Raw genomic sequence first — 63,423 nt, forward strand, 5'->3', positions numbered from 1 at the left:
TCCACTCACCGTGTTTGGAGGAAGAAGAAGGATGAGTACAAGAACACCATCCCAACCGTGAAACATGGAGGTGGAAACATCATTCTTTGGGGATGCTTTTCTGCAAAGGGGACAGGACGATTGCACCGTATTGAGGGGAGGATGGATGGGACCATGTATACCGAGATCTTGGCCAACAACCTCCTTCCCTCAGTAAGAGCATTGAAGATGGGTCATGGCTGGGTCTTCCAGCATGACAAGGACCCGAAACACACAGCCAGGGCAACTAAGGAGTGGCTCCGTAAGAAGCATCTCAAGGTCCTGGAGTGGCCTAGCCAGTCTCCAGACCTGAACCCAATAGAAAATCTTTGGAGGGAGCTGAAAGTCCGTATTGCCCAGCGACAGCCCCGAAACCTGAAGGATCTGGAGAAGGTCTGTATGGAGGAGTGGGCCAAAATCCCTGCTGCAGTGTGTGCAAACCTGGTCAAGAACTACAGGAAACGTATGATCTCTGTAATTGCAAACAAAGGTTTCTGTACCAAATATTAAGTTCTGCTTTTCTGATGTATCAAATACTTATGTCATGCAATAAAATGCAAATTAATTACTTAAAAATCATACAATGTGATTTTTCTGGATTTTTATTTTAGATTCCGTCTCTCACAATTGAAGTGTACCTATGATAAAAAATGACAGACCTCTACATGCTTTGTAAGTAGAAAAACCTGCAAAATCGTCAGTGTATCAAATACTTGTTCTCCCCACTGTACACATGTTGCTTATGAGTGCAATTCCCACTACTTTTGGATTATACATGGATTTTAAGGCTTGCATGAATGTCCTGCTTAATGTTTGTGTCATCTCAAATCAACTGCATTATACTTAAAAAACACTTCAACTTCAACCAGTAAAATGGCTATTTGGCTAGCTTTTCCTACAGCCTGTATCAATGAGTGTTAGCATTATAGCTAACCACTGCTGCATACAAAATAGTTATTTTGCAAAGCTCACAACCAAATATAATCTTAGTGACTGTTCAATCAAGAATCAAAACAGCGTTGTGAGTGAGAACCGCAAAAATGTATTTTATTTAGAATAAATGATGGCGATAGCTTTATTACTGCCGCATCTGTGCGTGACGTCAGTGTATCGTGTACTGAAAAGGGGTCTGTTGGATACAGCATTACTTTAAGGACCCAAACAGCTTTTGATTTACAATACCAGTTTCCTTTTGTCGTTGAAAAACATCCTGTTAAACAGGCTGATTTCCACAAACAAATGCTTAATTGTTTGTCCCTTCTATACAAACAAAATTTCCCCTCATATGTATGTTATATGGAATAATCTAGTCATAAAATATTAAAACAAGTCACTGTTTTTAGAACATTGGTTTAGGAAGGACATTTTACTTGTGGGCCAGCTGCTCAATGTTTGAGCTCCCTGTCTCACCAAAGGGAAATTAAATTATGTGTAAAGCAATACCAGATGGTGTTCTAACCCTTTAGAAACAAACTGTGGTCAATACAGATCCATCACTTGTAAATTCAACCATAGTAGTTACAGTAAGTAAGTAATTAGAGAAGCTTTTTATGACAGTGATGTTCCAATAGCAAAATGTAGGTGGAACTTGCAATATGTTTGCAAATTGGCCAAAGGTATGGACTTATATATACAAAGTATGTAAACACCCTTTCAAATTAGTGGATCCGGCTATTTCAGCCACACCCGTTGCTGACAGGTGTATAAAATTGAGCACACTTCCAATGCAATCTTCACAGACAAACATTGGCCGTAGAATGGCCCATACTGAAGAGCGCAATGACTTTCAACTTGGCACCGTTATTGGATGACACCTTTTCAACAAGCCAGTTCGTCAAATTTCTGCCCCGGTCTACTGTAAGTGCTGTTATTGTGAAGTGGAAACATCTAGGAGCAACAACGGCTCAGCCATGAACTGGTAGGCCACACAAGCTCCCAGAACAGGACCGCTGAAGCTCGTAGCGCATACAAATCATCTGTCCTCAGTTGCAAGTATCCTTATTACACCTTTAACAGGGGGGAGGGGATGTCTGCCGTTTTACGGGCACCTAACCAAGTGCTATTTTGTGTGTTTTTTCGCATTGTTTATAACTTATTTTGTAAATAATGTTGCTGCTACCGTCTCTTATGACCGAAAATAGATTCTGGATATCAGAACAGCGATTACTCACCTTGAACTGGACAAATATGTTTTATTTAATGTGTCCCACACAAGGGATATACTGTTTCTCCAAGACTAGGCTCAAATCCTTGTTATTCACGTGAAGAAAAGACGGAGGTACAGTGGGCGGAGATCGGGGTACCTTGTGAGAATTTGTTGGCGAGTGGGTAATCCGCCTGTACCATCTGTTCTATTGGCCAACGTGCAATCACCGGAGAATAAACGATGAGCTCCATTCGAGACTATCCTACCAACGGGACATTAAAAACTGTAATATCTTACGTTTCACAGAGTCGTGGCTCAACTATGACACAGATAATATACAGTTGGCTGGCCACACTCAACTCTAGACCACCTTTACTCCACACACAGAGCCCTGTCCAAAGCTCTCCCTCCATTTGGAAAATCTGACCATAATTTTATCCTGCTGATTCCTGCTTACAAGCAAAAACTAAAGCAGGAAGTACCAGTGACTCGCTCAATAGAGAAGTTGTCAGATGACACAGATGCTATGCTACAAGTCTGTTTTGCTAGCATAGACTGGAATATGTTCCAGGATTCATCCAATGGCATTAAGGAGTATACCACCTCAGTCAATGGCTACATCAATAAGTGCATTGAGGACGTCATCCCACACAGTGACCGTACGTACATTTCAAAATCAGAAGTCATGGATTACAGGCAACATCCGCACCGAGCTAAAGGTTAGAGCTGCCGCTTTCAAGGAGCGGGACACAAATCCAGACACTTATAAGAAATCCCGCTATGCCCTCAGACGAACCATCAAACAGGCAAAGCATCAAAACAGGACTAAGATTGAATCCTACTACACCGGCTCTGACGCACGTCGGATGTGTCAGGGCTTGCAAACCCAGCCGCGAGCTGCCCAGTGACGCGAGCCTACCAGACGGGCTAAATGCCCTTTATGCTATCTTCAAGGCAAGCAACACTGAAGCATGCATGAGAGCACCAGCTGTTCCGGACGACTGTGTGATCACGCTCTTCTTAGCCGATGTGAGCAAGACCTTTAAACAGGTCAACATTCACAAAGCCGCAAGTTCAGACGGTTTACCAGGACGAGTACTCAGAGCATGCGTGTACCAACTGGCAAGTGTCTTCACTGACATTTTAAACCTTTCCCTTACAGAATCTGTAATACATACATGTTTCAAGCAGACCACCATAGTCCCTGTGCCCAAGAAAGTAAATGTAACCTGCCTAAATGACCACAACCCCATAGCACTCACATCGGTAGCCATGAAGTGCTTTGAAAGTCTGGTCTTGGCTCACATCAACACCATCACCCCGAAACACTAGACCCACTCCAATTTGCATACCACCCCAACAGATCCACAGATTACGCACTCCACACTGCCCTTTCCTACCTGGACAAAAGGAACACCTATGTAAGAATGCTGTTCAATGACTACAGCTTTGCGTTCAACACCATAGTGCCCACAAAGCTCATCACTAAGCTAAGGACCCTGGGACTAAACACCTCCCTCTGCAACTGGATCCTGGAATTTCTGATGGGCCGCCCCCAGTTGGTAAGGATAGGTAACAACACATCTGCCATGCTGATCCTCAACACAGGGGCCCCTCAGCGGTGTGTGCTTAGTCCCCTCCTGTACTCCCTGTTCACCCACGACTGCGTGGCCAAGCATGACTCCAACACCATCCTTAATTTCGGTGTTCCTCAAGGTTCCGTTTTAGGACCACTATTGTTTTCACTATATATTTTACCTCTTGGGGATGTTATTCGAAAACATAATGGTAACTTTCACTGCTATGCGGATGACACACAGCTGTACATTTCAATGAAACATGGTGAAGCCCCAAAATTGCCCTTGCTAGAAGCATGTGTTTCAGACATAAGGAAGTGGATGGCTGCAAACTTTCTACTTTTAAACTTGGACAAAACAGAGATGCTTGTTCTAGGTCCCAAGAAACAAAGAGATCTTCTGTTGAATCTGACAATTAATCTTAATGGTTGTACAGTCGTCTCAAATAAAACTGTGAAGGACCTCGGCGTTACTCTGGACCCTGGTCTCTCTTTTGAAGAACATATCAAGACCATTTCAAGGACAGCTTTTTTCCATCTACGTATGATTGCAAAAATCAGAAACTTTATGTCCAAAAATGATGCAGAAAAATTAATCCATGCTTTTGTCACTTCTAGGTTAGACTACTGCAATGCTCCACTTTCCGGCTACCCGGATAAAGCACTAAATAAACTTTAGTTAGTGCTAAATACGGCTGCTAGAATCCTGACTAGATCCAAAAAATATGACCATATTACTCCAGTGCTAGCCTCTCTACACTGGCTTCCTGTCAAAGCAAGGGCTGATTTCAAGGTTTTACTGCTAACCTACAAAGCATTACATGGGCTTGCTCCTACCCATCTCTCTGATTTGGTCCTGCCGTACATACCTACACGTACGCTATGGTCACAAGACGCAGGCCTCCTAATTGTCCCTAGAATTTCTAAGCAAACAGCTGGAGGCAGGGCTTTCTCCTATAGAGCTCCATTTTTATGGAACGGTCTGCCTACCCATGTAAGAGACACAAACTCTGTCTCAACCTTTAAGTCTTTACTGAAGACTCATCTCTTCAGTGGGTCATATGATTAAGTGTAGTCTGGCCCAGGATTGGGAAGGTGAACGGAAAGGCTCTGGAGCAACGAACCGCCCTTGCTGTCTCTGCCTGGCCGGTTCCCCTCTTTCCACTGGGATTCTCTGCCTCTAACCCTATTACAGGGGCTGAGTCACTGGCTTACTGGGGCTCTCTCATGCCGTCCCTGGAGGGGGTGCGTCACCTGAGTGGGTTGATTCACTGATGTGGTCATCCTGACCATGCTGCTGCTCCAGTTTCAACTGTTCTGCCTTATTATTATTCGACCATGCTGGTAATTTATGAACATTTGAACATCTTGGCCATGTTCTGTTATAATCTCCACCCGGCACAGCCAGAAGAGGACTGGCCACCCCACATAGCCTGGTTCTTCTCTAGGTTTCTTCCTAGGTTTTGGCCTTTCTAGGGAGTTTTTCCTAGCCACCGTGCTTCTACACCTGCATTGCTTGCTGTTTGGGGTTTTAGGCTGGGTTTCTGTACAGCACTTTGAGATATCAGCTGATGTACGAAGGGCTATATAAATACATTTGATTTGATTTGATTTGATTAAGTTTGCTGACGACACAACAGTGGTAGGTCTGATCACCAACAACGATGAGACAGCCCATAGGGAGGATGTCAGAGACCTGGCAGTGTGGTGCCAGGACAACAAACTCTGCCTCAACGTGAGCAATACAAAGGTGCTGATCGTGGACTACAGGAAAAGGAGGGCCGAACACGCCCCCATTCACATCGATGGGGCTGTAGTGGAGCAGGTCGAGAGCTTCAAGTTCCTTGGTGTCCATATCACCAACAAACCATCATGGCCCAAACACACCAAGACAATCGTGAAGAGGGCACAACAACACCTTTTCCCCCTCAGGACACTGAAAAGATTTGGCATGAGTCCCCAGATCCTCAAAAAGTTCTACAGCTGCACCATCGAGAGCATCCTAACCGGTTGCGTCACCGCATGGTATGGCAACTGCTTGGCATCTGACCGCAAGGTGCTACAGAGGGTAGTGCATATGGCCCAGTACATCACTGGGGACAAGCTTCCTGCCATCCAGGACCTATATACTAGGCAGTGTCAGAGGAAGGCCCAAAAAATGATCAAAGACTCCAGTCACCCGCGTCATAGACTGTTCTCTCTGCTACCGGACGACACATCCAAAAGGCTTCTTAACAGCTTCTACCCCGAAGCCATAAGACTGCTGATCAGTTAATCCAGGTGGCCATTTGACCCCCCCACCACCCTTTGTTTTTACACTGCTGCTACTCGCTGTTTATTATCTATGCATAGTCACTTTACCCCTACCTACATGTACAAATTACCTCGACTAACCTGTACCCCCTGTATATAGCCTCGTTATTGTTATTTTATTGTGTTACTTTTCATTTTATTTTATTTAGAAAATATTTTCCTAACTATTTCTTGACCTTCATTGTTGGTTAAGGGCTTGTAAGTAAGTATTTCATGGTAAGGTCAGCTGTTGTATTCGGCGCATATGACAAATCAAATTTGGTTTGAAATGGGTCAAATATTGCACCTCTAGTAACTAAAAACTGGAAGCCTTATACAGTGTGTAATCTTCATATAGGGCTAACCCTCATGAATGGGAATGCGAAAACATATATATTTTTGCTGACATGTAATCACAGATATTGGACTTTTACACGGTCCCTAAACCATTTAAGTGCTAGAAATAAGCATATTGCCTCATTTTCGGCTCTGTTAAGGGAGGAGTTAGACCATCGATAAAAACAAAGGGTGTACCTTGCTCTCTTCCATCATCTGATCCTACAGTAGATACGGTGCATTCGGAAAGTATTCAGACCCCTTCCCATTTTCCACATTTTGTTACTTTACAGCCTTATTCTAAAATGTATTAAATAATTTTTCCTGAATCAATTTACACAAAATACCTTGTAATGACGAAGTGAATAGGTTATTCGAAATGATTGCAAATTTATTACAAATAAAAAACAGAATTACATTATTTACTGAAGTATTCAGACCTTTTGCAATAAGACTCGAAATTGAGCTCAGGTGCATCCTGTTTCAATTGATCATCCTTGAGATGTTTCTTCAACTGGATTGGAGTCCACCTGTGGTAAATTCAATTGATTGGACATGATTTGGAAAGGCACACACTTGTCTATATAAGGTCCCACAGTTGACAGTGACATTCAGAGCTAAAACCGAGCCATGAATTCTAAGTAATTGTCCGTAGATCCCTGAGACAGGATCGTGTTGAGGCACAGATCTGGTGAAGGGTACCAAAATATTTCTGCAGCATTGAAAGTCCCCAAGAACACAGTGGCCTCCATCATTCTCATTCTTACTGCACACATTTAGTTAATTGCTGAAAAGCTTTAAGATAAAATATAAGTCATATTTTCAGGGTCAAAATCAGGTGCAATAATTTACTAATTATTGATGGAAATATTAAAAGTATTAAAAATATGGTTTTATAAATCCTTGTGGATTAGTAGAATATTGAAATAAAAGACAGGCCTACTTCTTATTTGTTAAATTCTGAAAACAAACGTACTTAGTCATAATAGAACAACAAATGAGGAAATTCAATTGCCAGGGTTAGAGCTTCCAAGCCCGTTCTATTCATTAATATTTATATGGTAGGGACGTCCCAATGATTCGTGATAGCACGGACCAGCACAGAAGCAAAGACAGTACAGTATGAAGATAATTAGAAACTGCTTCTCAAGTATACATCCTCGATTACGCTTGTGGGCGTTGCCATGGCGACGTTGGCGAGCTAATAAACTCATGCACAGAAACACATAATCGGGTCTAACGGTCGAATCTAGTTTGTACCTTTAGATTTCGATCAAATTAACCATGGAAGAAATGTTAACTTCTCTCATTTACTAATAAAATCCTGACCTGGTCTGCTTCACAAGCGTTTCCGGAAATTTTGTGATGTTGCACCTGAAACTCTGTGACAGATGTGCGAAGAATTTGTCGCACCTCATTTACGTCATCAAAGAACCAAATGTACACTCCTTTGAATTATGAACTAAGCTTTGTTGCTTTAAAATAAGTAAGGTGACTTTAACAAGGGAGAAAACTATTGCCTGAATAGAGATTTACATAACTCATGTCAAGATGAGTTGAAAAACTGTTTCATGTGTTATGCAGCTGGACCTGAATACAAAAGAAGTATGAAAACAAAAGGAAGTGCGGAAAACAAACTTGATAGCTTCCATCAACTGTGCATTATAAATGTTGATATTATGTTGAAGGTTATATAAAAACTGTTGCACACTGTTACACTGATAGAACAATGGGTTAGTTATAAAAAATATTTGCTGTTATCTTTGCCACAAGCACTTTCATTGCACTGATGTGTCCCCGACTTGATGAGGGGGCGTGTACTGTCACTGGTTGAGCTTCTGTTACGTAAAGCCGCTTGATGCTGTGACCACCAGGCAGGCAGGAGCTTCAAGATTTGCCCTTCCAGACCTATTGGTAGATATCCTATTTTAATTCTAACTTCATAGCTAGGCTATATAAATATAGCAAATATCCACCATTGGTCGAACCTTAGTTTGAGGATGCTTCCTGACTAAAGAAGCCATTGAACTTTACTAAAGTTGGTAAAACTTTCACTGAATTTATGGCAACGGCATATTGGCCCCGAGCTCACATTTGTAAAGAAGAATTAAAATACAAACTGGCAATCGCATAAATTATCAATCATGTAATCGTTCTATATTGCAGACGTGTAATAACTATTGTTATTACTGCTTCAATGCACACGTTTCATATTTGTTAATTGTTAACTCACTTCCCTAACAATGATCACATGCATTCTGTTATAAAGTGATGATAAAAAAAATGATGGAATATATTTTTATTGGTTTTGTTATTAAAACACACACAGGCAGACTGTGGGCCGAAGATCAAGCAGTGTTTCCATAGGAAGGATTTTAAAGCGCAAAGATGGCGGCTTCCTTGCTGAGGATAGGGCGACTTGGCTCTCTCAAGGTAATGAAATGTCATGCACATAACCACAGTATTCTTTAAAGTTTTAACGCACCATTGTTTTCGAAAAGACACCTATAATAACCTGCTCCTTTGTTTTTCCATTTGTGCTGAGTTGTGCGCTTGATTGGATTTTAGAAACATGGAAAGCGCTAGCAAACGTTAGATAATTTAGCTATCCAGCTAACGTTAGTTGTATACTTTTCATATCAAGTGCACACGTGGTTAATTTAGAATATGAGAAAATATTGAGTGAGTAAACAAGTTGTCAAAGTATATAGCTATATCAGCTATTTATTTAAGATTGTGACCGCTCGCTAACTTTCTATACGTAAACGTTGATGTTAGCCAGCTAGATGGCTGGGCGGTGGGGCCTACTCGCCATGGCACGAAGCTAGTAGGAGTAGCTAGTCTTCTGCTATAGCTAACATCTCTGCGCTTAAATGTAATAGCCAACCAACTCAACATTGACCGTTAACTAACTGCAAATCAAGTTTTGTCTGACAATTATTAGTTTGTTGACGTCATGTGAATTATCACTAATTCGTGTGTACTTTGATCAGTGCGTGCAGGCGGAGAGCTCTTTGAGGAGAGCTCCTGCAGCTGTTGCCTTATGCACGAATGCTGGTGGTCCCAAGAAGCCCAAGAAGAGCAGTTCAGAGAGTAAGTACAATTATTTGTAGTGTATGATACTTGAGCAGATTGGTGATGTGGAGTTCACGAACGATTGGTTATTTTTGAACAACGCTTTTTACGTACTCGAGTCACGATTAGTTGTGCATTTAAGCATTTCGCGACACTCGCAATAACATCTGCTAACCATGTGTATGTGACCAATAAGATTTGATGATTTGAGTGACTCGTTCATTTAAGTAGTTTGTTTGACCTGCTGACAGTAGGGTTGGTATATGCTCCTGCGGCGCTAGAGTCAAATCAAATTGTATTTGTTAAATGCTAAGTAAACAACAAGTGTAGACTAACAGCCCATGTGCTGGGATGGAAGGTAGATGCAGTGCCTAGGGAAGATATTAAGACCCCTTGACTTTTTCCACATGTTGTTACTTTACAGCCTTATTCTAAAATGGATAAAATAAAAATCAGTAATCTACACACAATACCCCATAATGAGAGAGAAAACAGGTTTTTAGATTTTTTTTGCAAATTTATAAAAATTTAGAAATAAATAAGTATTCAGACCCTTCGCTATGAGACTCAAAATTGAGCTCAGGTGCATCCAGTTTCCATTGATCATCCTTGAGATGTTTCTACAACTTGATTGGAGTCCACCTGTGGTAAATTCAATTGATTGGACATGATTTGGAAAGGCATGTAAGAGCAAAAAGCAGGCCATGAGGTCGACGGAATTGTCCATAGAGCTATGAGACAGGATTGTGTCGAGGCACAGATCTGGGGGAAGGGTACCAAAAAATGTATGCAGCATTGAAGGCCCCCAAGAACACAGTGGCCTCCATCATTCTTAAATGGAAGAAGTTTGGAATCACCAAGACTCTTCCTAGAGCTGGCAGCCCGGGGGACTATTTAATCCATTTTAGAATAAGGCTGTAACATACCAAAGTGGAAAAAGTCAAAGGGTCTGACTACTTTCCGAAGGCGCTGTATATACAGTACCAGTTAAAGTTTGGACACACCTACTCATTCAAGGGTTTTTCTTTTATTTTTACATTGTAGAATAATAGTGAATAGATCAAAACTCTGTAATAACACATAGAATGATGTAGTAACCAAAAAAGTGTTATACAAATAAAAAATATATTTTAGATATATTTTAATAATATATTTTCTTTAAAGTAGCCACCCTTGACCAGCCTTGACAGCTTTGCACACTCTTGGCATTCTCTCAACCAGCTTCGCCTGGAATGCTTTTCCAACAGTCTTGAAGGAGTTCCCACATATGCTGAGCACTTGTTGACTGCTTTTCCTTGCCTCTGCGGTCCAACTCATCCCAAACCATCTCAATTGGGTTGAGGTTGGGTGATTGTGGAGGCCAGGTCATCTGATGCAGCACTCAATCATTCTCCTTCTCGGTCAAATAGCCCTCACACAGCCTGGAGGTCTGTTTTGCATCATTGTCCTGTTGAAAAATAAATGATTTTCCCACTAAGCGCAAACCAGATGGGATGGCCTATCGCTGCAGAATGCTTCATAACTATGAAATAACATATGAAATCATGCAGTAACCAAGGAAGTGTTTTTTTTGTTGTTGTTTTTTTTTGGTACATCTTTTGTATACCACCCATACCTTGTCACAACACAACTGATTGGCTCAAATACATTAAGGAAAGAAATTCCACAAATTAACTTATAACATGGCTGGTTGAGAGAATGCCAAGATTGTGCAAAGCTGTCATCAAGGCAACGGGTGGCTACTAAACAAATCAAAATATATTTTATAATATTTCTTTTTTGGTTACTACATGATTCCATGTGTTATTTCATAGTTTTGATGTCTTTACTATTCCACCATGTAGAAAATTACAAAAATACATTACTAAGGTTGCTGCATTCTATGTTGGGAGTCATTTTATATATTGCATTGATGGTATTGCATTTCTATAACTAAATAGTTTGAAGATTGAAAATATAAGACTACATAATGGCAGTTTGTCGGACAGAGGTCTCTCTCTCGAGCTATCACCAGCTTTCTACTTCCTTAGGTACGGATAACGTGGTTGGAGGAGTTAGTACCATGGCTAGTATATGGATTTTGATTGGTTTACGGTTAAGTTTTTCTCTAACAAAAAAGCAATTTATTTTGCAAAAATGTGCAAGAATTGACATTACCAATAAATGGAAATATGTTCAGAATAAATAGACACGATATGCAAAAAACAGCTCCCCCTCAACAGAGATCGATCATCTCGAAAGCTAAAGCAGATAGCTTGCTTCGGCCCACCGCCTAAACGTTGAAGTTCAACTTCATGCATCTCTGTTTTGGATCTATTCCAAAATGCCTGGCTGTTGCCTCGACAGAATTTTGCTTTGCGGATTTCATCACTGCTAGCTTGAGTTAGGTGTTTTATTTTTTAATGCACATGACTGTGGCAATAATCAGAGGCTTTGTCCATGGTAATCTCATTTAGACCCTAAGTTTATTTGAAACGGGTGTTTATTTGCTGAAATATGTCGCCATGCTCAGAGTTTAAAAAATGTTAAGTTTTACGATACTTTGTTTTTAAGCACACTTTTACAAGTCTGTCACAAGTGACCGCTCCAATAAGCCCCCTATGGTGAGCAACATTTGAATGAGAAGCTTGTAGAATCATGACTCAAGTTTAGATCATTGTTCGCCAGCAGGGTGTCCTGCGTGCTCTTGGCATTAACGGACTCGAATGAATGAAATTAGTCTAAATATTTGTTATTTTGACTGGACGAGAGAAAGATCAGTCAGTAAAAAGAGCCCAAATTCCCATCACTAGAGCAGATGTCAATTCTTGAGCACAGTGAGAGTGCTCAAATTATAATTTAAATATAATTTATAATTTATAATTATAAAGTATAATTAGGCAAATAGACTGACTAACTCCATAAACTGACCCTTTTGCATAATTTTGTTTGATATTTTACAAAGGCATCAAATACTTGGCACACCATGACAAAGTGAGAGACTAGGCTGTGAACCATCTAGAGATTTCATTTAGCTGTAACAAAAGCGCCCAGTTCGGCATTAATCTGTTGCCCCAGGAAGAAGAGGATGATGGCAAGACTGAATAAACACCCCAATCTGGCTGATTAAACACCCCACTTGTGACATGACCACTCCATTTGTCCCAGAAGATTTATATTTGTTGTGAGACTTTTAAATATGAAGTATTGTGGAACATTTCCATAACTAATCAAGAACACTCCATAATCCTGCCTTTACTGAAGATTGACCAGCACTGTCATTATGAAGTTGCATAGAAGAAAGGTTTCAGATGCTGAAGACGGTGTGTACAGTAGGTGCCAAAGACATTGGCAGAAGTCAAGAAGATGTTTGGAGAAGAACTGAAGATGATAATCTAACTGAAGTCATCTAGGCCTACATGCTGAAGGGAAAGTGACGCTCAAGCGTTCTTGGGTCCCTGGAGCCTAAAGGCTGAAAAATCTAAAATTCTGAATCTTCTAGAGATTTGTTTTCTGCAGGCTACTTGTACCACAATTTGAGCAATTATCTTGGCTAGTTTAACCATTTAAAAAAAAATATTAAGTTGTGGTGAACATTTTGAATTTAAAGTCTTCCTTCCCCAGGTGTCAACATTTCTCAACTTTCAGTAATAGGCATATAAATCTGTTATTTTTCAAATACCTATATCCTTAAGTTGAATTGTCAATTAAAGTTAGTCTTATCTAGTTCATTCTTGAATACTCTGGGGGTAGCCATGTTGTGCTGGGTAAGTTTCGTCCACATTTTTATGGAAAAGTTGGTGTCCAAGCCTTTTAGACTACATAGAGTATGAATAGAAGTAAATAAATCCTTTGTTTTCACCCCTCCTCCGTCCTAGAAAAGTCCCAGGGCAAAACATACTTCGATATAGAGAAGCTTGTCCCACACAGAACATACGTGGAATTTCCCAGGAAAGACGCGACACCAGCAGCTGCTGCCGCAGCAGAACTTGCTGCCACCCTCAAACCTTTTGAAGCAGTTGCCGCAGAGCCAATTGTCGCCACCGCTGAAGCTGTAGCAGCTCCCGCTGCAGTCGAAGCCACACCAGTTGTAGAAACCGTTGCCCTCTCAGGTGAAGCAGTTGCTGAAGCCGCTGCACCGACTCCAGCCGCTGCTCTGGCAGCTGAAGCTGCCCCCATTGTTGAAGCCATTGCAGTTGAAGCCATTGCAGCCGAAGCCACTCCCGTTGTTGCTGCTGAAGCTGCCCCCGCTGTTGAAGCCATTGCAGTTAAAGCCATTGCAGCTGAAGCTGCCCCCGTTGTTGCAGCTGAAGCCGTTGCAGTTGAAGCCACCCCTGCCTTTGAAGCTGCTGGTCCTGCTGCAGCCGAAGTTGCCACACCCGCTGTTGAAACTGCCACTGAAGCACCCGCTGTCGAAGCCGTTGCACCCGCTGAAGCCATTGCACCAGCAGCTGAAGCCCCAGTAGAGGTCGCCCCTGCAGAAGCTGCCCCTGTTGAAGCTGCGCCTGAAGCCCATGTTGAAGCCGTAGCAGAGGTTCCAGTAGAAGCTGACCCAGTTGAAGCTGCTGTAGAAGATGCCCCCATTGAAGCTGCGGCTGAAGCCCATGTTGAAGCCGTAGCAGAGGCTCCAGTAGAAGCTGACCCAGTTGAAGCTGCTGCAGAAGATGTGGCTGAAGCTGCAGCCGAAGCCCCTGTTGTAGCTGAGCTTGTGGCTGAAGCTACTGCAGAGGTTGTAGCTGGAGCTGCCCACGTTGACGCTGCCACTGAGGAGCTGGTAGACACCTCCCCTGTAGTGGCGGAGGCTGCAGGAGAGGAGCTGATTGCAGAGGCCCCGGCTGATGCAGTACCGATTGAGGCTTCTGAGGGTATACACACCCCCCCCCCCCCCCCCTCCCCCTAAACCCTTCTCTCCTCTCTGTGGACCCTACAGTCTACCAACAGTCATATTTGTATTCCCATTTGATGTTAATATATTATAACTGTAAGGATAACTTGTAAAGATACCCCAAATCACAAAAGCGCTTTTCGTTCTTGCATTGGGCAGCTAATTGGCTTATCTTTTTTTAGTGGGCATATTTACTCCATGCTACCACACTTCTACATTGCAGCCATGTAGACTCAAGCCACACAACCCCATTCTCCTCTTTGTATTTGTGGTCCTTCTGGGATTGTGTGCATTAACTTGTAACCATGCTGCTTTGACCACCTTGATGCATGCATCTGGATGCATCATCATTTTCTCATGGGTTCATCTGTGATGGCCTGCACTGATCTGCTTGGCTCAGTGTCTTTCCGCACTTTATTTTGCCATGTTTTTCCAGCACTCACTAATTCTGAACTGCCCTCATCTTTGTTTCTCAGCCTCTCCTTTCTATTTTCACTTGATCATTGTGATGTCATTTACCTGCCAATTAATGTATTTGCACAACTCCTCATATCCTCGTCCTCTATTCCCTTCACCAAACATTGTTTCAAAGACTTGATTCTCAATGCCCCTAATTTTGTTTTTTTATAATTAAAACTACTGTTTGGCGTGTTTATGTTAAAGATTATTTGTACGGTTAATGCTAAAGTTACTGTGTACTGTCAAAAGTAATGCTATGGTCATACTAACCAACCAGGGTTTTGGCCAGTCTGTTGCCTCTGGGCAGCTACTGACGGATTACATTGTGAAATGGGGTCTGATTTCCTACTCTTCCCTTGTCGCACTTGTTTTACCCAGGAGGTGCATGATATCAGTTATCTGTAATTGATCCCCTCACTTCTGTATTTGTTTGGTGCTGTATGAGATTACTTTGGAAATGTCAACTTTCCATCCACTTTGTGGTCAATGCACTCGGTGAGTTTGAGTTTGCACCTTGATTGCTGTGTGTGGAATTAAACATGAGTAGGGGAAGAGGTTATCAATTATTACCTTTTTTTATGTACATGAATTGGTTATGCAGGGATTTAAATTGGACATCTCAATCTCAAATATAGATCCAGTGTCTGCCAAGTGATGCTATGAACTTGTGATGCCTAGCATGACACGGAACTTATTTAACCTGTTACCTGACCTTTCACACTCAATCCTTTCCTCTCTTACCCCTGTAGATGCTATACTGTCTACCACTCCCAGGTGCTGTTTTGTGCATGAGGGTTTAGGTCACAGATGGGATTTGTTTTTTTTTATCATATGGTTTAAGCCAAAGGGGCATGGTCATAGTTGGAATTTCTGTGAATGAATGGAAAATAATTTTATTTTCTTGGACTCTCAGCTCAACTGGACCCCATCCAGAAGCTATTCCTGCATTCGATCCGCGAGTATTCCTCAAAGAGCGCGTAAGTGACAGTTATTTTTTTTTTGTGTGGCTAGCGCTTCGGTTTTGCTTACAATCACACCCTTTGTCATCAAGCTGACGTTTAGGCCTATTTTTCTCTCTCAGGGCTAGTGGTGGTTTGGTAGATGCAGGCCCTGCATATGAGAAGAACTTGGCAGAAGAGCTGACTAAACTCCAGAGGCTGTATGGCGGTGGTGACCTCACAGCTTTCCCAGAGTTCAAGTTCCCAGGTTAGTAGTTTTATAAAGGTCATGAATCTTTAAAAAAAATGCGTTACATAGAATTCTCATCTCACACCCTTTCTCTCCTTCTTCAGAGCCCAAGTTGGAGGAAGTTGCCCCCAAGTAAACATCACCAGTCAACTTTTCTGTTGTCTTTTCCTGTCAATCTGTTCTTTGAAGTGGACATCTAGTAATAATTTACGTAGGCTACTATATCAAATCATGTTCATTAATTTTGTTTGTGGGGTATACAGCTGTTTCCGTATATCTAGAAATTCTCTAGCAAATTAGTCTGGATTAGACGTACGTGTTGGAGGACAAGCTGATGCTGCGCTTTGAGCTGTGAAATATGCTTTTGCATAGGATGAAGATCCAGAAATGTTTAAGTTGGATAAGGGAAAAATAAACTGATCCATATTGTTTTACTTTTGTCTCCGTTGCATGTTTCATCCGACAGTGGATCAATATGTTGTAAGTCATCATTGTACATCACATGCAATGCTTAAGTCAAGAGACTACCCATACACAATCCGTGGCCAGTTTATTAGTGACACCCATCTAGTACTGGGTCGGACCCCCCTTTACCCCCAGACAGCCTGAATTATTTGGAGCATGGAAACGTTACCGCCAACAGCTTGTACTGTTGACACCAGACAGAATGGGTAATGGACTCATGCTGCTTATGCCAAATCCTGACTCTGCCATCAGCATGACACAACAGGAGCTGGGATATGTTGCACCAGGCAATGTTTTTACACTCCTAATTGTCCATTGTTGGTGATAGCGTACCAATTGGAGACGCTTCTTGTTTTTAGCTGATAAGAGTAGAACCCGGTGTGGCAGTCTGCTGAAATAGCCCATCCTTGACAAGGACTGACGAGTTGTGCGTTCCGAGATGATGTTATTTGCCTGTTAGCTTGCATGATTCTTTCTGTTCTTCGACCTCTCAATGAGCTGCCGCTACCTGGATGTTATTTGTCGCACCGTTCTCGGTAAACCTAGACACTGTCGTGCATGAAAAGCTCAAGATGCCTGCTGTTTCTGAGATGGCTCAGTCGCTTAGGTCATTCGTTTTTTCCATTCTAGCGTTCATTCGAACAGTAACTGTCTGCTATATAGCAAGCCACGGTCATGTGACTCACTGTAGAAGCAAACTATTGTTGTGGATTGGGTGGTGTACCACTCAGTGTATGTATTGTACAACTGCACATAAATTCCTATGAATAAGATGAATACAGATTTGCCTTAACCTTTAATTACAGATGCTGTATGTCCACATATTAGATTTGGGGTGCCGTATATTGATGGAACATATCAGTGGAGGTTGCTGAGGGGAGGACGGCTCATAATAATGGCTGGAAGGGAGCAAATTGAATGGCATCAAACACATGGAAACCGTCTTTGTATTTTATACCATTCCACTAATGCTGCTCCAGCCATTTCCATGAGCCCATCCTCCCCAATTAAGGTGCCACCAACCTCCTTTAAAATGTGTACTTTTTTAAATAGGGCAGCAGGTAGCCTAGTGTTAGTATTGGGCCAGTAACCAAAAGGTTGCTGGTTCGAATCCCTGAGCTGACTAGGTGAAAAATCTGTCTGTGCCCTAGCGCAAGGCACTCATTTGCTCCTGTATGCATCTGATAAATTACTAAAATCTACTTTTTATTTGGCCCAAAATTCAAAAGGCACTCGCACATCTGAGCAATCTCTTTGCAGGTGCATGGCAACAGAGGAACAAGATGAAGGAAAAAGGAGGGTGCTGTGGTTGTTTCGACTATAAAGAAGAAATTCCGAGACAACTCAGTACTGAACGTGTCTACAGAAAACTGAGTGTTGATCCCCACACAGGTGTTCCAAAGGGATATATGCTCTAATCTGGAGCAAGCCCTATTAAACCACCTTATCTCAACCTGAATATGAATATCTTTACTGCAAATCTGCCATAAGTCCATGCCTGTACGTTTTACCGAAATTACACAAACCTTAAAACACAAGGCAATTATCCAGGCAGGCCAGTGGTTGCAGGAATAGGCTCCATGCTAGAGCCATTGTTGAACTTTGTAGACTTTTTAATTAAAACTCACGTGCAAGCATTGCCATCATATGTAAAATACTCTATAGACTTCATAAACAAGATCTCATCAATAACGGGTTTAAAAGAAGACTATTCTGGTCACATTAGATGTCGAGAGTCTATATGCCAGCATCCCCCATGTATGTGTGTGGAGGGTGGGGGGGCTGGCAGCACTAGCACACTATTTGGGAGACAGAGATACTAATGAATATCCACCAACAAACTTCATTCTAGAGCTGGCAGAATATGTTTTGAAGTATAACTATTTTTGGTTTAATGATGAATACTACCTCCAAACGAATGGAACATCGATGAGCTCCACATTCGCCCTGAGCTATGCGAACCTTTATGTGGGTCTTTTTGAAGAACGTTTTGTTAATAATGAAAACGAAAATCAATTTTTGAATAAAGTCCTGAAGTGGTATCGATATATTGACGACATTTTTTGCATATGGGAAGGAACTGAACAAGAGCTGTCAGATTTTATGGCACTACTCAATGACATTGACCCCAATCTCAAATTCACTATTGAATGTGACACTCAACGTGTTCATTACCTCGATATGTGGATTGAGAAATCAAATTGAACCCTGTTTACAACTCTGTATAGAAAATAAATGGACAGATATACTCTATTACAGGGGGACAGCTTCCACCCTGAGCCATTAAAAAGAGGACTTCTAAGAAGACAGTTTTTCAGACTGCGCCGTACATGCCACTCCACAGAGGATTATCTAGAAAACGCAGCGGAGATGCGCATTAGGTTTCTAAGAAGAGGCTATTCGCCACAATATGTGGATGTTGGCCTGGCGTAGATCAGAAAAGGATCAGAAATAGACACCCAGGCTAACGAAGGCTGCATTTACAATACAAAACAATGGAATGTTATTTATTTCTGTGCAGGCTCTCCAGCAAGAGAGCTCTGGCCTTTTGAGGAGCCCCTCTGCAACTGCACCCTGCACCCGAACTGCACCCTGCACCCGCCCAAGGCGGAGGAGCCAAAGAAAGCAAGGTAGTGGAATGGTGGGTTTTGTTAAGTGAAGGGTTAGTTGGCAGGATCATTTTATTAGTATTTTTCCCCGTTTTGAATCACATAGTGTAATGGATTTACACTATCCAGTCTAGTTGGTGGCGGTAATGTACCTTTCGGTTGCCAACTGCCATTTAAAAAAAAAAAACACAGGAAAAAAAGAAAAGACGCCAATGATGTGTACGTACACGTCTTTGTTTCCCCACGGAAAATAATAGAGGGAGCACCAAAATGGCGACTTCCTTACTTTGGCTAGGACGACTGGGGTCTCTCAAGGTAAAATGTTTTGGTTATTGTCTAAATATGTTGTTCTTCAGTTGTAATATCAGAAATAACTTATTCGTTAGATGATTGGTTTGTAATCAACGTAGCCCCAAAAAATGTTGTTAAACAACCGACTTCGCCGGTCCTGTTGACCTGAGCTGGACTGCTAGCTGAAGTTTTGAGACTTGGCTGCACCTATGGCTTTTTATTTAGACGTAAATTGTAGTGATGACATTTTACAATGCATAATAAAAAAAATACGTGCTCATTATGATAGCTAGGTAACACATTAAATAACTGCGCCAGGGCACGGGTGCTTAGGCTGGTCCCAGATATGTTTGTCAAGCCATACATGGTCAGCATGACAATTCCATAAGGAGGGCAGAAATAGACTTACACCAAGGCTAATGAACGCTGCATTTATAATGGAATGCATTTATTTCTGTACAGGCTCTCCAGCGAGAGAGCTGGGTCCTTTTGAGGTGCCCCTCTGTGGCTGCATTCTGCACCAAGGTGGAGGAGCCAAAGAAAGCTGTTAAAAAGGCGAAGGCTGCAAGTAAGAGCACAGGTTTTTGTTTGTCAATTTTTCCCAACTCCTGCGCTCAATAACCCCCAACAGCACACATTTTTGTTGTTGTAGCCCCATACAAACTCACCTGTTTCAGCTTAATGATTAACTTAGTTGACAGGTTGACTCCGGTGTGTTTGTCTGGGGTAAAATGTGTGCTATTTGGGTACTCAAGGACTGGAGTTGGGAAATACTGGTTTACGTTATATGCCATTGCTAGGTCCTTCTTATTTTCCCCTGAGTAGCTAAACCTGAATGACATTTCTCTCTCTGGTATAGCCCACACTTGGCACCAGGATTGTCTCCATGATTCAAACTATGTGTCAACAAACTTACTCCAATGACCAAATTCCTGGAATCTTACAGATAAATCATGACCGTTTTCTAAAGCCAATTGTATTTCTGTAGTTCTACAGAAGCATTAGGGTTAGGTGAGTTTTCTGTATGTTGTTTGGTACTGGTAGTTTTATGTAACCTGTACCATTTACTCAGCCCTAGAGGCCTCAGGAGAGAGGACAGCACTACTAGCCTACAAGACCACATTTGCCTTCCCGTTAAGCTTTCAGCCTCAGGACTTTTCCCAGCACAGGCTCTAGGTGAAATCGAAACAGTGGCTAGCCCTGTCACTGCCGAAACAATAGTAGTTGCAGCTTCCGCATCTGCAGAACCAGCTCCCATTTCCACAAGCCATGCCGAAGCTACGCCTGTAAAACTGCTGTGGCCGAAGAAATGGCTAGTCCTGCTGTCGATGTAGTTCTCCAGTCGTTGAGGTGGCTGCTCCTGCTTCTAAGAGTGTTGCAGAGACTGCAGCTCCTTTAGCAGAGGACGCTGCAGCACCAGAAACACCAGTAGTAGAAGCCGTTGCACCAGTCGCTGAGGCCACAGCAGTCGCCCATGCTATTGCCATGAAGCAGTCGTGACAGAGGCCCCAGTTGAAGCGGAGGCTGTCGCCAAACCTGCCCCAGTCGCTAACATTGCTGCTCCCATCGATTTTGCCTCACCTGTAATCGATGTTGCCACCGAATCGTGGATGCTGCTCCCCCTGTCGCTGAGATTGTTTTTACTGTATGTTCTGAAGCTCCCGCGCCAGAAGACATTCCATTCTCTGCAGAACCACCCGGAGTGGCTGCTGCTGCCTCCACTGAACACAGAGCCCCATCGGCTGAATCGTCCTCTACAGACTCAGACGACAAGTCTGAAGTAAAATCAAAGGTAAAACCAGCAATCCTAGTAGATTTATTTGCGGCCATTGCTGAAGCTGTGCGAGTGGCTACACCTGCAGTGATTCTGGATGCCGTTACTGAAGATAAGGAAAAAGCAACAGAAGTTGTAGCCGAAGAGGTTCACGTGACCACACTAGTGGTTGCAAGTGCTGAGCTGGTTGACCCCGCTCCAGTCCAGGAAGCAGCCCCAGCTGAAGCTGCCGTGGAGGTTGCCCCTGAAACTGCCCCTGCTGCAAGTTCTGAGGAGCTGGTAGACTCTGCCCCTAAGATCGCTGCTGCCCCAGAGGTTGAAGTGACAACTCCAGAAGTCGCGGCTGCAGTAGAAGCCACTCCAGAAGCTTTCATGAAAGCTGCCCACGAGGCTCGAGGAGCAGTAGAACAAGTATCTGAAGCTGCCCCTGTAAAAGTTGACGCTGAACTCCTATTGAAGCTGCATCGGGAGCCCCCGTTGAAGCTGCAGCAGAAGCTGCACCAGCCAAGGCTGTTGCTGAAGCTGCCCCAGTTGAAGCTGCCGCAGAGGAGCTGGTAGTAGAAGCTGCGGAGGAGGAGCTGGTAGACACCGCCCTTGTTGTGACTGAAGCAGGAGAGGAGCTGATTGCAGAGGCCCTGGTTGATGCAGTACCGATTGAGGCTTCTGAGGGTATACACCACACCTCCATAAAACCCTTGTATTTCTCTCCTCTGTGGACCTTTCCAAACACAGATGGCTATATTTCTTCTAAATGTTGTTTTTCATAACATAAATACTGTTAAATGTTAACTCTAAAGTGCCTAACATAAGTGCTTTTGCTTTGTTTTTTTCCTCCCAGTCATTTTATTATGCCATTTAATTTGCTCTAGCTAGTATTCTTGCCGTGTATAATGCAAAATTCTTAAAGTGAAAGTAGACTCCTCATTTCACACGATAATTTTGGCTACTTCAGCCAAGTGCATGACGCATGTTTGCGTTAAATGCTGCGTTTCAACTCGGCCCTGCTCTACTTGCATTTACCTCTGCACTGATGGTTCCCAGTTGGGACTTAGGATCTATATTTGCATATAGAATGTTAATTACATAGCAATGTATTTTATATTGCCTTGCCTGCATTGTGCAGATTGAGGTGTTCCTTGTCTTCTGCACACTTTAACCCCACACCATCATTGTTACTGTATATTTTTGAAAGATGCTGCGATACATGTTATTTTACAGGCTCACATTGGATATTTTCTCACAAAACAAAAAAATGGCAGTAAACTAATCCTGCTCTGTTTCCTCCCCCCTCACTCTTTTGTCTAGTATATTTACATGCACACTAATAATTAGATATTAAACTAATTATGGCAATAGTTTGGCATTAGTCATGTGAACACTTTACCCTTATTTTGTAGGAATTTATTTTTATTATTGGCACATGTAAACACCTTAATCAGAGTTCATGCCTTGTATTTGATCTGTGCATATGCTATTATGAGCAGTGTGAGCCTACCTCTTTGGCAAGAGTGCGGCGAGTTTGGAAAATCCTACAGTATCTTCAAAATAGTTGAAATACAAACTTTGGCCCAGCTAGGGGAGAACAACTGCCCCCTCTCATTTGAAGCCATGAATGTTCAAGGCTGACTGTGGTACTGCAGGCATTGTTTGCAGAAAACAGGATCCCCCGTTATAGTGAATGGAAAAAATGGCAGTCATTTCGAAGACTATCCTGGTGCCAATAATTGCTTCTTGATCTGATTTATTTTAAAATCTCACACAGAGCAAGTTAAGGAATTTGGTTTGTAATGGTAGCCTGCAGTACCCCGGTCATTCTTCAAATTGATTTACACAATGGGTTGGAGGGAGCACTGTGCTGTTTTTCTGCTAGGTTTTGATGGTTGATAGGGTTCTGAACAAGACTCTAAAAACCAAAAGGGACTCACTAATTCAGCAAACTGCTTATTTCTATCTTTTTGAGTTATGGTTTTATTTTTCTAAACTCCAGCCCCTTGGTCAGCCAGGTTACCTATATTACTGTGCTTTCTCTTATACCCGTTTTTGTGTTCTAACCCTTTAAGAGGCGGCAGCGGCACCTCCAGCGCCAGCCCCCGAGTCTTTCGACAACAGTACTTACAAGAACCTCCAGCACCACAACTACAACCATTACACCTTCGCAGACCTGGACCTGGAGATGGCCAAGTACCGTCTGCCCCAGCCGTCCTCCGGCAGACCCTCCCCCAGACACTGAGATGGCCCAGCCTGCCTGGACACCAGGCCACATGACCCCAACCCCATATCCCAAGACACCATGTCTCTGATCCCACTGCCCAACATACCTGCCCCGGGTGTCTTAAGAATTATTTCCCCCTCTACTTTACGATCCCTAAGACGTGCTTGCAATTGTTATAGGAAATGTATGATATTAAACTACACGAAAGGGATATGAGGCTTTGACATTTGGTGAATGTTTGAGGTTTTTCTCTTGTATAAAGTTAGAAAATATCTAACATTTCTTATTTTCTGGGATTAACCTTAGGGGTCATTTGAATAGTGCTGTGCATGCAAATGTTTTTACTCTACGGTCTATTTTAATTACTCCCGAATGACTCTGGGCCTGAAAGTACAGTACACATGACCTAATCACAGCATTTACAATCAATACACATCATAGAAGAATGGATCTAATGTGTAATAATACGCACTGATGTGGTAGGAGGATGGGTATTGGTAAATGACAAGTTAATTACATTCATGTAATTGGTATACGGGCTTTTAATTTTGGATTGAACAAAACTAGAGAGCAGCAGTGGTTTAGATTTAGCCTTGTATGCTACCAGCCGCGTGCCTAGATTCTATGGGCGAGGAAAAAGGCACACCAGACGACGACTCCCACTTTATAAATATTCATGAGTAAATGACCCTGCGTGACCAGACGCGATGACGCAGGGCGACAACTGCGAGTCCCCATTGCTGCAGCCGCTTGTCAGTGTGACGAAGATTGGCACTCAGGTAAGCTGTCACTCAAAATCGTATTTTTCTGTTCCCTATCAATAAAAATCTGGGACGCAAAAAAAAAATGCCTAGGGCTAAAGCAAGGGACACAGCCAGGCCAGTGGAGTTCATTTGGCAGTGAATAGATGGCCGTGACCAAGGAAGATGCAAATCTACAAGAGGAAAAAATATGTCCGCGTTTTGGGCGGAGAAGGATTCTGGAAAATAAAGGGCGAGAGCTAGATGAGAGGCCCCAGCGTTATCCCCATCAGTAGAAGTGCGAATGGGGAATGGAAGGGCATCTGTTCCTTGCTTGCTTGACTGTTGTGGGCAGGATTTTAGAACCACCTAAAATTAACGAGACATATTTACACATTAACAGTAATAATACTGGAATACAATGTACATACACATTGGATGAACTAGGCGTGAATATGCACTTCATTAAGCTAACAGTTTGTTATCCCGCGCGGCTAGCTAGCGAATCCGTAGCAAACGCCGCTGATAAATATGGCACTTCTGCTAGCTACGTTAGAGTAAATGTGGTCAACCTACGTTTAAAACAAGGATGCTTCAGTGGGTGTCTCGGCCGTAGAGGGGGTGATGCATATTATAGTTGACATAAATTTGACGTTTTCGAAAAGATGGTCAAATAAAACTGAAATGTATTAGCTGACCTAGCTACGTTCGCTGTTTTCGTAAATGACCTACTATAGCTACAGCGTGTTATTTCATCCAGCGACCGTACAATCTGGATATGAAGAGGTAAACATTTTCTACGTAGCTAACGTTCTCAAAAATGGAATTTTCTCGACTGAATTCTCACTCGACCGTCTTCCTTCACATGGTTTACAGCTAATCTGATCCTTGCTTGCTAACTAACCACCTACAAACTAGCTTTGTTGCCGCCAGCACGGTAATGAGAAAAGCAAGTCAGTTCAACATGGTGGGTGTGTAAACATGAATTATGATAGACGGATATGTTTGACCTTCATCGCTTTCTTGTCAATTCGCTACATTGTATGGTATGTTGCTGAACACAAGTTAAACGTGAACAAAACATTCGAATGGAAGTGAATAAACTTGATACATTGTGTTCCCCTAATCATCAAAGGCCTTTCATCTGGATGGAGACATGATAGATAGATGCATGTTGTCCCATTCTCTTTGAACACAGACGGTACAGTCAAATAGGCAGCTGGATTATATAGTTTTTATGGTATTGAAGTAAAGTAGAAGACCACCTCTGTCAGAACAATCAAGCTTTGCAATGCTCCATTCATAGAAATATGGACATTTAGCCAAGTATAAAAGTGGAATGTTATGGTATTTAGACTATCACAACGATCAAATGTTAATAGCATTTGTTCTGTCAGAAGGACAAACTATTTACATGAACCATTCAAATAGATTTTCACTGAAGCGCAACAACTTTCTCCCACCACAACCCTACCCTATTCACAATACAATATCAGTACTACCATTGTAATTAGAAGTCCGTTTTTCATATTTGCCCTGCATTAGAATAATCATAATTCATCATCATTGATACAGTAATAGTCTTTACTTCTCAAAAATGTGTGGGTTTATGTCTCTTTCTAGGTCCGCCAACTCTCCACATCCTTATAATGCTTCAGTGTTTGTGGCGTCTGCAGTGAATATGATGGCTGCCCAATCAGTTTCCATGGACAAGTACACAAAGAGAGAGCAGCAGGTGGGTCAGAAAAACAAATTTAGTCTGAGGCTCCGATTTGAGGCCTACTTAAACCTGCCTAAAACCACAAGGGTGGGTGAAGGGAAGATTTGAAGTTCTTGAGATGATAATTGACATTTTTAATCGGTCAGTTAATGGCAAAGTTTCATTAATGGAGTCATTAATGGATTTAGAATGACTAGTATTGCAAAATGTATGGGCAAGGAGATGGATATACAGTGCCTTCAGAAAGTATTCACACCCCTTGACTCTATCCACATTGTGTTACAAAGTGGGATTTAAAATTGTTTTTGTCCTTTTTGTCAATGATCTACACCACAAGGTCAAAGTGGAAGAAAAATTAATTATTTTGTAATTAATGGAAAATAAAACATTTTGATTAGTATTCAACCCCCTGTCAATACATGTTAGAATCACCTTCGGCAGAGATTACAGCTGTGAGTGTTTCTCGGTAAGTCTCTTAAGAGCTTTTACAAACCAGGATTGTACAATATTTGCCCATCTCATTCTTTTTTTAAATTCTTCAAGCTCTTGTCAAGTTGGAAGTTGATCATCGCTAGACAGCCATTTAAGTCAAAACTGTAAATAGACCACTTGGGAACATTCAATGTCGTCTTGGTAAGTAACTCCAGGTTATATTTGGCCTTGCGTTTTAGGTTATTTTCCTGTTGAAAGGTGGATTTGTCTCCCAGTGTCTGTTGGAAAGCAGACCATCATTGATGGATTTGCCCCAAACATAATGCTTTGTATTCCGGACAAAAAGTTAATTTCTTTGCCAAATGTTTTGCAGTATTACTTTAGTACCTAATAGCTAATAGGATGCATGTTTTGGAATATTTTTATATTTGTACATGCTTCCTTCTTTTCACTCTCATTTAGGTTCGTTTTGTGGAGTAACTACACATTTTTTGATCCATCCTCAGTTCTCTCCAATCACAGCCATTTAACTCTGTAATTGGTTTAAGATCACCATTGGTCTCATGGTGAAATCCCTGAGTGGTTCCCTTCCTCTCTGTCACGAAGAAGAAGGATGCCTGTATTTTTGTAGTGACTGAGTGTATTGATACACCATCCAAAATGTAATTAATAACTTCACCATGCTCAAAGGGATATTCAATGTCTGCTTTTTTATCCATCTACCAATAGGTGCCCTTCCCGAGTGGCGCAGCGGTCTAAGGCACTGCATGTCAGTGCTAGAGGCGTCACTACAGACCCTGGTTCGATTCCAGGCTGTATCGCAACCGGCCGTGATTGGGAGTCCCATAGGGCGGTGCACAATTGGCCCAGCGTCGTTAGGGTTTGGCCGGGGTAGGCCGTAATTGTAAATAAGAATTTATTCTTAACTGACTTGCCTAGCTAAAAAAGGTTAAATAAAAAAAATGAAATAAAACATTTGCAAGGCATTGGGAAAACCTCCCTGTTTTTTATGGTTGAACCTCTTTGAAATTCACTGTTCGACTGAGGGACCTTACAGATAATTGTATGTATAGTCATTCAAAAATCACTATTATTGCACACAGTGAATCCACGCAACTTATTATCTGACTTGTTAAGCACATTTTTACTCCTGAAGTTATTTAGACTTGCCATAAAAGGGATGAATACTTATTGACTCAAGACATTTCAGCTTTTCACTTTAGTAATTTGTAAAAATGTCTAAAAACATAATTCTAGTTTTACATTATGGGGTATTGAATGTAGATCAGTGACACATCTACATTCAATCCATTTTAAATTCAGGCTGTATCAACAAAATGTGGAAAAAGTCAAGGGGTATGAATTTTTCAGCTCTAGGAAAAGTATTTTTAGTGCATTTGCTTTCAAAGTCATGGTGTAAAAGCAGAAGAGGTGGAGCAAGTTGGCTTCCAATCAATGAATGTGACTGACAATCTGAATAAAGCAGCGCAAGTTAAAGCTTGGCATGGCTATCAATAACGGTTAAATATGATATGCCACCACCCATCTTTCTATTCTGGCACTGACCAAAGAGATACTGCCATGGCCAGGACACTTCTGCATCATCCACCAATTTAAGAATTGTTAAGATAGGCTATATCCTTTCCATTTTGTACTGAAGTACTCAGTGGTCCTCTGTAGCTCAGTTGGTCGAGCATGGTGCTTACAAGGCCATGATAGTTGGTTTGATTCCTGGGACACCCATATGTAAAATGTATGCACGCATGACTAAGACGCTTTGGATAAAAGCGTCTGGTAAATGGCATTTTATTATGATCATTTTTAGTACCTAAACCTATTGTTCTTGTTGGCATTTACAATCTTCTCATGCCTTATTGTTGAGGAAGGGTTCTGAGCTTTACCTGTCCACCACTATTGCTCCTTACTCTGCTGTCATCTCTCCTCTCCTCATGCAGGGTGTGGAGCAGAAGGAGAGTGATGCTAATCATGATCAGAAGTTCAGTGAGGAGAGGTTGGCTGCAGCCTCCAGTCCTGCCCCCACTGAACCCCAGACACCCTTTGATGAAGATAAGGCCTCCATATACCGGTACACCTCCTAACTGTTGGCCCCCTGCCAAAACTTTAGTCAAGCGACCCCCTCAGCTACTTTTAATCAGGATAATGTTAGTGACGATGGCAGTCTACGATGATCGGGCTTATGTGCCCTACCTAAATAAAAGAATGGGGTAGAAATGGCAACATGTGACAACTGTAGATAGTAGCAATTTGGTAATGTTTTTCTTTGTGTGTGTGTGTGGCAGGCATCCCTTGTTTCCTCTCCTGGCCCTGCTCTTTGAGAAATGTGAGCAGTCGACACAGGGCTCAGACTGCATCACGTCAGCCAGCTTTGACGTGGATATCGAGAACTTTGTCTGCAGCCAGGAGAAAGAGGGCAAAGCATTCTTCAGCGAGGATCCTGACCTCGACAATCTGGTCAGCTTCCTCGTCTGCTGTCAATACTCTGAATGATTTTGCATCACTATGACTTCTAGTGACACTATTCACAAAATATCTGCAATTGACACATCGAATGTCAAATCACATTTTATTTGTCACATGCTTCGTAAACGGCAGCTGTAGACAAACAGTAAAATGCTTAATTTCAGACCCTTCCCAACAACGTAGAGAGAAAAGAGATGGTTAACCATTAAACAAACTATCAGTCTTATGTCTTGGGGCAGAAGCTGTTCAGGGTCTTGTTGGTTCCAAACTTTGTACATTGGTACCGCTTGCCCTACGGCAGCGGAGAGAACACTGACTTGGGTGGCTGGAGTCTAACAATTTTTAGGGCCTTCCTCTGACACCGCCTGGTATAGAGGTTTTGGATGGCAGGGAGATTGGCCCCAGTGATGTACTGGGCCGTTCGCACTACCCTCTAACGCCTTGCAGTCGGATGCCAAGCAGTTCCATACCAAGCGGTGATGCAGCCAGTCAGTATGCTCTCAATGGTGCAGCTGTAGAACTTTTTGAGGATCTGAGGGCTCTCATGCCAAATCTTTTCAGTCTCCCGAGTTCTCCGTCTTTGTTTGTATGATAATTCCTTAGTGATGTGTACACAGAACTTGAAGCTCTTGACCCACTCCACTACAGCCCTGCCGAAGTGGATGTGGGCGGGCTTGGCCCTCCATTTCCTGTAGTCTACAATGATCTACTTTTGTTTTGCTGTTGAGGGATAGGTTGTTGTCCTGGGTGAACAGTGAGTACAGGAGGGAACTAAGCACTAGTGCTGAGCGATTAGTGTTTGAGGTCTGTTCGGTTTCTGTTCAATTATTAAAAGAGAATCATGGTTTTTGTGTTTCAATTTTTTTTACATTAAATGTACTATGCATTATGTGGGTTGAATGCTGAAACACAGACTAAATCAAATGTCCCATGATGGTAGTGACAGCACATTAACCTAACGTAGATGGAGTAAAATTACTAGACTGGACAAGTAGGCGGCGTTGGATTATGGTCATTGCAGTTAGTTTAGCACAGAAAACTTGGTAATTATGTAGAATATTGGCCTGTTGGAAACTACAACTTCCTACTACATGGCACAGTTCAGGCTTGATCTGACTTATTCTCTAGAGAAACTGTGCAATGTGCGCATTGAGCTCCCAGAGAAAGAAAATAACTGAACGAAATGAAATTCAAATAATTGAACCGACATTGGTCAGTTTTAACTTTTTAATCGCATTTTTAAAAAATTGGTTAAAATCGCTCAGCACTACTAAGCACACACACCCCTGAGGCTCAGTGTGGCAGATGTGTTCTTGCCTACGCTGTCAGAAAGTTCAGCATCCAGTTGCAGAGGAAGGTGTTCAGTCCCAGGGTACAGAGCATAGTGATGAGCTTGGTGGGCACTATGGTGTTGAATGCTGAGCTGTGGTCAATTAACAGCATTCTCACATATGTGTTCCTCTTGTCCCGGTGGGAGAGGGCAGTGTTGAGTGTAATAGAGATTGCGTTATCTGTGGATCTGTTGGAGTGGTATGCAAATTGGAGTGGGTCCAGGGTGTCTTGGATGACTGTGTTGATGTGAGCCATGACCAACCTTTCAAAGCATTTCATGGCTACAAAATGTGAGCGCCATTGGAGTGGTTGTCATTTAGGCAGGTTACCATTGGCGTTCTTGGGCACAGGGGACTAAGGTGTCTTAGTGGGATTTCTTGTAATAATAATACATTTTATTTTAAACACTTTTCACAACACCCAAAGTCCCTTTATATACACAAGAAAATCAGTAGGATAAAAAGCAATAAAATCCCATTAATTAAAGTACAGTGTATTCGGAAAGTATTCAGACCCCTTGACTTTTTACACATTTTGTAATGTCACTGCCTTATTCTAAAATGTATTAAACAAAAATCATTGTCAATCACAATACCCCATAATGACAAAGCAAACCGTTTACTTTTTTTGCAAATGTATTAAAAATACAGATACCTAAATAAGGTAACTATTCAGACCTGTTGCTAGGAGACTTGAAATTGAGCTCAGCGACATCCAGTTTCCATTTATCATCTTTGAGATGTTTATACAACTTGGAGTCCACCTGTGGTAAATTCAATTGATTGGACATGATTTAGAAAGGCAAACACCTGTCTATATAAAGGTCCCACAGTTGACAGTGCAAGTCAGAGCTAAAACTGAGCCATGAGTTCGAAGGAATTGTCTGTAGCGCTCCGAGACAGGATTGTGTCGATGGCACAGGTCTGGGGAAAGGTACCAAAACATTTCTGTAGCATTGAAGGTTCCCAAGAACACAGTGGCCTCCATCATTCTTAAATGGAAGAAGTTTGGAACCACCAAGACCCTTCCTAGAACTGGCCGTCTGGCCAAACTGAGCAATCGGAGGAGAAGGGCCTTGGTCAGAGAGGTGACCAAAAACCAGATGGTCACTCTGACAGAGCTCTAGCATTCATCGGTGGAGATGGTAGAACCTTCCAGAAGGACAACCATCTCTGCAGCACTTCACCAATCAGGCCTTTATGGTAGAGTGGCCAGACGGAAGCCACTTCTCAGTAAGAATCACATGGCAGGCCGCTGGGAGTTTGCCAAGAGGCACCAAAAGGACTCTGACCATGAGAAACAAGATTGGTCTGATGAAACCAAGATATAATTCTTTGGCCTAAATGGCAAGTGTCACATCTGGAGGAAACCTGGCACCATTCCTACAGTGGTGGCCGCATCATGCTGGGGGGATGTTTTTCAGCAGCAGGGACTGAGAGACCAGTCAAGATCAAAGGAAAGATGAACAGAGCAAAATAGAGATAGATGAAAACCTGCTCCAGAGCACTCAGGACCTCAGACTGGGGCAAAGGTTCACCTTCCAACATGACAATCACCCTAAGCACACAGCCAAGACAACGTAGAGGTGGCATCGGGACAAGTCTCCGCATGTCCTTGAGTGACCCAGCCAGAGCCTGGACTTGAACCTGATGGAACATCTCTGTAGAGACCTGAAAATAGCTGTGCAGCGACGCCCTCTATCCAACCTGACAGCGCTTGAGAGGAACTCCAAATACAGGTGTGCCACGCTTGTAGCGTCATACCCAAGAAGACTTGAGGCTGTAATCGCTGCCAAAGGTGCTTCAACAAAGTACTTAGTAAAGGGTCTGAATACTTATGTAAATGTCATATTTCAGTTTTTTTTAATACATTTCCTAAAATGTCTAAACCTGTTTTTGCTTCGTCATTGGGGGGTATATTGTGTAGATTGATGTGAAAAATGTAACAAAATGTGGAAAAAGTCAAGGGGTCTGAACACTTTCCGAATGCATTGTGTATAAAAGTACAGTAAACATGAGACTGCGCATGGAGAACACTAAAGATGATGACAGACTATCCATGTAAGTGAACTAGACTAGCGAGGGATGGTGAGGAGGCCAGTGTCAGAGAAGCGCAGTGAACAGGTGGGAGTGTAGGGGTGCAGGAGGTCAGTAAGGTATGTGGTCACCAGTCCATTTAGTGCTCTGTAGGTGAGCCTAAGCAATTTTAAAATGATCATATATTGAACTGGGAGCCAGTGGAGTTTGTGGGAGGGATGATACCATTTATAAACGCAATCCCATTTTATAAGTGTCCGGATTAGTGTCCCACTCCTTGAAAGCGGCAGCTATAGCCTTTAGCTCAGCGCGGATGTTGCCTGTAATCCATGGCTTCTAGTTGGGATATGGCTTCTGATTGGTCACTGGGGTCGACGTCGTTGTTGCACATATTAATGAAGCCGGGGACCGATATGGAAAATCTTCAATGTTATCAGATGGATCCCGGAACATATTCCAGTCTGTGCTAACGAAACAGTCCTGTATCTTAGCATCCGCTTCATCGGACCACTTCCGTATTGAGCGCATCAAAGTGAGCTACTGTTTCATGTCAAAGGGTTAATAAAGCAAGTTGGGTACACATTACACACACACAGCGTGACAAAGGCCTTATACCAAAGTAGCTACTAGTGGAATAATGAATGCACTACGTAACACTACAGACAACATACATGCCATTTCTAGTGCAAACGTCCTTGCTTCTGCTAACTCCTCCTCCCTCACCTTTGACTCCAGATGGTGAAGGCCATCCAGGTGCTGCGGATCCACCTGCTAGAGCTGGAGAAGGTGAGTGACCTTTGTAAAGACTTCTGCAGCCGCTACATCGCCTGCCTCAAGACCAAGATGAACAGCGAGACCATGCTGAGTGGAGAGCTTGGCAGCCCCTACTCACCTGGACAGGGCTACTCTCCCACCAAGACCCAGGTACACACACACACACACACACAGTGGGGCAAAAAAGTATTTAGTCAGCCACCAATTGTGCAAGTTCTCCCACTTAAAAAGACTTAAAAAAAGACTTCCCACTTAAAAAGATGAGGCCTGTAATTTTCATCATAGGTACACAACTATGACAGACAAAATGTAGGAAAAAAAATCCAGAAAAGCACATTGTAGGATTTTTAATGAATTTATTTGCAAATTATGGTGGAAAATAAGTATTTGGTCAATAACAAAAGTTTCTCAATACTTTGTTATATACCCTTGGTTGGCAATGACAGAGGTCAAACGTTTTCTGTAAGTCTTTACAAGGTTCACACACACTGTTGTGGGTATTTTGGCCCATTCCTCCATGCAGATCTCCTCTAGAGCAGTGATGTTTTGAGGCTGTTGCTGGGCAACACAGATTTTCAACTCCCTCCAAAGATTTTCTATGGGGTTGAGATCTGGAGACTGGCTAGGCCACTCCAGGACCTTGAAATGCTTCTTACGAAGCCACTCCTTTGTTGCCCGGGCGGTGTGTTTAGGATCATTGTCATGCTGAAAGACCCAGCCACGTTTCATCTTCAATGCCCTTGCTGATGGAAGGAGGTTTTCACTCAAAATCTCACGATACATGGCCCCATTCATTCTTTCCTTTACACGGATCAGTCGTCCTGGTCCCTTTGCAGAAAAACAGCCCCAAAGCATGATGTTTCCACCCCCATGCTTCACAGTAGGTATGGTGTTCTTTGGATGCAACTCAGCATTCTTTGTCCTCCAAACACGACGAGTTGAGTTTTACCCAAAAATTATATTTTGGTTTCATCTGACCATATGACATTCTCCCAATCTTCTTCTGGATCATCCAAATGCTCTCTAGCAAACTTCAGACGGGTCTGGACATGTACTGGCTTAAGCAGGGGGACACGTCTGGCACTGCAGGATTTGAGTCCCTGACGGCGTAGTGTGTTACTGATGGTAGGCTTTGTTACTTTGGTCCCAGCTCTCTGCAGGTCATTCACTAGGTCCCCCCGTGTGGTTCTGGGTTTTTTGTTCACCGTTCTTGTGATCATTTTGACCCCACGGGGTGAGATCTTACGTGGAGCCCCAGATCGAGGGAGATTACTTGCACAATTGGTGGCCGACTAAATATTTTTTTGCCCCACTGTACACTTGTGCTATACACCTACCACAGACACACCCTATGTAGCATATACACCTGATAAGGTAAAAAAATAAAAATAAATGAAGGCTCAGTTTACCTTTATTTAACTAGGCAAGTCAGTTAAGAACAAATTCTTATTTTCAATGATGGAACAGTGGGTTAACTGCCTGTTCAGGGGCAGAACGACAGATTTGTACCTTGTCAGATGGAGGGATTTGAAATTGCAACCTTTTGGTTACTAGTCCAATGCTCTAACCACTAGGCTACCCTACCGCCCCATGGCGGAATAGTGTTTAACTCACCTGTGTGTGTGTTCTCTGTGTGTGTTGTGCAGACCTCCAGCTCTTTCAAAGGAACCCTCAGTCCCCAGGGGATTGTGGTGGCAGCGTCAGCCCTGCGGCAAGGCAACGTAACAGTCAACCCCATACAGGTTATGGCAGGTATGTCACCCTGGCATACAACAACCACCGGTACTCTGACACCAACCACCACTGCTCACCGCCATCAGCTCAATAGGACTGTTAGTGTACCAGCTGGTTTCAGTCTCTCTGTACCTGCAGTTTAAAGTGGTCTGTTTGCAGCCCTTACGTGTGCGTGTCCTCCAGGTGGCGCAGTGTACCAGCCTGTCACAGTAGTCAACTCACAGGGTCAGTTGGTGTCACAGACGCTCTCTCCCCAGACTATACACATTCAGAACACACAGGTAAGACATTTGTCTGGACTAAAACATAAAAGGTTGACATTTACTGCCTGCTGAAGAGTGTGCTAATGTAACCGCCTCTCTTGCAGCTTCAGCTGCAGCTCAACCAGGACCTGAGCTTCTTCGGCCACAACGACAGCTCGTCCAAGAACAAGCGTGGCGTCCTTCCCAAACAAGCGACCAACGTCATGCGCTCCTGGCTCTTCCAGCACATCGGGGTGAGTAGAACACAGGCCAACTCTATGGGTTACAACCTGGAATGATTCTGGGATTTGGTTGGCTTGCAGTGTTTTAATCTTGCCCTACGTAATTACTGTTATATTTAATTGTTTTGTTTCCATAGCACCCATACCCCACAGAGGATGAGAAGAAGCAGATCGCTACCCAAACTAACCTGAGCCTCCTCCAGGTCAACAACTGGTGAGTTACATGAACCCATGCCATACTACCATGAATAACCACCTAATTGCATGAAATGACAGAACAACTTCTCTTAGAGGGAACCTCAAGTAATGTTTCAAACTCTTCAATTCCCTTAAGTGATTGGTCAACACTCGTTCCCCTTCTCATGATGGGTCCAATCTCTCCTTCCGTTCCAGGTTCATCAATGCGCGGAGGCGGATCCTGCAGCCCATGCTTGACGCCAGCTCTTCGGAGACGGCCAAAACCAAGAAACCGCTTCCGAACCGGCCGCTACAGCGTTTCTGGCCTGACTCCATCGCCACGGGGATGACCCAACAACAGGTCCAGATGGCAGACGGTATATATGGCTACTGGCTTGCTACACTGCTCATTGGATCAGCCCTGCTGTATATTGCGAGTTGCTAGAGCTGTTGGCTATACTTGTTTTTAAAGCAACTAGGCACAAGAGAGCTTACTGTATTGGGAATGATAGCCACAAGGCGAATTCAGTCACAAGGCAAAGTCAAGGCTCTCCTGGTAAAGCAACTTCTTTCTCAATAAGAGACTAAATGTAATGTCGCTGATGTGTCCTCTCCTGGTTGCCTGTTCCCCAGGCACCATGGTGACAATGAGTGTGGAGGGTCTCCAGAGCCTGACTTCAGACGGCGCCACGCTGGCCGTGCAGCAAGTGATAATCGGCGGGCACAGCGAGGACGAATCAGGAGACAGCAGGGACGATGATGAGATGACTGGGCTGGGCCTGGACAACAGTGACTCCCTGCAGTAGGACACACACAGGCGTACTGTATACAATCACCACAGGAGGCTGCTGAGGGGAGGACAGCTCAATAATGGCTGGAATGGAGAAAATGGAATGGCATCAAACACCTGCAAACCAGGCTAATTTATTTGATACAATTCCACTGATTCCGCTCCAGTCATTACCAGAAGCCCGTTCACCCCAATTAAGGTGCCACCAACTTCCTGTGACTCACACACACTCAAAAACAAACGTTGTATGCTGTGTTGAAAATATGGTAATTCAGGCCTTCCACAACGAACATACATGATGTATGCAGACTGATATTGAATGATGTAGGCTGCTAATGAAGTGCGCACACACACACACACACACACACACTAGCACAAAATCAGATCAATGTTATGCAAAAAAAAAAAATGGCGGCTCAGATCATGTATGTACTGTAGATAGACTGATATTGCATTGCACGTGCACACTCTAAATCAGTTTACACAGCACAACCACAAGATATACGGGAGCACTCCTGATGTCCATTTATTGAACGGAGTGCGCTGTGTGTGAGAAGTTTCATTTCAGAAACTGTTTTTCACTACGTAGTCTGTAGGCGAGTGCACTTTTGTATAATATAATTCTACGCTCCAAAAGACAAAAAGAACAGACGCAGCTAAAACAAATCATGAAGTGTTTTAAAAAATTAAGTTTGTACTCCGTTAATAAATGTTGAATGATTCTTATTTTTCCATTTAATCTGCTTTTGGCTGCCAAGTTTCAAGTAATGGTTTGTTTTGTTCACTTTGCATGCCTGTGACTTTTACCCACTCTGATCATGACTGACTCTCAGGCTTACAGACTGGCCCTATAGAGCCATTTTCTGTTTACCATGAAACTTCGTTTAACATTAAAAAGCTCTGTAGCAGGATAGTTAACGCTGATGTCAGGAACTTAACACATTTAAACAGTGAGTTTGTGATGACCATGAAAACACTCAAGACTGATGGCTATAGACAACAAATTGTTAACTTGCACACGCTGCATTTTAAGTTGGATGTGATCGTATCCACTGTTTGGCAAACAAGGTATCTGACGAGTAATTTCGTGCCCAACTTTTCATGACACGCCGGGGAAATGGGTCTCTAGAGAGCAATAGCATCGTTTTGTAGGCACTAATGGGAGGTTAACTCTGCCATGGCTCGTTGGCCAACGCCTATGGGGGAAATTGTTGTTAAACGCCGAAAATAAGGTACGTGGTAAACAGGCTTAAGAGATCTTAAACATTTTGTTCTTTGAGATATCAGCTAACATCACTATGTTTTTTTAATGGCATTTATGTAATAACTTTTTTTTAAATGTACACCTTTGGTCAAATGCCTTTGATGTAAAAATATAACAGGCTTACACGGAACCTAAACCGGCTGTGCGGTGCACCATCATGCATAAATGTATTGTCCCCCCCCCCCACAAACGCGAGCACGACACGCAGCTTAAAATATCAAAACAAATTCTTAACCAATTATATTAAATTTGGGGACAGGTTCAAAAAGCATTAAACATTTATGGAAATTCAGCTAGCTTGCTGTTGCTAGCTAATTTGTCCTGGGATATAAACAGAGTTGTTATTTTACCTGAAATGCACAAGGTCCTCTACTCCACCAATTAATCCACACAAACGTCAACCGAATCGTTTCCAGTCATCTCTTCCTTCCAGGCTTTTTCTTCTCATTACTTTATATTGCGATTGGCAACTCTAATAAATTAAGGTGCATTGCTGTCACTGACCTTGTTCGTCTGTCGGTCACCCACGTGGGTATAACCAATGAGGAGATGGCAAGTGGGTACCTGGTCTATAAACCAATGAGATGGGAGAGGCAGAACTTGCAGCGCGATCTGCATCACAAATTGGAATGACTTCTATTTTAGCCCATAGCAACGCAAACGCTCTTTGGCGCGCGCGAGCAGCGTGGGTGCAATAATTGAATAACAGATTTCAAAATGTATTTTACGACACGAGCGGTGGGTTGAGCCTTTTAGCTTACCTTATCAGCTGGGCCAAAGTAGTCTCTGGACAACATTGTTCTGGGAAACTAAAAAAAGCACACTCTCGCTGAAGAGATATGTTGCAGCCTGGACCAAAACAATATAACGTTACCATCCAAGCTGGTAAAGCAGGTGTGACGAAGAATTTGGCTATTACTGTAGTTCAATTTCTCTGACAGTTAGAAACTGATATTTTAAGCACGAAGACTTCATAATTCATAAAGGTCATGTTAACTGACTGATATCATCTCATAGAACAAAATGTATAAGACCTCATGAGCCTGTGTTAACCTCAGACCTCATTTATCCCAAAACCACATTATTTCCCCCCCATAGGAATGCCTAACAAACCAGAGGTAGAAAATGCTAACTCCTTTCCATTTTTTAGGACTACAAGCTGCCAAGCTATATAGGCCCAACAGATCCCGTGAGAAAAAAGGGAGATGCTTATTTTTATATACGAACATAAGTATATCTTTTTGGGTTCGTGTTCTCCTGTTTTGTATGGAATGTTTGTACAAAAATGGTTCGTTATTTAAGCTAGTTGCCCTATTTACCAGGGTCCGATTAAGTTTTCTAAATATTTAAGACGAATGAGAAACAAAATGTCTATTGGTTTTAAACGCCAGATCTGAAAAAGGCCATGTTTAGGTCTTTTTTTTAAAAAGAACTCTAGCACAGAAAGCTTAACTAGATGAAGCTATATACCTATAGTGAAATTATTCAAAAGGAAGCTAAAATGCAGGACACTGACTTGGCTAAGGCATAGTAATGTTACATTGTCAATCACAGTTCTTTGAAATTCAAATATACTGATATGTACTTGATCTCAGTTAATTGATTGCAGTACTCTAATTTTCTACAAACAAGTCCAGTTTTGCCACAGTGTTATGTTTTGTAATCATTTATAATAGTAGCATAGATGTCACTTTCAAGTGCACAATCCAGTACACTATGCTTATAACACAATCACATGGAACTGAAATCGATATTATGGTGCTTAGGCAGACAGATGCAGTACAAAAAAAAAAAAAAAGGATATTATGCATGTTAATCAAGAGTGCAGTTGGGATCCTCAGACTTTATAGATGGCACATTGGTCCTCTGGGGAATGGAAGACTAGTGCTGTGGCTGACCAAGAACCAGCTTTAAGGAATGTTTTCCCAAACGCTCCATCTTATTTTTCATATTATTACACAAGTTAGGAAAACCTGCACCGATGTATCATTCAAACCTGAGCCTGAGATCCCCAGTTTCAGGCTCAGGGTCCGGTGGGTCTCAACTGCTCTCTCACATGTCACTTTTTATCTACTGTTCACGTGTCTGTTTGCCTTAAAGCTTTCTAATTTTGGAATAAACAATGCCTAAACTCAACTGTCAAGTGTTACTACCTTCATTGTGCTTGGTTGTAGACATGATTTGTGACAAACGGTCAACCCCACAGGTTATGGCAGGTATGTCACCCTGGCATACAACCACAGGTACCCTCAAGACACTGCCCACAACTTGGTAAATGATATGGCTTGGCTAGGCCTGGACAACAATGACTCCTTGCAGTAGAACACAGAATGTACTGTATACACATGAAGACATACAAAGTTTGGTTTTGAGTGTATGCTGCGTTGAAAATATGGCAGTTCAGACCTTCCACAACTAACATAATTTTGGCAGGCTGATATTGAATGATGTAGGCTGATAACTGCACACACACCAGCAAAAAAACAGATGCATTTGTTATGCTTTACAAAAAAAAAATAGGATGGCTCAGATCTTGGACTCATGTATACACCGTAGATATTGATTTACATGTTCACACTGCCATTAGACCTTTGGTGGATTGGACACTTGAATACACAATCTCAGCCTATAGTTGCAGTACACCCACTAATTATTAATATTTTCTTACATAAAAACAGATGGCCACCAGATTCTCTCGTAAAACCATAAATACGTGCTAAAATGAGATCAATTCCCACCATTGGGCCATGAAATCGCTAAAAACCAAGGGAAAGCTTTATGCATTTGCTTCCCTCTGCTGGATACAACCATAACTGCAACGTGTCTGCTTTCTATTTTATCACTCTGGTCACATCCACAGAGCCAATTTTACCTCCTGACAAATACAGTGCAATAGTCAGTAAATATCAAAGAGTTCAACTGACATCACACAATCCCTGGCGCACGTGAACATTTTACATGACACCGATGGTACCTGCATCATAATCTTAAAACAGGCCTACTCTATTCAAGTAGTAATTGAGAATTTAGTAACCAGGATAACTATAGATAGGAAATAGTATATCCTACACACATTTTATCTTTGTGTTGTCAGATGGATCTTGCAGGCTAGGAGGATGCTGCTGGTAAACAGAACACGTCTCACCCTACATGTAGTTAATAGGATTTCTTTAAGGCTTAAACCAATCAACTTGGCATGACTAGTTCAGTTCATATGTGCCAAATGTTGCAGATAGGAATGCCACAAAAAAGCCATCTACATGGAGGAATATTTGTTCTACATTACATTTCCATCTGAACGTTGCAAAACAATATCCTGCTGAACACCCCAGGTGTGAAATTCATTTAATGGAGGGTCGGGTGTTGGTGTTTTCACTACTCCATTGTACCTGATTAGATAGGAACTCCTCACCTATCTATTTAGACAAAAAAAAAAAAAAAGCACAAACGCTGTCTTAAGAGTGACCGCTCTAACAATGAAAATTGATTGTCCTCAAAGATGGAAGGCAGGACCATTCTAGCCAATGAGGGCAAATATGAACAGGCTAAATCTTTGTGCCACTGCAGCACCTGACAGCATGGGTAGTGCCATCTCCATTTTAAGTGGTAAATTTTCCTGCAAACACAGGACAGGGTCCGTTACCAAAATGCAATCAGTGCATTCATAACCTAACCATCACAGAACTTCTATTCAATCAAGTAAGGCTCATGTAGCAAAATAGTAAATACATTTTTGTTTACCAGATTAGACATGCGCATCGACCTCAATTCCTCACTTCGTGGGCTTATTCTAGTGGACAGATTTCAGGCCGCACTTCCTCCTCTGCCTTGCATGGAATTCATTTGGCATCCCTGCCACAGAGCATATCTCACCACATTAGTAATGTAATTTCAAATGGGCTTGGTTTCATACTCAAAACATAATTGTGCAAAGTGGCTACAAACTATATCTACAAAGCCATGACATATGGATTAGACATGGTTTACAGCTACATTATAGCTTTGCGTTTACTTGCTCACGGGTCAGATTAAGGACAAACAGAACATTAATTTGAACAAAAACAGTGCTTATCACAGCCACTAAACAGATTTAGTCTCCATTTAAAACAATCTTTGTTTACGCCTTTAACATGACAAATGAAGGCTTATAAAGTTGAGAAACCATTTCACACACAAACCGTCATCCCAATATCTTGAAATCAACATTTTATTTTGTCCTAGATCATTAAAATGTTTGCTTTCAACACAATGTTACTCACATTCATCTTTGAAATAACACCATCCTCAGCTGGATGGACAAACTACAATGATATCAAGATACTGTTTACAGAGTGAGGCGTAAGCAAAAGTAATTAATTTATTAAAGCAGTCAGCAAATCAAGACACTCCTTCAAATCTATTGTAAACATTCAGAGATTGATTGTGGTCTGTAATGTCACCCGGGAGACCTTCAGCAGCAGGACAATTCCCCAAGTCCTCAACAGGCCGGGACAAGTGCAATACCATACAAGTAATGAGCATTGCTGCCTATCCCAACCTGCACAGAAAGGGATTGCTATTCTGATGAATGATTTAAAATCACTGCTATGATCAGTTTTGCATGGATTTGCACAGCAGTACATTGAAAAGCTGAAAGCAAACCAGCAAAACTAACCAGAGACCAGTGGCTCCAGCCCCAAGTGGCATCTGCTGTACCCGGTGGTGATGCATGCATCTAGAAGTACTTCAAGTGCTCACACTGCAGTAGATATCCATAAAACTACCTGCACTATAAGCACTTTAATACTGCTGAAACCCATCTGCAGCACACATTAACATTGCTGTGGTAGAAAGGGTCTTGGATGTCCAAGAGCCTTCCAGGATGCTCAACCGATGTCAATGTAGACAAACAGGACAGATGGACACACAGGCCACCGACAGTTTTGCATAGATTTGCACAACTCAATTTTTCTTGTAGTGCAACTATGCAAAACTAGCAGAGATCTGCAAGAATAAATCATACACGTCATAGACCAGATGAGTCCCAGACCCTTATGCCAGAAGGAGCACTTAGGGCAGTAGGTGCTAGTCTAATTCACTATCTGCACTAGATGCACCTTAGCATAAGCACCAGTGAAGGGTCGGAAGATCAGTGTACAATGAAGACAGTGTCAGTATAGTGCTTAAAGTGCCTTCACTGCAGTAGATATTAGAAGACTACCTGCACTGTAAGCACTTTGACGCTACAGTGACTGCCAGTTCATTGAAGCATTCCAACACCAACAGATGCTAGGCTTCGGGGTCAATTACTTGTGATCTGGGATCTGATTCTAGGGGTGCATCACAATGTAATGAGTGTCTGCAAAAGGAGTGTCTGCAAAAGGAGAGAAAAATAGCAATTAATTTTTACTGTCTTTGTAAAGACTAATGCACAGAATTTTCTAAAATACATAGGACTAAGGTTGAGAACTTGATCACTAGTTGAGAAATTAAACCTACATCATGCAAAACGATTTCAGAACAGGAATACATTGTGACATGCCTAGCAATACAAATTGAAAAGTAACCCATAATGATAATAGTTGGGTCAATGTTACTTTCAAGTGTGTTTACGGAATTAATTAAACAAACGGATATTGTAAATGCATCACACAAGGCGATTTGGACAGGCGTAAAGATCAAGCACGCAATTGGTCTGGTGCTAATTAATCCAATAGTGAGATTCTTGGAAGTCATGGCAAACGTAAATCTTGTATGAAATGCGCAACTTGTGGCCCACGTCGTAGGAACTGCACATGCGTTAAATTCAATACCCCTCCCCCACGTTGTGCACTAGCTAACATGGCGCCGCCGAGTCCGCAATACCAATATACATTTTAGTTGTAATAAACCACCAATATAACCCATAATCAACTTAACACATCCATAGACTACACATGTTGAGGTATGGAAATATGCCTCGCTAGTTGGCCAAGCGCCCCACGCGAATGATATATCGCGAACTTAACATGAATCCACACATCAAGACGCTGCATACAAAGCATGTGAGAAGCTAGCTAACGTTCGCTGGCAGCCCATGCCACGACAAGTGTCACGTTGAGACCAACTTCGGCATGTTAATGTTAGTGCTAAATCATAGATTGAGAGTCTGGTACAAAATGTGGGAAAGATTTACACCAACGTATGAAAACAAGAACAGATACGAAGCTCAAAACCGCCAGCCATTACTGTAGCAAGCTAAAGTTGCCTCCCGGCCTTCAACTCTGCGCATATTTTTCAACATTGTTGATGTCACCGACTGCATGATATGGGCACTTAACACGCGAAACAAAGTCTGCCCAGCAATAATTGTATTCAGCTATCAACCAGCGGGTGGCTAACGAGCCATCTGAATGACAGGCAAAGTAATTTAGCTAGCTAAGTGCTCGCTGGCATAGCCTGCCAAGCTAGCAGAGGCGCGCGGCCTTCAGCCCCATGTGTTACTGCTTTGTTCTGGAGGCACTTCAACGCACACGCCACTGAAAACAGACAAAATAACGCAACTTTATTTATTGCCTGGTCATAAAATGTATACCATTACACAAATATATTTCTAGCGACATATCCATAATTACCTAAAGTAATGTTCACTTACACTAGCCACACTAGTAGAGGCAGCAGTGCACGCTTTTCAAATCTCCCTCATTCCCAGAACTATGGAGGAAGGGGCCATGCGCCTCTTAACGTTATTGTTTTAAATGCAAAAACAGCCGATAGAGAATATATTCCCTGCATCAATTTGGTAAATAAAATGCATAAATAAGCATTGTTTAACTTCTACAGTCGCATCCCATGAAGAGGCTAACAACAGGTTTCTTGTCAATAACATGCGCGTACTAAGACATTCGCCTCTGAAATCCACCATCTTCACTCACTACTGCAGACTTACCGTTTACTGTCAATGCTCCAGGCATACCTACGAAACTAAACCATAAACTTGTCAAATGCGTCGTAGCGAAGTAAAAAAAAACACAAATAAACGCATCCCCCGTATGCTGCTATTTTGATTCGACAGGACTTTGTGAATCGTAGTAAAATTGTGAAAGTGGCGCGAACGTCCCCTGCTTTTAACCATGTGGTGAATGAAGGGCGGTTCCCGCCGTCGAACGTAAATATCTACAACCCCAACTCCTTCATTAGCATAAATAAACTACTTCCGATCTTTACCCTCGGCCAATCCAAAACACGAGTTTACTACAATGGAAATGTTGGCCATGAGCTCTTTTCTTGTTCGAAGTAATATTGATCGATCATCGATTGGCTACAAATATATCAATAATGGATCAACTGCAACATTTTAGTTCAAGTAGCCTATGCGTCTCATGATGAATTATTTGATTGCAGACTAGTGGAGATAAAATAGCAAAGTTTACTCTCTTAATCAGTCTGAAGTATTTTCTGTCTTAGATTTTACATTGGTTTCTTATGCAATCAGAAATTATTATGATATGGACGATTAATTAGTTCATGTTATTCTAAGTAAGTGAGATTTACATGACTTTTTGAAAAGTTACACAACTGAATAGGCTAGTGGAGGTAAATCGTGGTTACACATTGTTAACATTGCCTGCAGGTAGGCCTATAAATTACTTGCTTTATTACTTGTTATAAACAACATGATTTATAATCTCTTATAAAGAGGTTTATATGTTATGCTTATAATGGACATTTGCAGCTGACTCAAAACGTCTATTATTTATCCAGGAATCAGCATCATTATTAGATTATAACATTATAAAAGGTTATATTACATGACACGTCTTACGATGCCTTATAACATCACCATAATGGGTTATAACTGAAGGATGTTAAGTAAAATGTTACCTAAATCATTAATGCATTCTCAATTGAACATGTTGTTTAGATAACGAGGAATTGGCTTAATCTGTGTCCAGAAAAATAATAATTAACAAGCATTACTTTTCTTGCAAAGTCAATTTAACTACGGTAATTTCGGAATTCCATTTTAATAAATTGTTCCCCCCACTGTGATTACGCCTATATGCCTATACTAAACCCAAATCTCATCTAAAATATATACTTTTCTTTCTATCGTGCATTGGGCCGCATTTTACATTCATAAAATATATTGCAGGCCGTTCTTAAACTAGGATCTTGCGGACTGGACAGTTAACCATTTGTTTAGGCTACCTTGTTCAGTCATGTTGTCTCATTAGCTAGCTACAGCTAACAACCTGGGTCGCGTTCACGCTTTTGAATGTTCGCATAGAAATATACTATAGAACAATCATGCGTCTCTAACATTTTGAATAAGGAATAACGTCGGCTTTATTCATGAAATGTATATCGTGGCCCTGTTAACATTACCTGTTGCCTATATGGAAACATTTTTTGGCACAAACAATTTATTGACTAAATCCCTCTTGCCACTACGCTATATCTGGCTGTCTAAATAACTTTATTTTAACTTAATGTGGACCCAATGACTCAGACTCGAGCACTGGGACTTGAACTCGGACTCAAGCACAGGGGACTTGGGACTCGATGTTTGGTTACTCGACTACATCATTGGGCGAAACAGTCATTAATACCTCCCGTTCTACGTTTGGACATCAATGTGGCTGCTGAGGTGCAAATCATACTACTTTACGATACCATTGGGTGAAAATCTCGCACTCGCTCTCTCCCTCTGCTTGTGTGTGTCTGTTTTGTACTTAATGTGCAATATTTATGTAGGCAGAATTAGGATTTTACATGGCCAGATAATTCTTATATAATATAATATTTTTCTTAGACGGTATATGCCTGCTGTCCCACTGTTTTCATCATTTTGACAATAACTAGATTAAATCATTATTCAAATGACAAATGTGACTAAGACTTAATTATATTTTTGTCAAAAATCACTAAGACTAGACTCAATCTAAAAAAGAGTGCCAAACTGAACACTGATGCAAATGTGATGAGTTGGAGAGAACAATGATATGAAGGTAGGCTATAATGTCTTAAATATTATAAATATAGGTGAAAATGCATATTGTAGGCCTGTGGTTCCCAACCTTTTTCGGTTACTGTACCACCAACTGAATTTTACTGTGCCCGGAGTACCCCTGAAGTACCCCTTCATGTACATTTGACCAGTAAGTCTATGGTCTCTTGAGCCTTCTCAAGTACCCCCTGTGGATAGGCCAAGTACCCCCAGGGGTCCTACTACCCCTGGTTGGGAACCACTGCTGTAGGCTATATAACATGGTGCTTCATCCTTACAGAAAATTACAAAGATGCCAGTGTTGTGGAAAGTACTAAATTATTGATATGATGTTTCCAACAAAAACAAAGATGGCTTCATGTTGTTGCACATACTAGACCAGGGCTCCCTGTTTGTGGAGACCTACCGTCCTGTAGGTTTTCACTCCAACCCTAATCTAGCGCACATCTAATAATTAGCTGAATCAGGTTAGTTACAACTGGGGTGGAAGTCAAAACCTACAGGAGGTAGCTCTCTGGGAACAGGGTTGGAGAGTCCTGCAATAGACTTAGTCCTGAGTAGTGAAGGGAACCGCTTTGACTTCCCCCTACATTCAGGTGATGCCAGAGCACCATACAGTAGGCCTACTGTTGTTTACCACTTGTCCACCCTTCTGAAGAGTGCCTCTTCTCTGTTCTGGCTTCTAATTTTATTTATTTTAACTAGGCAAGTCAGTTAAGAACAAATTCTTATTTTCAATGACGGCCTGTTCAGGGGCAGAACGACAGATTTGTACCTAGTCAGCTCAGGGATTTGAACTTGCAACCTTCCGGTTACTAGTCCAACGCTCTAACCACTAGGCTACCCTGCCGCCCCTAAGTGCCAACAAACTTCTTATTTACAGTATGTCATCATCATAGTTCAGAGTTTTCAAATTATGTTATAATATAGTGAGACTGTTAGGTGGAATACTATGACACTGTGTTAGTTTTGTGAAGAAATAATGTGAAACCTACACTTTGACAAAAAGGTTTTTATCCAAAACCTAAAAGGGTTCTTCGGCTGTCCCCATGAGCGAACCCTTTGAATCTCCCATGGGGACAACCAAAGAAAGAGTGTACATGAAACCCCTCATCCTTCCCCCTGTATGGTATTGTTTCACTGACTCTCTGTTTCGGAATTATCCAGTGAGTAATGCTGCGTTCATAACCAAGTTGGAGGTGGGAATTTACCAGTTGTGAAGTCGTAAATACCAGTTGGATCCATTCACATGGTTTTAACTAGTTGAGAAACACTGATTGGCTAATGGCCAACAAGCTGTGTAAACCATAAACTAAAAGTACAGCTATCATGCTTGTTAACAAATTACAGTGCTTCTTATCAATTATGTTTTGTTTTTGCATTTAACTGCCAAAATGCCGTTATCAAGTTCATTTCTTTAGTAGGTGACGTCAGCATGTGGGAGAAGTGGGAGCTCAGGATGGTAGACGAGTTTCCCATAAGAAATTACCAGTTGGAGGGCCGTTCAAAGGGGTTTTTACCAGTCGTATGTGGTAAATTTCCATTTCCCACGTGGTTACTAACACAGTATAACTTTCAACTTGTGAGTCAAGGTGACATTGGACGTAAAGGAATCGGCATTGTATGCATACATTTGATGTTCAAAGCCCTTATTCTCAATGCATACATTTTTATGTTGTTAAAATGACCTTGAAGGTACAGCTCATCCTGCAAGTATAAGTCCATGTATGTCACCTATGCAATTTTTAAATTTGGAGATAAGTTAAGTAACTAGAAACAGTTATTTGGCATAGATGCTTTAAAAATATGGTAAGCTGTTTATTTTTGTGTTAAACAGTAGGGAGTTTTATTTCTATGCAGATCCATGTGTGAATCCATACCATCTCAGTGTGAGAGCTAGTAATGGAATCCTTGAAGTAGCAACCAACTCTTTTCTAAAATGGCAGTTGCTGAAACTCCTCCCACCGTGGGGCCACAGGAGTGTTCCACACCATAAAAGCAATGCTTGGAATTGTCTTGCTTTGTGACCTGAGGTCAGGCCAGCTCACCTCTCACATCTCGCCCCATTCATGTGTAAAATCTCACACAAGGGGTGCAAAAACACATAGGTCTTTCCTCTCAGAGCCACATGACAACCAGCCAGACAACAGATAAAGCATTACCAAAAATTCAATGTTGCTGCATACTTGTGCCATGTCAAAACTAATTGGTTTGAATGTATCTGACGAACTGGATGGTTCGCCAAGTTACTTTGTGAAATTAAAATAGATATAGATCCATAGATATAAATAAACAATACTTCTAACCCCCTCTTCAATTGTTTGTGCATTATTAACAGAAAAAAAACGATGAAAAAAAGATTGCAGTATAACTGAAAGTACTTTGTCCAAGTTATGTTTTTTTATTGCAGTAATTTTGCAGTGTAATTGCAATACACTACAGTTATTCTGCAACTACTGCATCCAAAATACCACAGTCAACTGCAGTTACTGCACTTTTACAGCAGTATCAAAACAGCAATCTTTTTTGTGATGGAAACCTCTTCAAAGTTATTAATATTAACAATTGAATGCAAGTAACTAAAAACAAACTACTGAAGCATTTAAATTTTTCACTTGCAATCGTGCATATATCCCACTTTTGATCCAACAGTTGATCCCACTTTCTCTTCTGAGGGTAGGGTATTTGCATGTTTGTTTTTTTCTTTTCAAATTCAACAAAATGTCCTGGGAAGAATAATATAGAATTGAAGGGAAAGCACATTGTTTAAAAAAATGTAATTGGTAAAAAAAAAAGTGGCTGCAATAAATCAGATCCAAGATACATCCTTATCCTATTTGGTGCACAAAACACGGAGCCATGGCAAAATAATTACATTGCTCCCTGCAGTTGTGTCCTCATAGCAACAAGCTACAAACAACTTTACTCTGAGCATATCCACCCAAGCAAACCTCAGAGCAGACTCTGTGAAGGTTAGGCTACTACTACCTTCACAGCCAGTGATTTTCTATCACAGGTTCAAGATGCCCCTGTCTTGTCCCGTCCTCACTATATTTAGCCAAAAGTAGTAGATGGGCATTGAGTAAGTCAGTAGATCTTTCATAAGGTTTTTGTTTTCATTTATTCATTTAAAACGATTAAGGTAGAATAAACCAAATGTGAAAATTAGATGTATGGTTTGGGTTGAGTAAATAAACTGCTAGAAAAATACAACATACACCCTTTCATATATCCTGGTCCTTTGAACCTCTCAAGTTGTCCATGAACTGAACATCTCTACTTGCCGATACTTACTGAGGTGCTTCAACCAAAAATATGATAAAGTGTCTTCTTGATGCTCTGTCCCCCTGATACATCCCCTGCTCTAATCCCACACTAGTATGTGTTGAAGGCTAGTATCTGCTGAGAACACCAGGGAAGAGACAAGGTCATACCCTCCCCTCCCTTCGACCCCTCCAACCCCACTCACACTGAAAGGGAATTTATGTTCCCCACACTTAGTCTACTCTGATCTCTGAGGACTCCCACAACTTAAATTCTATTTAAGACAATTGAGCGTGTTCTTGGTGCCCTCCTAACAGTGATACTTCCCCTTGGACATGATCCCTGCTAGACTACTAAAAGAGGTTATGCCTACTGTTGGCCCCAACATTCTGTCAATTGTAAATAGCTCCCTGACCTCTGGCTCCTTTCCAGCCTATTATAAAACTGCTCTGGTCCAACCTCTCCTTAAAAACCCCAGTCTAGACGCCTCCTCACTGAGTAATTACAGACCTATCTCAAGGATGTTTTAGTCGCATGATTTTTCATCTAACTAAGGTGTTTGGTGCAGTATTTTTCAAGTAAAAAAACGTGTGAGATTTGTCTTATGTAAACAAAGTCCGAGCTGCTGGGCAAGTCTGTCTCACTGTCTATGCTATTGGATAGAGAGCAATCTCTGCAGCTGTTCACCCGATGTTAGTGGGCATTGTCAAAACAAAACCCAATCTTCATTTACTCGTTGTGACGCACGGATGTTCCAAACTCAGTTTTACACTTTGTAGTCAATTTTGACACTAGAATAACTGTTTCTGACTCATATCGATGCCACATAGGCTGTTTTCAAAGGGATTTGTTGCTTTTTAAAGGCTCTTTAAAACAATTGGTGGCTTATTAGTGTATGAACAACTTATTCGAAAAATTCCAGGGGCTGCTGAGGAGTATTTCTGTCTGTAATAAAGCCCTTTTGTGGGTGGGCCCTTGTCCAGTCATGTGAAACCATAGATTAGGGCCCAATTAATTTATTTCAATTGACTGATTTCCTTATATGAACTGTAACTCAGTCAAAATCTTTGAAATTGTTGCATGTTGCGTTTATATTTTTGTTCATTATACTTCACACTGGATATATTTAAGCTAAACAAAGCTACCTTAAAAAATATATAGTTTCCTTAATTAAAGTTTCTTTGAAAAAGTAGTTCACTACATGGAAACCACTTCTTGATATATAATCATATCTAAATCTGAAATATCATAGACTACCAGTGGTGGAAAAAGTACTCAACAGTCATACTTGAGTAAAAGTAAAGATACCTTAATAGAAAATGACTTATGTAAAAGTGAAATTCACCCAGTAAAATACTACTTGAGTAAAAGTCGAAAAGTTTTTGTTTTTAAATATACTGAAGTATCAAAAGTAAACGGAATTGCTCAAATGTACTTAAGTATCAAATGTAAAAGTAAAAGTATAAAACATTTCAAATTCCTTATATTAAGCAAACCAGACAACACAATTTCCATTTTTTATATTTTTTATTGACGGATATCCGGGGGCACACTCCAACACTCAGACATCATTTAAAAACAAAGCATTTGTGTTTAGTGAGTCTGCCAGATCAGAGGCAGTAGGGATGACCAGGAATGTTCTTTTGATAAGTGTGTGAATTGGAACATTTACTTGTCAAAATGTAACAAGTACTTTTGAGTGTCGGGGAAAATGTATGGAGTAAAATGTACATTATTTTCTTTAGAAATGTAGTGAAGTCAAAGCTGTCAAAAATATAAATAGTCAAGTAAAGTACAGATACCCCAAAAAACAAGTTAAATAGCACTCTAAAGTATTTTTCCCCCTTACGTCACTGTGGACTACTAATTGTCAGATGTTAACGGAATTCATTTAGCCTATTAAAAACAAAAATGATGTTTCAAGTGAGAATTAAGAAGGTTCTTTTCTCTTTGCTAAAGAAGTAGTGTGTAGGTCTAGTAGTAAGCTACACCGCTACATGGCAAACAAGTAATTAACTACAAAAAAAACACTACCAAGATTAGAATTTAGTTCAAATACCACCAAGCTACTGCATGTAGTTAAGTTACTAGTTGAACTACATGTAGTTCACTACTCCCCAACACTGGTTGTCCAGACCTGCTTTAATCATGTAACATATATAAATTGAAGTATTTTCCGTCACTGATCTGGAGAAAGTTATACACACTTTTATTTCCTCACGCCTATATTACTGTAACTCTTTGTATACATGTCTCAACCAGAAATCACTCCATTGTCTACACTTAGTTCAAAATGCTGCAGCTCTGCTTTTAATAGGCACCAGAAAATGTAACCATATCACACCTGCTTCTTTACACTGGCTACCAGTGACTTTTAGAATAGATTTTAAAATATTATTAATCACATGTAAGGCTTAGCCCCATTCTATGTTTCTGAGATCCTCTGGCAGACCACTGTTGACCATTCCAAGGTTGAAAACAAAAGGAGACCGGCGTTTGCCATTAGGGCCCTTAGACCTTGGAATGGTCTTCCAGAGGACACTTGCATATTCAGTGGCTCTTTTTAAATCTCTGATGAAGACACATTTTTATAAAGATTCTTTTAATGTATGATTTCAATGTATGACTTTAGTTTGCTTTCTTTTTTCCGTTCTCCTTTCTCCTATCATTGTTTCTTTGTCAGCACTTTTAATGTATTATTTTATGATGTGAAGAGCTTTGTTACTTGTGTTGAAAAGCGCTATACAAATGAAGTTATTAGTTATTATAATTTATGATTTATTATAATTTTGCACAGTACCAGTTAAAAATTTGGAAACACCTACTCATTCAAGGGTTTTTCTTTATTTTTTTTACAATTTTCTCTCATGAGGACCACCACAGGAAAGGAAGACCCAGAGTTACCTCTGCTGCAGAGGATAAGTTCATTAGAAATAAATTCTTCACAGTTCAAGTAACAGACACATCTCAACATCAACTGTTCAGAGGAGACTGTTTGAATTAGGCCTTCATGGTCGAATTTCTGCATATAAACCACTACTGAAGGACACCAATCAGAAGAAGAGACTTGCTTGGGCCAAGAAACATGAGCAATGGACATTAGACCAATGAAAATCTGTCCTTTGGTCTGATGAGTCCAAATTGGAGATTTTTGGTTCCAACCTCTGTGTCTTTGTGAGAAGGGATGATCTCTGCATGTGTGGTTCCCACCGGGAAGCATGGCGGAGGTGTGATGGTGTGGGGGTGCTTTGCTGGTGACATTATCTGTGATTTATTTAGAATTCAAGGCGCACTTAACCATCATGGCTACCATAGCATTCTGCAGCGATACACCATCCCATCTGGTTTACGCTTAGTCAAATCAAATCAAATCAACTGTATTTATATAGCCCTTCGTACATCAGCTGATATCTCAAAGTGCTGTACAGAAACCCAGCCTAAAACCCCAAACAGCAAGCAATGCAGGTGTAGAAGCACGGTGGCTAGGAAAAACTCCCTAGAATGGCCAAAACCTAGGAAGAAACCTAGAGAGGAACCAGGATATGAGGGGTGGCCAGTCCTCTTCTGGCTGTGCCGGGTGGAGATTATAACAGAACATGGCCAAGATGTTCAAATGTTCATAAATTACCAGTATGGTCAAATAATAATAATCACAGTAGTTGTCGAGGGTGCAGCAAGTCAGCACCTCAGGAGTAAATGTCAGTTGGTTTTTCATAGCCGATCATTAAGAGTATCTCTACCACTCCTGCTGTTTCTAGAGAGTTGAAAACAGCAGGTCTGGGACAGGTAGTACGTCCTGTGAACAGGTCATGATTCCATAGCCACAGGCAGAACAGTTGAAACTGGAGCAGCAGTATGGCCAAGTGGACTGGGGACAGCAAGGAGTCATCATGCCAGGTAGTCCTGAGGCATGGTCCTAGGGCTCAGGTCCTCTGAGAGAAAGAGAGAAAGAGAGAATTAGAGAGAACATACTTAAATTCACACAGGACACCGGATAAGACAGGAGAAGTGCTCCAGATATAACAAACTGACCCTAGCCCCAGACACATAAACTACTGCAGCATAAATACTGGAGGCTGAGACAGGAGGGGTCAGGAGACATTGTGGCCCCATCCGATGATACCCCCGGACAGGGCCAAACAGGAAAGATATAACCCCACCCACTTTGCCAAAGTACAGCCCCCACACCACTAGAGGGATATCTGCGCCAACCCAGACAGGAAGATCACATCAGTGACTCAACCCACTCAAGTGACGGACCCCTCCCAGGGACGGCATGAATGAGCACCAGTAAGCCAGTGAATCAGCCCCTGTAATAGGGTTAGAGGCAGAGAATCCCAGTGGAGAGAGGGGAACCGGCCAGGCAGAGACAGCAAGGGCGGTTTGTTGCTCCAGAGCCTTTCCGTTCACCTTCACACTCCTGGGCCAGACTACACTCAATCATATGACCCACTGAAGAGATGAGTCTTCAGTAAAGACTTAAAGGTTGAGACCGAGTCTGCGTCTCTCACATGGGTAGGCAGACCATTCCATAAAAATTGAGCTCTATAGGAGAAAGCCCTGCCTCCAGCTGTTTGCTTATAAATTCTAGGGACAATTAGGAGGCCTGCGTCTTGTGACCGTAGCGTACGTGTAGGTATGTACGGCAGGACCAAATCAGAAAGATAGGTAGGAGCAAGCCCATGTAATGCTTTGTAGGCTAGCAGTAAAACCTTGAAATCAGCCCTTGCCTTAACAGGAAGCCGGTTTAGGGAGGCTAGCACTGGAGTAATATGATCATTTTTTTTGGTTCTAGTCAGGATTCTAGCAGCCGTATTTAGCACTAACTGAAGTTTATTTAGTGCTTTATCCGGGTAGCCGGAAAGTAGAGCATTGCAGTAGTCTAACGTAGAAGTAACAAAAGCATGGATTAATATTTATGCATCATTTTTGGACAGAAAGTTTCTGAATTTTGCAATGTTACGTAGATGGAAAAAAAGCTGTCCTTTAAACAGTCTTGATATGTTCGTCAAAAGAGAGATCAGAGTAACGCCGAGGTCCTTCACAGTTTTATTTGAGACGACTGTACAACCATCAAGATTATTTGTCAGATTGAACAAGCATCTCTGTTTTGTCCGAGTTTAAAAGTAGAAATTTTGCAGCCATCTACTTCCTTCCTTAGTGGGACTATCATTTATTTTTCAACAGGACAATGACTCAAAAACACACCTCCAGGGTGTGTGAGGGCTATTTTACCAAGGAGAGTGATGGAGTGCTGCATCAGATGACCTGGCCTCCACAATCCCCCGACCTCAACTCAACTGAGATGGTTTGGGATGAGTTGGACCACAGAGTGAAGGAAAAGCAGCCAACAAGTGCTCAGCATATGTGGGAACTCCTTCAAGACTGTTGGAAAAGCATTCCCCATGAAGCTGGTTGAGACAATGCCAAGAGTGTGCAAAGCTGTCATCAAGGCAAAGGCTGCTTTGAAAAATCTCAAATCTAATATCGATCTAGATTTGTTTAACACCTTTTTTGGTTACTACATGATTCCATATGTGCTATTTCATAGTTTTGATGTCTTCACTATTATTCCACAATGAGGAAATAGTAAAAAATAAAGAAACCCCCTGGAATGAGTAGGTGTGTCCAAACGATTGACTGGTACTCTTTGTCTGCCCCAACTTCCCACATATTATATATGAATGTCTGGCTCTGGAACCCATCTCTCCTATTCTCACTTCTGCTTCTCTTGCAGGGAATCATCAATATTTAAGGGAAGTAGTCTCAACTACTAAGGGACCAGGTAACAAGGTTATCTGATTGTAGCTTCAATGTTTTATTATGCCTGATCTATTTGCCCTGTTTAAAATAAAATCTTGTGTTGTTTGTAAATGATGCCCTGGCATTGTACAAAATTATATTAAATCAATGCAATCATTATGCTACATTATGCCACCATAAGCAAAGTGATTGTCCTGGTAATCTGCCGGAGGCTTTCTCAGTCTCCAATTATCAATCGCTAGATACAGTACAGTGAGGGGAAAAAGTATTTGATCCCCTGCTGATTTCGTACATTTGCCCACTGACAAAGAAATCATCAGTCTATAATTTTAATGGTAGGTTTATTTGAACTGTGAGAGACAGAATAACAACAACAAAAATCCAGAAAAAAGCATGTCAAAATTTTAATAAATTGATTTGCATTTTAATGAGGGAAATAAGTATTTGACCCCCTCTCAATCAGAAAGATTTCTGGCTCCCAGGTGTCTTTTATACAGGTAATGAGCTGAGATTAGGAGCGCACTCTTAAAGGGAGTGCTCCTACTCTCAGTTTGTTACCTGTATAAAAGACACCTGTCCACAGAAGCAATCAGTCAATCAGATTCCAAACTCTCCACCTTGGCCAAGACCAAAGAGCTCTCCAACGATGTCAGGGACAAGATTGTAGACCTACACAAGGCTGGAATGGGCTTCAAGACAATCGCCAAGCAGCTTGGTGAGAAGGTGACAACAGTTGGTGCGATTATTCGCAAATGGAAGAAACACAAAAGAACTGTCAAACTCCCTCGGCCTGTGGCTCCATGCAAGATCTCACCTCGTGGAGTTGCAATGATCATGAGAACTGTGAGGAATCAGCCCAGAACTACATGGGAGGACCTTGTCAATGATCTCAAGGCAGCGGGGACCATAGTCACCAAGAAAACAATTGGTAACACATTACGCCGTGAAGGACTGTAATCCTGCAGCGCCCGCAAGGTGCTCAAGAAAGCACATATACATGCCCGTCTGAAGTTTGCCAATGAACATCTGAATGATTCAGAGGACAACTGGGTGAAAGTGTTGTGGTCAGATGAGAACAAAATGGAGCTCTTTGGCATCAACTCAACTTGCCGTGTTTGGAGGAGGAGGAATGCTGCCTATGACCCCGAGAACACCATCCCCACCGTCAAACATGGAGGTGGAAACATTATGCTTTGGGGGTGTTTTTCTGCTAAGGGGACAGGACAACCTCAACGCATCAAAGGGATGATGGACGGGGCCATGTACCGTCAAATCTTGGTTGAGAACCTCCTTCCCTCAGCCAGGGCATTGAAAATGGGTCGTGGATGGGTATTCCATTGTGACAATGACCCAAAACACACGGCCAAGGCAACAAAGGAGTGGCTCAAGAAGAAGCACATTAAGGTCCTGGAGTGGCCTATCCTTTCTCCAGATCTTAATCCCATAGAAAATCTGTGGAGGGAGCTGAAGGTTCGAGTTGCCAAACGTCAGCCTCGAAACCTTAATGACTTGGAGAAGATCTGCAAAGAGGAGTGGGACAAAATCCCTCCTGAGATGTGTGCAAACCTGGTGTCCAACTACAAGAAACGTCTGACTTCTGTGATTGCCAACAAGGGTTTTGCCACCAAGTACTAAGCCATGTTTTGCAGAAGGGTCAAATACTTATTTCCTTCAATGCAAATCAATTTATAACATTTTTGACATGCGTTTTTCTGTATTTTTGTTGTTGTTATTCTGTCTCTCACTGTTCAAATAAAACTACCATTAAAATTATAGACTGATCATTTCTTTGTCAGTGGGCAAATGTACAAAATCAGCAGGGGATCAAATACTTTTTTCCCTCACTGTAAGTAGTGTGTGAACTTTTCCCTCAGAGAGGTATTGTGCCATGCTTGGGTTTTGCCAGCAGAGGACGCTCTGCACATGCCATGCAAATAAGACTGTAGACTGGATTAGGATTTACAACCCAGAGATGCTCATACTCTTTGCTTGAGTTCAACATGGGAGACAATAGCATAGACATAAGGTTGGAATGTGAAACCTTTCCTCTTCTGTTTTAATAATCCTCAAACAGTAATCCTTACTAAAGATGTTGGAGGGTGGACTATTTTTACAGGACAGTAGGGGAGAGTAGGGTTAGTTTAACGAAAGGGTTAGTTGAGACCCCTAGTTTCTATACATAACTTTTGTCATGTGACCAAATATTTAGGAATAGGTCATAATTTCAATGAGTCTGAAGGAAGAAACCACAAAGAAAAAAGTGGGAATCAATTTAGGTCCAAAAAAACTGATTTTCACAAAGTCAAATAAATGTATTGTGTTATAGGTTTCATGATGCTTGCATCTAACTCAAAGTATATTGTTTAAAAACAGTTTGATACATCATTTGGGGTCTCTATAAGCTTCAATATAAGGTCCCAAACCTAGCATGAAAGTGCAGCCTTTTAGCTGTGTGGGCTAATATAGTCAAAATGGTTGCTGTGGGGTAAATTGAGCCATTGGACCAGGGACAAGTTCAAATCAAATCAAATTTTATGACATAAAGTTGTTACAGTTGTTACAGTCACATGCGCCGAATACAACAGGTGTAGAACTTACTGTGAAATACTTATTTACAAGCCCTTAACCAACAATGCAGTTCAAGAAATAGAGGTCGAAAAAAATGTACTAAATAAACTAAAGTAAAAAATAAAATAACAATACCGAGGCTATATACAGGGGGTACCGGTACCAAATCAATGTGCCGGGGTACAGTTTAGTTGAGGCAATTTGTACATGTAGGTAGGGGTAAAGTGACTATGAATAGATAATAAACAGTGAGTATCAGCAGTGTAAAATCAAAGGGGGATGTCAATGTAAATAGTCCGGGTGGCCATTTGATTAATTGTTCAGCAGTCTTATGGCTTGGTGGTAGAAGCTGTTAAGGAGCCTTTTGGTCCTAGACTTGGCGATCCGTTACCGCGTGCCGTGCGGTAGCAGATAGAACAGTCTATGACTTGGGTGACTGGAGTCTTTGACAATTTGTTGGACCTTCCTCTGACACCGCCTAGTATATACAGTACCAGTCAAAAGTTTGGACACCTACTCATTCCAGAGTTTTTATTTTATTTTTTACTATTTTCTACATTGTTGAAAATACATCAAAGCTATGAAATAACACATATGGAGTCATGTATTAACCAACTTCCATTAAAGAACACCCTCTGTATTCTGTAGACAGGTAACTTTTTATCCACAATATAGCAGGGGGTGTAAAGCCATAACACATGTTTTTCCAGCAACAGACTATGATCGACAATGTCAAAAGCTGCACTGAAGTCTAACAAAACAGCCCTCACAATCTTTTTATCATAAATGTATCTCAGCCATTATTCAGTTATATGTGTAAGTGCTGTGCTTGTTGAGTGTCCTTCCTTATATGAGTGTTGGAAGTCTGTTGTCAATTTGTTTACTGTAAAATAACATTGTATCTGGTCAACACCATTTTTTCCAAAAGTTTACGAAGGGTTGGTAACAGGCTGATTGGTTGGCTATTTGGGGGAATAAGTGGAATAATTTTTGCTTCCCTCCAGGCCTGAGGGCACACACTTTCTAGTAGGTTTAAATTGAAAATATGGCAAATAGGAGTTGCAATAGCATTCGCTGTTATCCTCAAAAATTTTACATCGAAGTTGTCAGACCCCGGTGGCTTGTCATTGTTGATAGACAACAACAAAAAAATTCAGCTCTTCCACACTTACATTACGGAACTCAAAATTATAATGCTTGTCTTTGATAATTTGGTCAGATATATTTGGATGTCTAGTGTCAGTGTTTGTTGCTGGCATGTCATACCTACGTTTGCTAATCTTAGTAGTTGGAAACATCAGTGGGTTTTTTGGTGATAAATTAGCCATCTGATTCAATGAATGATGGAGCGGAGTTTGCCGTTTTTCCCAAAATTTCATTTAAGGTGCACCAAAGCTTTTTACTATCATTCTTTATGTCATTTACCTTTGTTTCATATTATAGTTTCTTCTTCTTTTTATTCTGTTTAGTCACATAATTTCTCAATTTGCAGTACGTTTGCCAATCGGTTGTACAGCCAGACCTATTTGCCATTTATTTTGCCTCATCCCTATCAACCATACAGTTTTTCAATTCCTCATCAATCCACGGGGATTTAACAGTTGTTACAGTCATTTTCTTAATGGGTGTATGCTTATTAGTAACTGGCATAAGCAATTTCATAAACGTGTCAAGTGCAGTGTCTGGTTGCTCCTCATTACACACCACGGACAAACAAATATACTTTACATCAACAACATAGGAATCGCTACAAAACGTATTGTATGACACTATATTAGGCCCAGCCTTTGGAACTTTGGTTTTCCTAGATATGGCTACTATATTGTGATCCCAGAAACACTAGACCCGTGGGTGAACAGGGAGTGAACAGGGTGAACAGGGAGTACAGGAGGGGACTGAGCACGCACCCCTGGAAGGCTCCAGTGTTGAGGATCAGCGTGGCAGATGTGTTGCTACCTACCCTCACCACCTGGGGGCGGCCCGTCAGGAAGTCCAGGATCCAGTTGCAGAGGGAGGTGTTTAGTCCCAGGATCCTTAGCTTAGTGATGAGCTTTGAGGGAATGGATCCTGGACTTCCTGACGGGCCGCCCCCAGGTGGTGAGGGTAGGTAGCAACACATCTGCCACGCTGATCCTCAACACTGAAGCCTCCCAGGGGTGCGTGCTCAGTCCCCTCCTGTACTCCCTGTTCAACCACGACTGCATGACCAAGCACAACTCCAACACCATCATTAAGTTTGCAGACGACACAACAGTGGTAGGCCTGATCACCGATAACGACGAGACAGCCTATAGGAAGAAGGTCGGAGACCTGGCCGGGTGGTGCCAGAATAACAACCTATCCCTCAACGTAACCAAGATTAAGGAGATGATTGTGGACTACAGGAAAAGAAAGACAGAGTACGCATCCATTCTCATCGACGGGGCTGTAGTGGAGCAGGTTGAGAGCTTCAAGTTCCTTGGTGTCCACATCACCAACAAACTAGAAAGGTCCAAACATACCGAGACAGTCGTGAAGAGGGCATGACAAAGCCTATTCCCCCTCAGGAAACTGAAAAGATTTGGCATCGGTCCTGAGATCCTCAAAAGGTTCTACAGATGCAACATTGAGAGCATCCTGACTGGTTGCATCACTGCCTGGCACAGCAAAAGCTCGGCCTCCGACCACAAGGCACTACAGAGGGTAATGTGTACGGCCCAGTACATGACTGGGGCTAAGCTGCCTGCCATCCAGGATCTCTACACCAGGCGGTGTCAGAGGAAGGCCCTAAAAATTATCAAAGACCCTAGCCACCTCAGTCATAGACTGTTCTCTCTACTACTGCATGGCAAGCAGTACCAGAGTGCCACATCTAGGACAAAAAGGCTTCTCAACAGTTTTTACCCCCAAACCATAAGACTCCTGAACAGGTAATCAAATGGCTGCCCGGACTATTTTCAAAGATGTGATCAGTACATGCAAATTATTTCATTCCGGTGCTGTTTGTAACTACCCTGGTAGGTTGATTGATAACCATGACCAGGTTGCAGGCACTTGTTATTTAAATAACCCAGAAAACATACCTCTTTATTGATATCACATACATTATCAAGCATTTCACACATGTTATCCAGATCCGGACTGTTAGCACTTGGTGGTCTATAGCAGCTTCCCACCAGAATGGGCTTTAGGTGAGGCAGATGAACCTGTAGCCATATTACTTCAACAGTTTGTAAAATTAGATCCTCTCTAAGCTTTACATGAATGTGGTTCTGAATATAAACAGCCACAACTCCACCTTTGGCATTTATGTCTGTTCTGTAGATCTTATAACCATGTATTGCTACCACTGTTTCATCAAAGGTATTATTTAAGTGAGTTTCAGAGTAAGTCAGAATATGAATGCCATCTAATGCTAGCAAATTATTGGTTTTGTGAACCTTGTTTCATAAGATACATTTGTTAACGTGGGCTATTTTTAACACTTTTCTGGGATACTTGATTGTTTTTCTTTCTTTACTGGGAAGCTTAGCAGAGGTTGTTGACACGCTCAGGTTATTTATCTTAGTGCAGGGTGAGCTGCACACCACCTCAGTGCTAACAGTATAACTCTGGTTCATAGGCATATGATTACTGCATACAATAGCTGAAGGATCAGCAAAGTCATTCAGGGCAGTAAGAGGGACATAAATGAGGTTACTTACATTTTGTCTTCCAGCGCCCCTGGGATAATGTACATTTGCTGAAGCATTATGACAGCTCAGCAGCACAATTGTAGGGATTAAATGAGCTGGGCTTGGGTCATTGATAAGTCATTGTCTCAATGCAGCCTTATAATGCTGTGAAAGAATAAGGATCCCATCCTCCTTATAATACAAGCTTTGTTTCCAGAAGGTATCACTGAATATCCCTTACATAGTCTACTAGCCTATGTAGTATGCATGTACATAATAAGTAAATAACTAGGCCTACCTAACAACTGTACTTTAAGTGGGGCTGACACCATCTGAGCAAGACGGAAATTACAAAAAGGTTGAACACTATTGTAACATAATACAATATACTTTAATATACAATACATTTGCCTCTATAGTATATTAAAATATGCATTGACTTTGCAAATGCATTGCTCATAGAAATCAAAGGATCAGTTCAAATACTATATTGAACAAAACTATAAAATGGAAAAGTGTTGGTCCCATGTTTCCTGAGCTGAAATAAAAGATCCCAGAAAAGTTCCATATGCACAAAAAGCATATTTCTCTCACATTTTGTGTACATATGTATTTACATCCACGTTAGTGAGCATTTCTCCTTTGACAAGATAATCCATTCACCTGACAGGTGTGGCGTATCAAGAAGCTGATTGAACAGCATGATCATTATACCTTAAAAGGCCACTCTAAAATGTACAGTCAGACAACACAATGCCACAGCTGTCTCAAGTTTTGAGGGAGTGTGCAATTGGCATGCTGACTGCAGGAATGTCCACCAGAACTGTTGCCAGAGAATTGAATGTTAGTTTCTCTACCATAAGCCGCCTCCAATGTCATTTTAGAGAATTTGGCAGTACGTCCAACCGGCCGCTCAACCACAGACCACGTGTAACCATGCCAGCCCAGGACCTCCATATTCAGCTTCTTTACCTGCGGGATCGTCTAAGACCAGCCATCTTGACAGCTGATGAAACAGGAATATTTCGGTCTGTAGTAAAGAGCTTTTGTGGGGAAAAACTTGATCTGATCAGCTGGGCCTGGCTCCCAGCGGTTGGTCATGGCTCCCCAGTGGATGGGCCTACAGTGCCTTGCAAAAGTATTCATCCCCCTTGGCGTTATTCCAATTTTATTGCATTACAACCTGTAATTTAAATAGATTTTTATTTGGATTTCATGTAATAATAGTCGAAATTGGTGACGTGAAATTAAAAAAATTACTAGTTTAAAAAAATGCAATTAAAAAAAAACAACGTTAAATTAGTGTGCTTTGCTATGAAGCCCCTAAATAAGATCTGGCATAACCCATTACCTTCAGAAGTTACATAATTAGTAAAGGGAGGGTAGTTGTTCAGGGTGGATAATTTTATTTAACTAGGCAAGTCAGTTAAGAACAATTTCTTATTTTCAATGACGGCCTAGGAAGAGTGGGTTAACTGCCTTGTTCAGGATAAGTACAACAGATTTTTACCTTGTCAGCTCAGGGATTTGATCTTGCAACCTTTTGGTTACAAGTCAAACACTCTAACCACTAGGCTACCTGCAGCCCCAAATAAAGCCCACCAGTGTGCAATCTAAGTGTCACATGATCTCAGTATATATTCACCAGTTCTGAAAGGGTCTGCAACACCACTAAGCAAGGGGCACCACCAAGCAAGCGGCACCATGAAGACCAAGGAGCTCTCCAAACAGGTCAGGGTCAAAGTTGTGGAGAAGTACAGATCAAGGTTGGGTTATAAAAAATTATCTGAAACTTTGAACATACCAAGGAGCACCATTAAATCCGTTATTAAAAAATGAAAAGAATCTGGCACCACAACAAACCTGCCAAGAGAGAGCCGCTCACCAAAACTCACGAACCAGGCTAGGAGGGCATTAATCAGAGAGACCAAAGATAAC

At 41.7% G+C, this 63,423-nt stretch overlaps 3 protein-coding genes across 6 annotated transcripts; all 3 read left to right on the plus strand.

Moving 5' to 3' along the window:
* Window positions 1–5,691: 5,691 nt before the first annotated feature.
* Window positions 5,692–16,388, plus strand: LOC139380081 (fibrous sheath CABYR-binding protein-like). Its single transcript, XM_071122547.1, has 6 exons — window positions 5,692–5,808; window positions 9,362–9,461; window positions 13,280–14,287; window positions 15,680–15,743; window positions 15,848–15,972; window positions 16,059–16,388. Exons 1-6 carry the CDS (start codon window positions 5,692–5,694, stop codon window positions 16,088–16,090), a joined length of 1,446 nt encoding a protein of 481 aa, XP_070978648.1. The 3' UTR covers window positions 16,091–16,388.
* A 2,649-nt stretch (window positions 16,389–19,037) lies between these two features.
* Window positions 19,038–23,512, plus strand: LOC139380494 (NADH dehydrogenase [ubiquinone] flavoprotein 3, mitochondrial-like). Its single transcript, XM_071123195.1, has 3 exons — window positions 19,038–19,343; window positions 19,782–19,887; window positions 23,154–23,512. Exons 1-3 carry the CDS (start codon window positions 19,299–19,301, stop codon window positions 23,321–23,323), a joined length of 321 nt encoding a protein of 106 aa, XP_070979296.1. The 5' UTR covers window positions 19,038–19,298; the 3' UTR covers window positions 23,324–23,512.
* A 495-nt stretch (window positions 23,513–24,007) lies between these two features.
* Window positions 24,008–39,405, plus strand: LOC139380495 (homeobox protein PKNOX1-like). 4 transcript variants are annotated; one of them, XM_071123198.1, is made up of 11 exons: window positions 24,008–24,084; window positions 25,669–25,780; window positions 28,153–28,283; window positions 28,498–28,669; window positions 32,782–32,970; window positions 34,467–34,572; window positions 34,738–34,835; window positions 34,922–35,050; window positions 35,176–35,252; window positions 35,432–35,592; window positions 35,849–39,405. In XM_071123198.1, exons 2-11 carry the CDS (start codon window positions 25,727–25,729, stop codon window positions 36,019–36,021), a joined length of 1,290 nt encoding a protein of 429 aa, XP_070979299.1. In that variant the 5' UTR covers window positions 24,008–24,084; window positions 25,669–25,726; the 3' UTR covers window positions 36,022–39,405. The 4 variants fall into 4 exon arrangements, with proteins under 4 accessions (XP_070979299.1, XP_070979300.1, XP_070979298.1 ...); XM_071123199.1 differs by lacking the exon at window positions 24,008–24,084 and adding an exon at window positions 24,092–24,343; XM_071123197.1 differs by lacking the exon at window positions 24,008–24,084 and adding an exon at window positions 24,095–24,831.
* Window positions 39,406–63,423: the final 24,018 nt, after the last annotated feature.

The sequence above is a fragment of the Oncorhynchus clarkii genome, chromosome 22, assembly GCF_045791955.1.
Source record: "Oncorhynchus clarkii lewisi isolate Uvic-CL-2024 chromosome 22, UVic_Ocla_1.0, whole genome shotgun sequence".
NCBI classification, from domain to species: domain Eukaryota; kingdom Metazoa; phylum Chordata; class Actinopteri; order Salmoniformes; family Salmonidae; genus Oncorhynchus; species Oncorhynchus clarkii.

Excerpts from the sequence above, each read along its gene's own strand:
- LOC139380081 (XM_071122547.1), top strand. The coding sequence starts at position 5,692 with ATGAGTCCCCAGATCCTCAAAAAGTTCTACAGCTGCACCATCGAGAGC. Across the intron at positions 15,744-15,847 it reads GAGTATTCCTCAAAGAGCGC|GGCTAGTGGTGGTTTGGTAG; the intron begins GTAAGTGACAGT and ends TTTCTCTCTCAG. Across the intron at positions 15,973-16,058 it reads CCCAGAGTTCAAGTTCCCAG|AGCCCAAGTTGGAGGAAGTT; the intron begins GTTAGTAGTTTT and ends CTCCTTCTTCAG.
- LOC139380494 (XM_071123195.1), top strand. The coding sequence starts at position 19,299 with ATGGCGACTTCCTTACTTTGGCTAGGACGACTGGGGTCTCTCAAG. Across the intron at positions 19,344-19,781 it reads GACGACTGGGGTCTCTCAAG|GCTCTCCAGCGAGAGAGCTG; the intron begins GTAAAATGTTTT and ends ATTTCTGTACAG. Across the intron at positions 19,888-23,153 it reads TAAAAAGGCGAAGGCTGCAA|AGGCGGCAGCGGCACCTCCA; the intron begins GTAAGAGCACAG and ends TAACCCTTTAAG.
- LOC139380495 (XM_071123196.1), top strand. The coding sequence starts at position 25,643 with ATGTGTGGGTTTATGTCTCTTTCTAGGTCCGCCAACTCTCCACATCCT. Across the intron at positions 34,573-34,737 it reads CCCCATACAGGTTATGGCAG|GTGGCGCAGTGTACCAGCCT; the intron begins GTATGTCACCCT and ends CGTGTCCTCCAG. Across the intron at positions 34,836-34,921 it reads TACACATTCAGAACACACAG|CTTCAGCTGCAGCTCAACCA; the intron begins GTAAGACATTTG and ends CCTCTCTTGCAG.